The sequence below is a fragment of the Ostrea edulis genome, chromosome 8 (assembly GCF_947568905.1).
Source record: "Ostrea edulis chromosome 8, xbOstEdul1.1, whole genome shotgun sequence".
Taxonomy (NCBI): domain Eukaryota; kingdom Metazoa; phylum Mollusca; class Bivalvia; order Ostreida; family Ostreidae; genus Ostrea; species Ostrea edulis.
The window spans coordinates 60,100,224-60,172,312 of record NC_079171.1 but is presented as its reverse complement, the minus strand read 5'-3'; the positions used below and the strand labels follow the sequence as shown (position 1 = coordinate 60,172,312).

At 34.7% G+C, this 72,089-nt stretch overlaps 2 protein-coding genes across 4 annotated transcripts in view; both read left to right on the top strand.

The window, feature by feature from the left end:
• The first annotated feature begins 28,635 nt into the window (after positions 1-28,635).
• On the top strand, positions 28,636-49,593 carry LOC125660811 (uncharacterized). Of its 3 annotated transcripts, none has more exons than XM_056146754.1 (8): positions 28,636-28,791; positions 29,028-29,225; positions 39,198-39,425; positions 44,381-44,515; positions 45,698-45,832; positions 47,041-47,175; positions 48,914-48,952; positions 49,052-49,593. In XM_056146754.1, exons 1-8 carry the CDS (start codon positions 28,734-28,736, stop codon positions 49,345-49,347), a joined length of 1,224 nt encoding a protein of 407 aa, XP_056002729.1. In that variant the 5' UTR covers positions 28,636-28,733; the 3' UTR covers positions 49,348-49,593. The 3 variants fall into 3 exon arrangements, with proteins under 3 accessions (XP_056002729.1, XP_056002730.1, XP_056002731.1); XM_056146755.1 differs by having other exon boundaries at positions 45,698-45,826; positions 49,052-49,587; XM_056146756.1 differs by lacking the exon at positions 48,914-48,952 and having other exon boundaries at positions 49,052-49,587.
• Positions 49,594-68,045: 18,452 nt separating this feature from the next.
• The window catches only part of LOC125660819 (multiple epidermal growth factor-like domains protein 6), a 6,954-nt gene continuing 2,910 nt past the window's right edge, over positions 68,046-72,089 (top strand). The window contains exons 1-6 of the mRNA XM_048892642.2: positions 68,046-68,259; positions 68,981-69,118; positions 69,253-69,384; positions 69,493-69,627; positions 70,852-70,986; positions 71,844-71,978. Of these exons, the coding sequence (XP_048748599.2) occupies positions 68,178-68,259; positions 68,981-69,118; positions 69,253-69,384; positions 69,493-69,627; positions 70,852-70,986; positions 71,844-71,978 (757 nt within the window). The 5' untranslated portion in view covers positions 68,046-68,177. The remainder of the gene's footprint in view (positions 68,260-68,980; positions 69,119-69,252; positions 69,385-69,492; positions 69,628-70,851; positions 70,987-71,843; positions 71,979-72,089) is intronic.

Sequence of the window (72,089 nt, the reverse complement as noted above, 5' to 3'; positions counted from 1 at the left end):
GCAAGATCTTTGAAACAATATCAAGAAAAAGGCCCACGGGCCTTATGACTCGCCTTAACAGTCTGATAAATGTCGCAATCAATAACTTTTTTCTCAAGAAAATTTCCATAGGACATGTAGAACAAAATGTGTTCAGTTTTGCGAGATATATCTAGAATAATATCAAAAAATAGGCCTCCGGGCGGCATGACTCGCCTGATCAGTCGAATCTGTATCGCAGTAAATAACATTATTAACTTTTTTCTCAAAAAAAAGCTGACCCCTTTAATTGTTTGCCAAGAGGGAGAGAGAGTCTTTAATTTATAACATTTAAATGATCAATATTTGTAAAACATTACCGAAGCTAAATTGTACGTCTAGACAATATATTTGTATCATTATTTATGAACGAAAATGTCAGTCAAATTTTAATCTAAATTTGGACGGAAGACCCACTCGTTGCTCGCAACGAGATCGAATCTAGTTTCTTTTTTTTTTTTAACTCCGAGTGCATCAACAAATCGGACGGAAGACCTACTCGTTGCTCGCAACGAGATCGTGTCTAGTTATTATTCTTTTTTTTTTTCTCCTTACCGATTTTTGTGCAGAAGATTTCTCGAAGATGGCTAGATCGATTTGCTTCAAATTTTCAGGATTGATGCGTTGCCATTTGAAGTTTGTACCACCATTTCAATAGGTAGGGGTCGAAAATGGAGTTTTAAAAAGTGTCCAATTTTTTCCACGTTTTAAATCATAACTTTTTACTCGTAAATATTTTGTTTAGATATATCTAACAAAAGTTGTACAGTTTATTGAGATCTTTCGTGTCATATCAAGAAATAGCCCCATGGGCCTCATGGCTCGCCTGAACCATTGAATTTCTGTTACAATGATTAACTTTTTTCTCACCAAACTTTTGGTAAGACATGTAGAATAAAAGTTGTTCAGTTTTGCAAGATCTATTTAAAGATATCTTTAAAAAGGCTTCCGGGCGTCATGGCTCGCCTGAACAGTCGAATTTGTATCGCAATTAATAACATTGTTAACTTTTTTCTCGAGAAACTTTTGACAAGACATGTAGAACAAAAGTTGTTCAGTTTCACAAGCGTTAACTAACGATGTTAAGAAATAGGCCTGCGGGTCTCATGGCTCACCTGAACAGTTGGGTTATTGTTGCAATCTATAACATTTTGGTCAAGAAACTTTTAATAAGACATCTAGAACAAAAGTTGTTCAGTTTTGCAAGATCTTTCGAACAACATCATGAAAAAGGCGAACGGGCCTCATGGCTTGCCTGAACAGTTTGATTAGTGTCACAATCAATAACTTTTTTCTCGAGAAACTTTTGATAAGACATGTAGAACAAAAGTTGTTCAGGTTTGCAAAATCTTTCAAACGATATCAAGAAAAAGGCCCACGGGCCTTATGACTAGCCTTAACAGTCTGATAAATGTCGCAATCAATAACTTTTTTCTCAAGAAAATTTTAATAGGACATGTAGAACAAAATTTGTTCAGTTTTGCGAGATATATCTAGAATGATATATATAAAAAAGATAGCCCTCCAGGCGAAATAACTCGCCTGATCAGTCGAATTTGTATCGCAGTAAATAATATTAACTTTTTTGTCGAAAAAAAGGTTGACCCCTTTAACTAGTGGCCGAGAGCGGAGGATATTCTTCAATTTATAGCACTTAAGGTGGGTCCTTAGTCCTGGATTTTTGGGGTTTAGGTAGCATTTTTTTTTGGAATCAATAAATTAACATTCATAGTAATGACAAAAGGCAAAACAGTTAAGGGTTTCCATATTAATTTTCATTACATACACCACTGAAGTCATATACCCCGATGTAGATTTTTATGAAATTCATTGGAAACAGTTATTTGTTGTTATTCTAATATAAAAACAACAAAATATTTTTTGAATTGCATTTATTTATCGGGAAACATGTCGATAACTAAAACACATGTCATTTTCAATATGTTCATCAAGTTTTAGAATAATATGTGCCAAATTATTGAATGAGCGTTATTCCCCAAAATGTTAAAAAAGAAACAAATGTTGACGCATTTTCCTTATAGCATGGTTTACATATCATTTTTTCTGTTTATATTAGTAGAGTTACATCTGTTATAGTTATTGATGGGGAAAAATCCATACCTTTCCTTAATAATTTCAAATCTATAGCTTCCGGATTATGTATACCCCCATCAAAAACTGAAGTCTGGCACCATACAACTGAGCTATTTAAAATCACTCGGGATCAAAATTTTATGTAATTTCATGAAAAGATACAGATAATGATTCCTTATCACCTTTGGTAAAATGTTTGTCAAAAATAAAGGAAATCTATCGCATTATGGACTTGATAAATAATTGAATGAAAACAGAGTTATTGTCCTTGGATTCAATATCTTGAAACATATCATTGACTATTCAAATATAACTAAGAATTTTGAAATATTTTATGGCTAACAAGATTTTTTTTTCCAATAACTATTGAAAAAGATTCCAACAAAATTTATGTTCCTATCATTAAATCATTGACTTAGCAAAATCCTATGACGTCACAGGAGTGTGGAACTACGTTAAATGATCAATATTTGTAAAACATTACCGAAGCTAAATTGTACGGCTAAACAATATATTTGTATCATTATTTATGAACGAAAATCTCAGTCAAATTCCTATCTCATCATATCTAAAATTGGACGGAAGACCCACTCGTTGCTCGCAACGAGGTCACATCTAGTTATTATTATTATTATGTCTCCGAACACAAAGTGTCGGATACATATTGTGTTTGCTCCGTTTCATATTATTAGGGTCTTCCGTCTTCAGCGGAAGACCCTTCTATTATTCTATTGTTGATTTTTCACTTTTCTTATTATTATTAGGGTCTTCCGTCTTCAGCGGAAGACCCTTCTATTATTCTATTGTTGATTTTTCACTTTTCTTCTTCGTATTATTATTATTCTTTTTTTTTCTCCTTACCGATTTTTGTGCAGAAGATTTCTCGGAGATGGCTGAATCGATTTGCTTCAAATTTTCAGGATTGATGCGTTGCCATTTGAAGTTTGTACCGCCATTTCAATTTTTGAAAAACCACTTCCGGTTGGAAGTTATCCCCCTTTTATCGATTTTCAGATGACCATTTTGTCCAGACAAAAACTCAAAAACGATAAAAGCTAGAATGCTGAAATTTTCAGTGATGTTAGACGACATGTTGTAGTTGTGCACCTGGGTTTTCAAAATTTCCGGAAGTGCCTAGTATGGAAGCTCGGTAGGGGTTGAAAATGGAGTTTTAAAAAGTGTCCAATTTTTTTCCACGTTTTGAATCATAACTTTTTACTCGTAAATATTTTGTTTAGACATATATAACAAAACTTGTACAGTTTATTGAGATCTTTATTGAGCCCATGGGCCTCATGGCTCGCCTGAACCATTGAATTTCTGTTACAATGATTAACTTTTTTCTGACGAAACTTTTGATAAAACATGTAGAATAAAAGTTGTTCAGTTTGGCAAGTTCTATCTAATGATATCTAAAAATAGGCCTCCGGGCGTCATGGCTCGCCTGAACTGTCGAATTTGTATCGCAATTAATAACATTAATAACTTTTTCCTCGAGAAACTTTTGACAAGAAATGTAGAACAAAAGTTGTTCAGTTTCGCAAACGTTAACTAACGATGTTAAGAAATAGGCCTGCGGGTCTCATGGCTCACCTGAACAGTTGGGTTATTGTTGCAATCTATAACATTTTTGTCAAGAAACTTTTAATAACACATCAAGAACAAAAGTTGTTCAGATTTGCAAGATCTTTCGAACAACATTATGAAAAAGGCCAACGGGCCTCAAGACTCGCCTGAAGAGTTTGATTAGTGTCACAATCAATAACTTTTTTCTGGAGAAACTTTTGATAAGACATGTAGAACAAAAGTTGTTCAGTTTCGCAAGCGTTAACTAACGATGTTAAGAAATAGGCCTGCGGGTCTCATGGATCACCTGAACAGTTGGGTTATTGTTGCAATCTATAACATTTTTGTCAAAAATTTTTTAATAAGACATCTAGAACAAAAGTTGTTCAGTTTTGCAAGATCTTTCCAACAACATCATGAAAAAGGCCAACGGACCTCATGGCTCGCCTGAACAGTTAGTTAGTGTCACAATTACTAACTTTTTTCTCGAGAATCTTTTGATAAGACATGTGGAAAAAAAGTTGTTCAGTTTTGCAAGATCTTTCAAACGATATCAAGAAAAGGTCCCACGGGCCTTATGACTCGCCTTAACAGTCTGATAAATGTCGCATAACTTTATACTCGTAAATATTTTGTTTAGAGATATATAACAAAAGTTGTACAGTTTATTGAGGTCTTTCGTGCCGTATCCAGAAATGGGCCAATGGGCCTCATGGCTCGCCTGAACCATTGAATTTCTGTTACAATGATTAACTTTTTCCTCACGAAACTTTGATAAAACATGTAGAATAAAAGTTGTTCAGTTTTGCAAGTTCTATCTAATGATATAAAAAAAGGCCTCCGTGCGTCATGGCTCGCCTGAACAGTGGAATTTGTATCACAATTAATAACATTAATAACTTTTTTCTCGACAAACTTTTGACAAGACATGTAGAACAAAAGTTCAGTTTCGCAAGTGTTAACTAACGATGTTAAGAAATAGACCTGCGGGTCTCATGACTCACCTGAACAGTTGGGTTATTGTTGCAATCTATAACATTTTAGTAAAGAAACTTTTAATGAGACATCAAGAAAAAGGCCCACTGGCCTTATGACTCGCCTTAACAATCTGATAAATGTCGCAATCAATAACTTTTTTCTCAAGAAAATTTTGATAGGACATGTAGAGCAAAATTTGTTCAGTTTTGCGAGATATATCTAGAATGATATATTAAAAAAATAGGCCTCCGCGCGACATGACTAGCCTGATCAGTCGAATTTGTATCGCAGTAAATAACATTATTAACTTTTTTCTCGAAAAAAGGCTGACCTCTTTAATTAGTGGCCGAGAGGGGCAGAGAGTCTTTAATTTATAACACTTAAATGATTAATATTTATAAAACAATACTGAAGCTAAATTGTACGTTTAGACAATATATTTGTATCATTATTTATGAATGAAAATCTCAGTCAAATTCTTATCTCATCACATCTAAAATTGGACGGAAGACCCACTCGTTGCTCGCAACGAGATCGCATCTAGTTCTTATTATTATTATTATGTCTCCGAACACAAAGTGTCGGAGACATATTGTTTTTGCTCCGTTTCTTATTATTCTTATTATTATTATGTCTCCGAACACACAGTTTCGGAGACATATTGATTTTGCTCCGTTTCTTATTCTTCTTCTTATTATTATGTCTCCGAACACAAAGAGACATATTGTTTTTGCTCCGTTTCTTATTATGTCTCCGAACACAAAGTGTCGGAGACATATTGTTTTTGCTCCGTTTCTTATTATTCTTATTATGTCTCCGAACACAAAGTGTCGGAGACATATTGTTTTTGCTCCGTTTCTTATTATTCTTATTATTATGTCTCCGAACACAAAGTGTCGGAGACATATTGTTTATGTTTCCGAACACAAAGTGTCGGAGACATATTGTTTTTGCTCCGTTTCTTATTATTCTTATTCTTTTCTTCTTATTTTTCCTCTTCTTTAGTGAGAAATTTGTCCGATAGATTCTATGAAGATGCTTCGACTGATCAACTTCAAACTTTGTGAGCTGATAAAGGATCATTAAGAGGGGTGCAATCAACTTTTCAAATTTTCAAAATGGCTGCCGTTTCAAGATGGCGGTCAAAAAACGTCAAAAACTCAAGGTTGTCGGATTTCAACCAAATTCTATTTCTTGGTTAATTTAGTGACCCCGAGTCCATTTCCACCATCAAATTTTTTTTTCAGCTGCCATTTCCAAAATGGCCGCCATATACCGAAATATTTGAAAGTGTTAAAATCTGTACAACATTTGGGTTCTGGGGTAAATTGAGGGTCCACAATTCATTTCTAGCATCAGTATTTCCTTCCAATCATTTTTCAAATGTTTCAAAATGGCCGCCATTGAAGAAAATGGCCGCCAAAAATCAAGTCCGTCGATTTCAACCAAATTTAGTTTCTAGAGTTCTTTGAGGATCCTGAGTGCATATCTGGCATCAAAAAGCATTTCTGACATGGGGAGGTGTTCTGAGACATTTTTGTTGGCATCCCAACACAGTTATTGCTCGTTATTCTTATTCTTTTCTTCTTATTTTTCCTCTTCTTTAGTGAGAAATTTGTCCGATAGATTCTATGAAGATGCTTCGACTGATCAACTTCAAACTTTGTGAGCTGATAAAGGATCATTAAGAGGGGTGCAATCAACTTTTCAAATTTTCAAAATGGCTGCCGTTTCAAGATGGCGGTCAAAAAACGTCAAAAACTCAAGGTTGTCGGATTTCAACCAAATTCTATTTCTTGGTTAATTTAGTGACCCCGAGTCCATTTCCACCATCAAATTTTTTTTTCAGCTGCCATTTCCAAAATGGCCGCCATATACCGAAATATTTGAAAGTGTTAAAATCTGTACAACATTTGGGTTCTGGGGTAAATTGAGGGTCCACAATTCATTTCTAGCATCAGTATTTCCTTCCAATCATTTTTCAAATGTTTCAAAATGGCCGCCATTGAAGAAAATGGCCGCCAAAAATCAAGTCCGTCGATTTCAACCAAATTTAGTTTCTAGAGTTCTTTGAGGATCCTGAGTGCATATCTGGCATCAAAAAGCATTTCTGACATGGGGAGGTGTTCTGAGACATTTTTGTTGGCATCCCAACACAGTTATTGCTCGTTATTATTATTATTTTCTTCTTATTTTTCCTCTTCTTTAGTGAGAAATTTTTCCGCGCGTTTTTATGAACATGCTTCGCCCGATCCACTTCAAACTTTGTGAGCTGATAGGGGGTCATTAGGAGGGGTGCAATCAACTTTTCAAATTTTCAAAATGGCCGTCGTTTCAAGATGGCGGCCAAAAAACGTCAAAAAATCAAGGTTGTCGGATTTCAACCAAATAATATTTTTAGGGTAATTTGGTGACCCCGAATCCATTTCCACCATCGACATTTTTTTTTTGAGTCGCCATTTTCAAAATGGCCGCCATATACCCAAATCATTGAAAGCGTTAAAATCTCTACATCATTTGGGTTTTGGGGTAAATTGAATGTCCACAATTCATATCTAGCTTCAGTATTTCCTTCCAATCAATTTTTAAATGTTTCAAAATGGCTGCCATTGACGAAAATGGCGGCCAAAAATCAAGTCCGTCGGATTTCAACCAAATTTAGTTTCTAGGTTGTTTTTTTTTTATCCTGAGTGCATATCTGACATCAAAAAGCATTTCTGACATGGGGAGGTGTTCGGAGACATTTGTGTTTGCATCCAAACACAGTTATAGCTCGTTATTATTATTTCCTTCTTCTTATTTTTCCTCTTCTTTAGTGAGAAATTTGTCCGCACGATTATATGAACACGCTTCGACTGATCAACTTCAAACTTTGTGAGCTGATAGGGGGTCACTAGGAGGGGTGCGATCAACTTTTGAAATTTTCAAAATGGCCGCCGTTTCAAGATGACGGCCAAAAACGTCAAAAACTCAAGGTTGTCGGATTTCAACCAAATTCTATTTCTAGGGTAATTTAGTGACCCCAAGTCCATTTCCACCATCATTTTTTTTTCAGCCGCCATTTTCAAAATGGCCGCCATATACTGAAATATTTGAAAGTGTTAAAATCTCTACAACATTTGAGTTCTGGGGTAAATGGAGGGTCCACAGTTCATTTCTACAATCAGTATTTCCTTCCAATCAATTTTCAAATGTTTCAAAATGGCCGCCATTGAAGTAAATGGCGGCCAAAATACAAGTCCGTCGGATTTCAACCAAATTTAGTTTCTAGGGTTCTTTGAAGTTCCTGAGTGCATATCTGGCATCAAAAAGCATTTCTGACATAGGGAGGTGTTCGGAGACATTTGTGTTGGCATCCCAACACAGTTATAGCTCGTTCTTATTATTCCTCTTCTTTAGTGAGAAATTTTTCAGACCGATTTTGTGAAAGTGCTTCGATAGATCCACTTCAAACTTTGAGAGCTGATAGGGGGTCACTAGGAGCGGTGCATTCAGCTTTTCAAATTTTCAAAATGGCCGCCGTTTCAATATGGCGGCCAAAAAACGTCAAAAACTCAAGGTTGTCGGAATTCAACCAAATTCTATTTCTAGGGTAATTTAGTGACCCCAAGTCCATTTCCACCATCAATTTTTTTTTGAGCTGGCATTTTCAAAATTGCCGCCATATACCGAAATATTTGAAAGTGTTAAATCTGTACAACATTTGGGTTCTGGGGTAAATGGAGGGTCCAAAATTCATTTCTAGCATCAGTATTTCCTTCCAATCAATTTTCAAATGTTTCAAAATGGCTGCCATTGAAGTAAATGGCGGCCAAAAATCAAGTCCATCGGATTTCAACCAAATTCAGTTTTTAGGGTATTTTGAGAATCCTGGGTGCATATCTGGCATCAAAAAGCATTTCTGACATGGGGAGGTGTTCGGAGACATTTGTGTTGGCATCGCAACACAGTTATAGCTCGTAATTATTATTATTTTCTTCTTATTTTTCCTCTTCTTTAGTGAGAAATTTGTCCGCTCGATTATATGAAAGTGTTTCGACAGATCCACTTCAAACTCTGTGAACTGATAGGGGGTCATTAGGAGGGGTGCAATCAACTTTTGAAATTTTCAAAAAGGCCGCTGTTTCAAAATGGCGGCCAAAAAACTTCAAAAACTCAAGGTTGTTGGATTTCAACCAAATTCTACTTTTAGGGTAATTTGGTGATCCCGAGTCAATTTCCACCATCAAATTTTTTTTTCGGGCCGCCATTTTCAAAATGGCCGCCATATACTGAAAGATTTCAAAGTGTTAACATCTCTACAATGTTTGGGTTCTGGGGTAAATTGAGGGCCACAATTCATTTCTAGCATCAGTATTTCCTTCCAATCAATTTTCAAATGTTTCAAAATGGCCGCCATTGAAGACAATGCCGGCCAAAAATCGAGTCCCTCGAATTTCAACCAAATTCACTTTTATGGGTTTTTTGAGGATCCTGAGTGCATAACTGGCATCAAAAACCATTTCTGACATGGGGAGGTGTTCGGAGACATTTGTGTTGCCATCCGAACACAGTTATAGCTCGTTATTATTATTTTCTTCTTATTATTCTTATTATTCCTCTTCTTTAGTGAGAAATTTGTCCGACCGATTTAGTGAAAGTGTTTTGACAGATCCACTTCAAACTTTGTGAGCTGATAGGGAGGGGTGCATTCAACTTTTCAACTTTTCAAAATGGCCGCCGTTTCAAAATGGCGGCCAAAAAACGTCAAAAACTCAAGGTTGTCGGATTTCAACCAAATTCTAATTCAAGGGTAATTTAGTGACCCCGAGTCCATTTCCACCATCAAATTTTGTTTTGAGCCGCCATTTTCAAAATGACCGCCATATACCGAAATCTTTGAAAGTGTTAAAATCTCTACAACATTTTGTGTTCAGGGGTAAATGGCGGGTCCACAACTCATTTCTAGCATCAGTATTTCCTTCCAATCAATTTTCAAATGTTTCAAAATGGCCGCCATTGAGGAAAATAGCGGTCAAAAATCAAGTCCGTCGGATTTCAACCAAATTCAGTTTTTAGTTTTTTTTTGGAGAATCCTGAGTGCATATCTGACATCAAAAAGCATTTCTGACATGGGGAGGTGTTCGGAGACATTTGTGTTGGCATCCCAACACAGTTATAGCTCGTAATTATTATTATTTTCTTCTTATTTTTCCTCTTCTTTAGTGAGAAATTTGTCTGCTTGATTTTATGAACATGATTCGACTGATCCACTTCAAACATTGAGAGCTGATAGAGGGTCATTAGGAGGGGTGCAATCAACTTTTTCAAATTTTCAAAACGGCCGCCATTTCAAAATGGCGGCCAAAAATCGTCAAAAAATCAAGGTTGTCGGATTTCAACCAAATTCTATTTCTAGGGTATTTTGGTGACCCCGAGTCCATTTCCACCATCAAAAAAGAAATCGAGCCACCATTTTCAAAATGGCCGCCATATACTGAAATATTTGAAAGAGTTAAAATCTGTACAACATTTGGGTTCTGAGGTAAATGGAGGGTCCACAATTCATTTCTAGCATCAGTATTTCCTTCCAATCTATTATCAGATTTTCCAAAATGGCCGCCATTGAAGAAAATGGCGGCCAAAAAATCAAATCCGTCGGATTTCAACCAAATTTAGTTTCTAGGTTTTTTTGAGAATCCTGATCTGGCATCAAAAACCATTTCTGACATGGGGAGGTGTTCGGAGACATTTGAAAGTGTTAAAATCTCTACAGCATTTAGGTTCTGGGGTAAATTGAGGTTCCACAGTTCTTTTTTAGCATCAGTATTTCCTTTCTATCTGTTTTCAAATGTTTCAAAATGGCCGCCATTGAAGAAAAGGGTTGCCAAAAATCAAGTCCGTCGGATTTCAACCAAATTTAGTTTCTAGAGTTCTTTGAGGATCCTGAGTGCATATCTGGCATCAAAAACCATTTCTGACATGGGGAGGTGTTCGGAGCCATTTGTGTTGGCATCCCAACACAGTTATAGCTCGTTATTATTTTATTCTCATTTTCCCTCTTCTTTAGTGAGCAATTTGTCCGCGCGATTATATGAACGTGCTTCGACTGATCAACTTCAAACTTCGTGAGCTGATATGGGGTTATTAGGAGGGGTGCAATCAACTTTTGAAATTTTCAAAAAGGCCGCCGTTTCAAAATGGCGACCACAAAACGTCAAAAATCAAGGTTGTCGGATTTCAACCAAATTCTATTTTTATGGTAATTTGGTGACCCTGAGTCCATTTCCACCATCAATTTTTTTTTGAGCTGCCATTTTCAAAATGACTGCCATATACCGAAATATTTGAAAGAGTTAAAATCTTTACATAATTTGGGTTCTGGGGTAAATTGAGGGTCCACAATTCATTTCTAGCATCAGTATTTCCTTCCAATCAATTTTCATATTTTTGAAAATGACTGCCATTGAAGAAAATAGCGCCCAAAAATCAAGTCCGTCGATTTCAACCACATTTAGTTTCTAGGTTGTTTTTTTTGAAGATCCTGAGTGCAAATCTGGCATCAAAAACCATTTCTGACATGGGGAGGTGTTCGCAGTTATTTGCGTTGGCATCCCAAAACAGTTATAGCTCGTTTATATTATTTTTTTCCCTTTCGTGTCCGAGACCGTTGGATGGATTTTCCTGAAACTCTCAAAGATTATAGAGAACGATAGTACCTTGAGGCTTTATTTTTATTTTTTTTTTCAAAATTCACTTCCGTTCGTGAGATATGTCCGATTTTCCGGTTTTTGAAAGCAACTTTGTCTGGGGGTAAACTTGAAAACCACTAAAGATAATCAAATGAAACTTTCAGGAATGATAGATCTATTTTGTCTATGGTGCATGCATGTATTATTTTTTGTCGCCGTCACTTCCGGTCGTCAACGGAAGTGATTAAATGAATGATAAATTTCAAACTTTTTTCTTTCAATTTGAAACCTATATCGGTTTACTAGGTCTCGTTTTAATTCTCAAAAAAATTTTGAACTCACCGGAAGTTGAATCTCCAACTTCCGGTTATATCAAAGAAAGACCAATCAATCTCTCATTTTTCAGTGCCATAAATCTCGGTCATTAAACAAGTTAATGAGTTGAATTCTACATATATTATAGTCACTATAAATGTCTATAGTAACGTCAAATATTTTTGTAAAATTCACATCCGGTCGTTAGATATGGTGTGGACAAGTTCAGACTTTGTTTCTCTGATATATCCGGAACAAGTAGAGATATACACTTGAAACTTGCATGGATTATAGATTAGCAATAGTCCATCTTAAACATATTTTGTATATGAGTGTACGTCACTTCCGGTTTCAACAGGAAGTGGTTGAAAAATTTGCTCTATTCAAATTGTTTCAACACGATTTCTCAGAGATATCTCAATGGATTTTCTTGCCAATTATGATGATAGAAAAGTGTAGTACCCTTAGACACGATCTTCATTTTTAGAAAATTTACTTCCGTTCGTAAGATATGTTCGATTTCCATTTTTCAAAAAATCATCTTGTCTGGGGGTAATTAAAAAAAAAAAAAAAACGACTGAAAAGGAACAAATGAAACTTTTAAGTATGATAAATCTCTCGATTATTTAGTGTATGTACATTAATTTGTTTTTCGTTATCACTTCCGGTCGTAACCGGAAGTGATTGAAAGAATCACGAATTTCAAACTTTTTCTTTTAAATTGAAACCTACACTAGTTTATTAAGTCTCTTTCAAAGTATTCAAAGAATGTTGACCCCGTCGGTAGTCAAAACGGCTACTTCCGGTTTCTCAAAAAAATACTCTTCTGCCTTTCGTATTTGTGCCTCCGCCCCATAAATCTCGTTTATATTTCAAGTGTTTGATATGATTTTCAAATATCTTAAGAACAGTATCAACATCTAAAATTCAGACAATTTTATTTTTCAAAATTTACTTCCGGTCGGTAGTAAGCCACAACTTTTTCTTTCTTTAGTTTGCTTCTTTTTCTTCAGAACTTTTTCAAATAAAGACGTGAAACTTTCAGGAAATATAGACAATAGAAACTCACTGTGGTTTATGGGAAAACACATCTGAATATTACTTCTGGCCGTCACCGGAAGTTACGAATAATGGGTGAAAACTTCATTAACACACCTTTCATGTCTTGAAAAGGCACATTCTCTAATATATTTGAATGATTCTCGTAAGAACAGAAAGTTGTGTACCGGAAGTGTTCAAACGGAAGACCTACTCATTACTAGTAATGAGTGTCTAGTTATTATTAAGGTCTTCCGTCTCCTGCGGAAGACCTTACTATTATTGTTCGCGTTCTTCTTCTTCATTATTATTATTATTATCATTATTTTCCTTGGTAGTACACGCGTTTTTCTCAGCCATTTCTCGATCGATTTTCACGAAATTTTCAGGAAAGATGTCTTTTGGTGACGATACTTTGCTTGCAAAATTTCGTGCTTGATGTCAATTCCGGTCAGGAGTTATCTCTCTTTTAGTGACTTTTTGAAGGGCCTTGTTGTCCACACATCTCCTCCGTTAGTTTTGAAGCTAGAGTCTTGAAATTTCTACACAAGATAGAGTAAACATTTTAGAAGATCTGTGGGGGATTCGATTTTACCGGAGGCGATTTGCCTAAAAGCTCGCTTGGACCTGAAAAAATGGATGCCAAACTTTTTCGCCGATTTCGGCGATTTTTGACCTTTGATCTCCAATATCTTTTTTCTTGCAAATATTTTGTTAAGACATGTAGAACAAAAGTTGTGAACATTTACCAGATCTTTTCGAAAATATCAAGATTTAGGGGCTAGCCCCTTCAATTAGGGATCTAGAAGGGCTCAAAGTCTAGATCAAATATCTCAAAAATCGTTAATATTTTGGTATAAGTTAAAGAACAAAAAATGTTTATCTCAACAATCCAAATCTATTCATATAAAAATTTAGGTCATATGTTACGTAATAAGGGATTTTAAGGGCCAAAACCATAAATTTTTTACCCCTTGTGTCTCGAAAACGACAAATATTTTGAAAAGCAATAAAGAACAAAAGTTGTTCAGAATGATGATCTGAACAATATGCATATTTCGTTTTTACCCTATGTGGCCCCGTTAGGGAGCTACAGTTTGGCCCCTAAAAATTACTTCTAGAAATAACTCGAGAACGGTAAAGAATTTTTAAATACTTGTTGAACAAAAAATGTTTGAAATGTCATGACCTTTCTTACGATATCAAGCAAAAGGGGCTGACCCTTTAAATTAGGGGCCCAGAAGGGTCCAAAGGTTTATGAGAATATCTCAGAAACTATTAATATTTTGTAATAAGTCATTGAAGCGGAAATGTTCATCTAAACGAGCTTGTTCTTATCAAATCAAAAAGTAGGTCATATGTTACGTAATAAGGGATTTTAAGAGCCAAAATCATAAATAATTGATGCCTCATATCTTGAAAACGACAAATATTTTGAAAAGCATTATTGAACAAAAGTTGTTCAGAATGATAATCTAAACAATATGTACATTTCGTTTTTTCCCTATGGAGCTACAGTTTGGCCCCTAAATATTTCTTGTAGAGATAACTCGAGAACGGTAAAGAATTTCTAAATACTTGTTGAGCAAAAAATGTTTAAAATGGCAAGGCCTTTCTTACGATATCAAGCAAAACGGGCTGGCCCTTTAAATTAGGGGTTCAGAAGGGTCCAAATGTTTTTAAGAATATATCAGAAACTATTAATATTTTATAATAAGTTGTAGAAACGGAAATGTTCATCTCAACAAGTTTGATCTTATCAAATCAAAAAGTAGGTCATATGTTACATAATTAGAGATTTTAAGGGCCAAAATCGTAAATATTTGACGCCTCATATCTTTAAAACGACATATTTTTTGAAAAGCATTATTGAACAAAAGTTGTTCAATGTGTCATAACCTATCGATCAATATCAAAAAATGGGTCTGTGGGCCTCATGGCTCGCCTGTAGAGTCGATTTTTGTCGATATCAGTCGATTTCAAAAACTTGTAACTGGTAAATATTTTGTAAGGACATATTGAACAAAAGTTGTTCAGTTTATCGAGATCTATCGATTGATATCAAGAAATAGGCCTATGGTCCTAATGGCTCGCCTGTAGAGTCGATTTTTTGTCAATATCGGTCGATCTCAATAACTTTTTACAGGTAAATATTTTGTAAAGACATATAGAACTAAAGTTGTTGAGTCTATAGAGGGCTAACAAATGACATCAAGAAATAGGCCCGCGGGCCTTATGGCTCGCCTGGAGAGTCGAATTTCAAACGAATTTCACCGCAACTTTGCTTCAGAAGCTTATGATATGAAAAATTGATTATATCTAAAGTGTCTTAACGTCGGAAACTAAATTGGGACTCATTTCTCTTTCTTTTTTTTCTTTTTTTTAACTCCGAGTGCATCAACAAATCGGACGGAAGACCTACTCGTTGCTCGCAACGAGATCGTGTCTAGTTATTATTATTATTATTATTAGGGTCTTCCGTCTTCAGCGGAAGAGAATTCTATTATTCTATTGTTGATTTTTCACTTTTCTTCTTCGTATTATTATTCTTTTCTTTTTTTTCTCCTTACCGATTATGTGCAAAAGATTTCTCGGAGATTCCTGGATCGATTTGCTTCAAATTGTCAAGGTTGATGCGATGCCATTTGAAATTTGTACTGCCATTTCAATTTTTGAAAAAATCACTTCCGGTTTGAAGTTATCCCCCTTTTATCGATTTTAAAATGACCATTTTGTCCGGACAAAAACTAAAAAACGACATAAGCTAAAGTGCCGAAATTTTAAGTGATGTTAGACGAAATGTTGTAGTTGTGCACCTTGGTTTTCAAAATTTCCGGAAGTGCCTAGTATGGAAGCTCGGTAGGGGTCGAAAATGGAGTTTATTTTTTTTCCCACGTTTTAAATCAGAACTTTTTACTCGTAAATATTTTGTTTAGACATATATCACAAAAGGTGTACAGTTTATTAAGATCTTTCGTGCCATATCACGAAATGGGCCCATGGGCCTCATGGCTCGCCTGAACCATTGAATTTCTGTTACAATGATTAACTTTTTTACCCCGAAACTTTTGATAAGACATGTAGAATAAAAGTTGTTCGGTTTTGCAAGATCTATCTAATGATATCAAAAAATAGGCTTCCAGGCGTCATGGCTTGCCTGAACAGTCGGATTTGTATCGCAATTAATAAAATTAATAACTCTTTTCTCGAGAAACGTTTGACAATACATGTAGAACAAAAGTTGTTCAGTTTCACAAGCGTTAACTAACGATGTTAAGAAATAGGCCTGCAGGTATCATAGCTCACCTGAACAGTTGGGTTAGTGTTGCAATCTATAACATTTTTGTCAAGAAACTTTTAATAAGACATCTAGAACAAAAGTTGTTCAGTTTTGCAAGATCTTTTGAACAACATCATGAAAAAGGCGAACGGGCCTCATGGCTCGCCTGAAGAGTTTGATTAGTGTCACAATCAATAACTTTTTTTTTCTTGAGAAACTTATGATAAGATATGTAGTACAAAAGCTGTTCAGTTTTGCAAGACCTTTCAAACGATATCAAGAAAAAGGCGCACGGGCCTTATGACTCGCCTTAACAGTCTGATAAATGTCGCAATCAATAACTTTTTTCTCGAGAAACTGTTGATAGGACATGTACAACAAAATTTGTTCAGTTTTGCGAGATATATCTAGAATGATACAAAAAAGAATAGGCCTCCCGGTGACATGATTCGCCTGATCAATCGAATTTGTATCGCAGTAAATAACATTATTAACTTTTTTCTCCAAAAAAGGCTGACCCCTTTAATTAGTGGCCGAGAATCTTTAATTTATAACACTTAAATGATCAATATTTGTAAAACACTACCGAAGCTAAATTGTACGTCTAGACAATATATTTGTATCATTATTTATGAACGAAAATCTCAGTCAAATTCTTATCTCATCACATCTAAAATTTGATGGAAGACCCACTCGTTGCTTGCAACGATATCGCATGTAGCTATTATTATGTCTCCGAACACAAAGTGTCGGAGACATATTGTTTTTGCTCCGTTTCTTATTATTCTTATTATTATTTTCTTCTTATTTTTCCTCCTCTTTAGTGAGAAATTTGTCCGCTCGATTTTATGAACATGCGTCGACTGATCCACTTCAAACTTTGTGAGCTGATAGAGGGTCATTAGGAGGGGTGCAATCAACTTTTCAAATGTTCAAAATGGCCGCCGTTTCAAGATGGCGGCCAAAAAACGTCAAAAACTCAAGGTTGTTGGTTTTCAACCAAATTCTATTTCTAGGGTATTTTGGTGACCCCGAGTCCATTTCCACCATCAAATTTTTTTTTTGAGCCGCCATTTTCAAAATGGCCTCCATATACTAATGGCGGCCAAAAAATCAAGTCCGTCGGATTTCAACCAAATTTAGTTTTTAGGTTTTTTTGAGAATCCTGATCTAGCATCAAAAACCATTTCTGACATGGGGAGGTGTTCGGAGACATTTGTGTTGGCATCCCAACACAGTTATAGCTCGTTATTATTATTCTTTTTCTCTGGTACTTTTTTGTCCGGTAGTGTTCTCAGAAACTACAAAAGGGATCGATATGAAACTTTCCAGGATGATAGTATAGAGTTTATAGATATGCATAGTGACAGTCATTTTGTCTACACGCGCAAGTGCACCGCAATTTTGGTACAAAAAATGAAAAATCAGAATATTAAAGGGATCGATATGAAACCTAAATAGGATGGTAGTATATCATTCGTAGATATGAAAAATAATAGTTATTTTGTCAGCACACGCACGCATGCGCTTGCACGTGCATTGCAAAATGTGTGCACTAACTTTGGAATCAGTCAAACTTTTTTGTTGTTCTTTGAAATGGCTTGATATTCATATCATAGGTAGATACTGAGACCCTTAACTGATTTACATGGTCAAAATTACCAATTTGCACGCGCATACTAAAACCTTTTTAACTATCTTATGTATGAAGCGAATGAGATGATATTCACAGCATACGTAGAGAATATATGTATCTATATATTGGTGTAACAAAAAAAAACACCAACGCACACGTGTAGCGTTTTTCAAATGTTCAATTTTTAAAGGGCGATAACGTTTTTGTTTTTCATCAAATTATATTGATATTAGGGGTTTAGATGTGTCTTGTTACTCCTTACAAATTGCTGTGGTTAGAATTACTGCTCAGCACGTACATGCACGTGTGCTGAATTCTGATTGGACGATTTTAAAATCGCTATAATTTCCTTATATTTGGTGGAAATATTATGAAATTCATACTGTGGGTATATGATACAAATGCGTGTTGAACGACATAAACAAAAATTCGGAATCATACACACGTGCGCGTGTATACACGTACAAGGCTTTCTTTCATTTCTTGGTACTGAAATGACCATATTGAACGTACTACATGTAATTAAAGGCTAAAATAAAATGACTTTTTGCTATAGATTCACAAGGACATCACTTTTTAATTTCGGGAGGTTTGGGGAACATATGTAACGGTCTCCGTTACAATTAGAACTAGTTATTATTATTATTATTATTATTGTTGTTGTTGTTTTTCTCCGGTACTTTTTGTCAGGTAGTGTTCTCAGAAACTACAAAAGGGATCGATATGAAACTTTCCAGGATGACAGTATAGCGTTAGTAGATGTGCATAGTGATAGTCATTTTGTATGAACGTGCATGCACGCGCGCGCACGTGCACTGTAATTTTGGTACAAAAATCAGAATATTAAAGGGATCGATATGAAACCTAAATAGGATGGTAGTATATCATTTGTAGATATGAAAAATAATAGTTATTTTGTCAGCACGCTCATGCTTGCGCGTACACATGCATTACAAAATGTGTACACTAACTTTGGAATCAGTCTAACTTTTTTGTTGTTCTTTGAAATGACTTGATATCCATATCATCGGTAGATATTGAAACCCTTAACTGATCTGCATGGTCAAAATTACCTATTTGCACGCGCATGCACGTGCACTTCATTTTGATTGGATAATACTAAAACGTTTGTAACTATCTTATTTATGAAGCAAATGAGATGATATTCACAGCATACATAGACAATATCTGTATCTACATACTGGTGTAACAAGAAAATGCAAACGCACACCCGCGTGCAACGTTTTTCAAATGTCCAATTTTTAAAGGACGATAACGTTTTAGTTTTTCATCAAATTCTATTGATATTAAGGGTTAAGATGTGTCGTGGTACTCCTTACAAATTGCTGTGGTTAGAATTACTGCTTAGCACGTGCATACACGTGTGCTGAAATCTGATTCCTTATTGTGGGCCCACCCTACCCTCTAGGGTCATGGTCTGAACAGATTTGAATTTATTCTATACCAGAAAGTTTTCACTTAAATATCTCCTCTCTTATGACCCATTTGTTCTCTAGGTAATTATTTCAAAGATTATCACTATATAATCGCAAATAAGACTTTGATCCCCCATGATTTAAAAAAAATGGATGCCAATTATGTCAGGGGGTTCTCATGTAAATTTCAGCTTTACTGGCCCATTGGTTTTGGGAAGAAGACTGTTAGATTGATGGAATATTGTTTAACATCCCTCGCGAGAATATTTCACTCATATGAAGACGTCACCACTGCCGGTAAAGGGCTGCAAAATTTAGGCCAATACTCGGAGCTTATGGTCATTGAGCAGGGATGCATCTTTATCGTTCCACATCTGCTGTGACACGGGACTCTGTTTTAGCGGTCTCATACGAAGGACCGCCCCATGTAGTCGCATCTTACGACAAGCAAGAGGGTACTGAGAAGCTATTCTAACCATGATCCCGTTCGATGACTCAACCCTATTTTCGATTTTTGTAATTATCTCCCCTTTGAAGACGGTATTGTCTTTCATTTGAGCAGACTGGGACCATGATCTGAACAAATTTTAATCTACACTGTACCAGGAAGCTTTAACTTAAATCTCCACTTTTATGACCCGTTGGTTATTGAGAAGATTTTAATGGTTCTCCCCTTTTATTTGTATATATAAGTTTGGTCCCCTATTCTGGTCCATCCTACCCCTGGGGGTAATGATTTTAACAAACTTGAATTTCCACTATATCCGGAAGCTTTCATGTAAATTTCAGCTTTTCTGGCCCAGTAGGCTATAAAGATTTTTAAATGATCCAACCCAATATTTGCTACATAAATGTGTGAAGCAAACGATGGAGAGACTGTATCCCATTTGTTATCAAGTTGCTAACTTGCCGTTAATATCTATTTCTAATAAAATATTCAAGTATGATGTAGAAATGGTTAACTCTGTGGCGTCTTGTTTTGAGTTCATAGAGATATATTGAATTAACACATGAATGGACTTTATTATTATTGTTAATGAATAAAACATCGTCGATGTATCTATATTTCGAATTGAAGGCAACAGCAAGAGAGTTTTCCTTCTCATGTAAAAACATTTGAATAAATTCCGATTTATAAAAACACAAGGTTGCTACGCGTAGCCATACCCCCCACAGTCCCCCCAAAAAGTTGAAGCAGAAAAGTCCAACAGAATCCAAAATGCGTTGGAATATGATCAACTACATTCGTTGACTAACAATCCTAAACAAATTGAATAAAATCCGTATCATAGTATTTGGGGAGTTGTGTCCACAGTGTTCCCCTAGTGTAGTATTGACAAATTCAACAAAGTCCCATAACTCTTGTGAAGTATGTTGAATCAAAATGACAAATTCATCAAAATCTCACAACTCTTGTACAATATATTGAATCAAAATGACGGCGCAATATAATCATATGGTGACTAACAATCCTACACAATTTGAACAAAATCCGTTGAGTGCTTTTTGAGTTTCATCCACAAAGTGATGTTGGATGGACGGACGGACGGACAGACGGAAGAACAAAACACCAGTATTTTTTGTCCCCTTCTGCATTGCGGTGGGGGACAATAAAAGAGGTCAACTAACAAATGAGCACAATTCGTGTCATTGGGAATTCCAAAAGCCTCTTGGAGGACCTGGTCACCAAATTTCAGGACAAGTCATATTTTTTTTATATTTGTAAACCAATGCAGTATCTGAATGTTTACAAAAAACCGCATTGCTATAAACATATGGATATAGAACACCATTCTTATGCAAGTATGAAATTCCAAAATGTAGACTGCAATCGTACAAGTCATATTTTAAACCAGCTATGGGTAATGAGTGGAACTCTCTCCCTCTTGTTATAGAAACACCTCAATTCAATCTAGATCTAAAATACATCCCACATAACGTGCAAAGCTAAAATCTTACTTTGAAAACAGTTCATTAGTTGTCTGTTTTATATACTGACGAGAATGCTTAGCACTTATGATCTGGGCAGTCTGGGTTCTTTAACAGGACTCGTTTCCAAGCACTTGGGATATAATGCCATATTCAAGAGATTCGAACTTCGAAATGCCAAGTGTTTGACGAAGGAGCATTCCCTACTTCGGATTACATCTTAAATTTAGCACATAGCACATTTAGCACATGGCACGATCAGGGATCTAACTCTAATCCGTCGCTGAGCTACCTTGATGAGTTAATAGTCATCTTAAATCAGATAGCACTCAATATCTATTCATCTGAATATTATTGATCGGTGGTTTGTTTCAATTATATGTAGGAACACAAAACACTCAACATTCACCTGGGATTAGTTACACAGTGACTCAATATTTCTCTTGGGTATGATGATATGCATCTTCAAGACAACAAAGCATTTTCCACATTGGATCTATAACAGAAAGGAAGAAAATGCCACTCAAACCAAGGTCCCTGTTCTATGGCACCAACTATCTTGGTTGAATTGATATTAATTGATTATTTACCAGTGCTACATCATACTGCATGTCACCTCTGTATAACGACAATGTAATACCAGTGTTATATATACATAATACTGCATGTCACCTCTGTATAAAGATAATGTAATATCAGTGTTACAACATCATACTGCCTGTCACCTCCGTATAACAAAACTGTAATACCAGTGTTACAACATCATACTGCATGTCACAGCTCTATAACGATACCATAATGTCAGTGTTATATATACAACATCATACTGCATAATACCTCTGTATAACGATAATGTAACACCAGTGTTATATATACAACAATATATTGCATGCCACCTCTGTATAACGATATTGCAATACCAGTGTTATCACAGGCACTCGACGTTTTAAATATCTATAATAAAAAATGGTCTTCCTGTAAACATGATATATTGACAAGGTATACCACGCCGCCATCTTGGTTTTCGTTTTTACCAGCTGCATCGCTTGAAAATTTCGGCGAAAAGTTCGATATAATGCAATAATTAGAACCCTACCATCTAGCAACAACTCTGTCAATATCTTATCTCTCGCATCGTTATGGAAAACTCGAAATAATGTCCATTGATCAAATATAATCAAACATCAACTATCGTCTACTGCTCCTCAAAATGCGATAGCTCCTGATCTAGGGACGGAAGTTGACAGCATTATGCAAATGATAATTCCCTTTGCTAATGTACCCACTGGCGTTTGGGGGGGGGGGGGGGGGCACTGAATGCAGGGTAGTTGCAGTCCTGCAAACAATAAAACTCGGGCACAATTGTGTGGTTTCGGGACAGGCTGGCACGGGAAATTTAGTAAATCTATCACATTACCAAATAACATTGGAAATGTTTATGACCCCCCCCCCCCCCGGTTCGACTCCAACCCACGTTTTGTCACCCATTGTGACAACACTGAAAATTTACAGATAAGCAGGACAGGACATTTGGATGTATAAATATCGCTGTGTACGTTTGAGAGTATACCCACGTGTAGGTGCATGTGTGTGTGAATTCAATTTTGAAGTTCTCTTATTACGTTATGAAATTTACTTTCAACAGAAACGAATGCATGAATAAGCGAAGTTATCATGTTTAACGTTTAAAAAAATAAATAAAGTATATATTAATAGAATAACGTTCAAGATATATTACCTCGCTCACTAGAACATATTTACTGCTAATTATAATATTTTTAATTTTATCGACCAATGAAAAAAGGGCTATCCCAAAATTATGTCAACGTACGTCCACCTTTCAGCGATTTCTCGCATTTGAGAAGCAGTAAAAGATGTTTGATGGTTGATTATAGCCGATAAATGGACTTTATTTCCAGTTCACCATGACGATGCGAGAGGTAAGACCTTGACAGAGTTGCTTCTAAACAGTAGGGGTCTAATTATTGTATTATATCGAACTTTTGGCCGAAATCTTTAAGCGATGCAGCTGGTAAAAACGAAAAACAACATGGCGGCGTGGTATACCTTGCCAATATTATGTTTACAGGAAAACATTTTTTTATTATAGATATTTAAAACGTCGAGTGCCTGTGAGTGTTATATATACAACATAATACTGCATGTCATCTCTGTATAACAATACTGTAATACCAGTGTTATATATACAACATCATACTAAATGTCACTTCTGTATAACAATACTGTAATACCAGTGTTATATATACAACGTCATACTGCATGTCACTTCTGTATAACAATACTGTAATACCAGTGTTATATATACAACATCATACTGCATGTCACTTCTGTATAACAATACTGTAATACCAGTGTTATATATACAACATCATACTGCATGTCACTTCTGTATAACAATACTGTAATACCAGTGTTATATATACAACATCATACTGCATGTCACCTCTGTATAACAATACTGTAATACCAGTGTTATATATACAACATCATACTAAATGTCATCTCTGTATAACAATACTGTAATACCAGTGTTATATATACAACATCATACTAAATGTCATCTCTGTATAACAATACTGTAATACCAGTGTTATATATACAACATAATACTGCATGTCATCTCTGTATAACAATACTGTAATACCAGTGTTATATATACAACATCATACTAAATGTCACTTCTGTATAACAATACTGTAATACCAGTGTTATATATACAACATCATACTGCATGTCACTTCTGTATAACAATACTGTAATACCAGTGTTATATATACAACATCATACTGCATGTCACTTCTGTATAACAATACTGTAATACCAGTGTTATATATACAACATCATACTAAATGTCATCTCTGTATAACAATACTGTAATACCAGTGTTATATATACAACATCATACTGCATGTCACCTCTGTATAACAATACTGTAATACCAGTGTTATATATACAACATCATACTAAATGTCACTTCTGTATAACAATACTGTAATACCAGTGTTATATATACAACATCATACTGCATGTCACTTCTGTATAACAATACTGTAATACCAGTGTTATATATACAACATCATACTGCATGTCACTTCTGTATAACAATACTGTAATACCAGTGTTATATATACAACATCATACTGCATGTCACTTCTGTATAACAATACTATAATACCAGTGTTATATATACAACATCATACTGCATGTCATCTCTGTATAACAATACTGTAATACCAGTGTTATATATACAACATCATACTGCATGTCACCTCTGTATAACAATACTGTAATACCAGTGTTATATATACAACATCATACTCCATGTCATCTCTGTATAACAATACTGTAATACCAGTGTTATATATACAACATCATACTAAATGTCATCTCTGTATAACAATACTGTAATACCAGTGTTATATATACAACATCATACTGCATGTCATCTCTGTATAACAATACTGTAATACCAGTGTTATATATACAACAACATATTGTATGTCACTTCTGTATAACAATACTGTAATACCAGTGTTATATATACAACATCATACTGCATGTCACTTCTGTATAACAATACTGTAATACCAGTGTTATATATACAACATCATACTGCATGTCACTTCTGTATAACAATACTGTAACACCAGTGTTATATATACAACAGCATACTACATGTCATCTTTGCATAACGATACTGTATTACCAAAACAGTTTGTAGAACTGTTAGACCTGTTTGTGGAATTTTATTATTGATTTAGAAAAATGAAATAAAGCAATCATAAGCTACATATCCTAGTACGTGCAACAACAGAATGAATCGACCTCACCAACACGATATAATTGTACACAATCGATTTCGTTCTACTGACAGTTGTAAATGTAAACATTTGTCAGTCCAAATGTAACTTTTTACATGTAGACCGACGCACGTAAAACATGTAAATAATGAAAATAATCACTACATGATTGTCTCAGCATCACAATTCTCCCTCTTCCAAGATATCAACATGTTCGACATCACCATCACTAACTTCGTCAAATCTTGCTGCACAAAAAGATGACTTCACACCAATATCCTCACAAATCAACGTCATTCTTTGTCTGGCGATTCTTTTCTGCAATTGACAGTTATTGACTGCTTCCGTTCTAAGTGAAATCTTTGTACCAAATTTGTTATAGTTCAACAGCATCCACAACTGTAAAATGGATGCCAGTCTCGGTTTATCGAACGACACGCCCCTTGGTGATGGCCACCACAGCGGAATCGGATCCCCGCTATTTCTGAGAAATGTGTCGTACTTCGAGTCATACAGCCATACATCAAACCATTCAGGAGTCATGATGATTGTTTAGGGTCTGTAGACGGCTGAAATTCGACCCCATTCAAAATGCTGAAAAACTTCCTATTTCAACGAAATACCCTTCACTCACTGGAATCACCTTGGTTCTGTTATTGTTTTACTACTATGATTTTAACAATCTTTATTTTTATGAAAAACTTTGAACATATATTGTTCCAAACTACACCCTAGGGACATGATATCACAAGGATAATAGGTCACAATGTAAAATAAGAACCCCAATGGGTCACATCGTTCACCTGAGTCACCGTGACCTAAATTTAACGATCTTCCCTATGTATATTCACATGTAAAACTGTGATCCCTATTATAGCCCTAACCTACTCTTCGGGGGGGGGGGGGTCATGCAAACTTGCACCTTATAAACTTATACAGCATTATGCCAGTACGTTTTCATGTTAATATATATTTTCTGACCCAGTGGTTCTTGAGAAGAAAATGTTTAAAGATTGTTTTATATGTAAAACTTTGATCCCCTATTGTGGGCCCACCTTACCCTCAAGAGCCATGTTGTTAACAAACTTGAATCTTTACTATGTCAGAAAGTTTTCATGTGAATGTAAACTTCTGTGGCCCAATGGTTCTTTAGAAGAAAGACTTTTAAAGATTTTCCCAATATGTTCACAAGTAAAACTTTGATCCCATAATGTGGTCCAAACCTACCCCCAGGGTCCTGAGGATGGATATTAGAATGATTAGAACTTTGTAAACAAGTGGCAATTAAGGTAACTCCATACTCGCAGTTTTATCTGATACGATTTTAAAAAGTGTACTTATTTCCATTCATTAGAGCTAAAACTAACAAATTATCAAATAAGATATATAGGTCATCACATTTCTGAAGTTGTGACAATTTATACATATACACAGAATCATACATCACCGTCAGAAAACTGTGATTCTCCTTAAACAGTGTTATCAAAATTTCATCTAAGAAAATGGTTATGGCGATATAATAGCATTCATAACAACTTCATAAAACTGTTTCTTCACAACATACCTGTAAAAAATAAAAAGGAAATCGACTGCGTAATAGACTTTACAAAGAAATCAATAAAACAGAGTTATTGCCCTTGGGTTAAACATTTTGAAACTTACCGTCGATTATTCATATATAACTTAAACTTTTAAAGAAGTTTATTTTTAACAAGATTGTTTACAATAACTATTGGAAAAGACTCCAACAAAATTTATGTTCCTATCATGCATAAATCTAAATAAGTCATTGATTTTGCAAAATCTTATGACATCACAGAAGGGTGGAATTACTCAAATAAACTTGAATCTGCACTATGTCAACAGTCTTCACAACACATTAAAAACGTAATGGCCAGTAGGACCAGTGGACTGTCCGAATTCACTGGCCCACAGTGAAATCTACTACTACACCAAATGTCCATAATGCATGTCTATCAAATACATTATGGAATGCATTGTATAACTGTATAAATAATTTACTGAAACCTATCAAATATGATTATCACTCATATCAACAGGGGATGCTTACTCCTCCTAGACACCTGATCCCACCTATGGTGTGTCCAGGGGTCCGTGTTTGCCCAACTATCTATTTTGTATTGCTTATAGGAGTTATGAGATTGATCACCTTGCATTCATATCCATCCTAACACATCGTTCCTGTCGATACCAGAAAAACTATACCGTACATGGTATTGTTCATCTCCCTTCACCCGCAACAAGACTAGAAATGTACGTATTTTTCACAAACAAGAAAGCATCCTGATTACGCCTTAGGAAGTATAGTCTGGATCATTCCGATGTTTGTATACGCCGACTCCTAACACATACACAAACGTCGGGATGATCCATATTACTTAGCAAGTTGTCTTATCTACCCACATCAAATGCACACGATTGTTATTTCTGCAAACTATACAAATCGCATAAAAGCAGAGATGACTGCATATAACGAAGTTCATTTTAATTGGATCGGTGTCACGGGTGTGCATTGTGATACAAATTGCGACCATTTTTGTTTTCAACAAATTGTTCGTTAAATATCCACGCGATTTACGTACCAAATTATCTTGACAATTGCAAGTATAGCTATCGTTTTTTTAATAAAATAAACAATTTATTTTGATGGAAAAATAATGCAAATAAGACGTTAAGAATATGTACACCCGACATTATATTTAATTTGCTTTACAAATGTTGACAAGTCTATCGGACTTCTCTATTTCTTAATTTTACTGACCCGACCTTAAAATTTACTGGCCTCGGTCTTCAGATCACCGAGTTTTCGTGAAAGCTATGTCAGGAAGCTTTATATAAATATTTACTCTAATGACCAAGTGGTACTTAAAGAGAAGATTTTTAAATAGCCCCACCCTATTTTAGAATTTTGTGAGTGTCTTCCCTTTGAAGAGGACATGACCTTTCATTTGAACAAACTCGAAATCCCTTCACTCAAGGATGTTTTGTGCAAAGTTTGGTTGATTGATTGATTCAGGTGAAGAAGAAGAATATGAAGATGTGAAAAGTTGAGGCCAACGCCGACGACAGATAATGGAGAAATTTTGATCAGAAAAGCTAGCTCACCCGAGTCTTCGACTCGGGTGAGCAAAAAAAAAAAACAAAAAACAACGGAAAAATATTTGACTTATTTGTAACCCCAAAATAAGTCAAGGATAGGCCAATCCAGCTGAAATGAAAATCGACGATATATTCATCCAAGTGGATGCCTGTGACTAAAATCAGACAATTATCTGTACCCATAATAAACAAGAGGCCCACAGGCCTTATTGCTCGCCTGAGTACAAGTGAAAAGTATCACTACTCCCAAACCAAGGGCTATGGAATCTACAAAAATGTCATGTTCTGAAAATATAACCTAAATACTAATGTACACAAGCAAAAAAGGTGTAAATGGGGGATTTGGAAAGTAGCTAAAAGACCAATCAAGTGCTAGACCCCCCCCCCCCCCCTCCTCCTTCATAAATTCCTGGATAAGCCTATGAGATGTGTCTAGGGTGATTCAATTCCAAGAAATACAAATAGATGGACTCAAATCACAGCTCAATGATCAGCAAATAAATTTGATTAGAAAGAAATTTACTGATGATAAATTTTACCTCATTTGAGTAGCGTTGATAAAATGTGTTTCTGTTTAAAAGAAGGGATGTAAATTCATCTATGAAGGCTAATTATATGGTTCAATTTTACTCTTAAAATCACTGAAATTCAGGGGCTTCCGGTTCCCAGACCACTTGCCTCTGGGAAAAAAATACGCCCCCTTCCCCTAACCAGAATCCTTGGATCCTCCCTAACAATCTTTATATAGTTTAAAATCTTGACAACGCTTGGATGTTGATAAGACATGTTAAATTGATTTAATTTCTCGCTAGAAACAGGAAGTTGATAATAATGGCGTCCTTTCGGATCTTAACTGGGTTGTTTCTACTAGTCCCTGTTCAATGTTTTGGTAAAGTATACTTTTCATTTTGACTCATTACTTGTCCCTGAATAATGTTAATGTGAATAAACGGAAATTAGTTACTTTGAAGAAATAGGGGCATATTGTTAAAAGTGTTCATCTTTGTGGAATATACATACATTTGTTTAGTTAGATTGAATGATGTGAAGTTTACTTGATTGATTTCAAATAAACAAATTGCGGAAATGGCAACCTCTATCTGTTTCTTTTATATGTTCAACAAGTGAATCTAGCCAATAACTCAGCGTTCCCAGCAACAACAGTTTCTACAAGTCAAGCATTGGATTCTGTGCAAATACGAACAACAGTTGGTAACAATGAAAATACTTGTTATCAGTTTAATGGTCGTGAGGAATGGATGAGAATCTGGCTTGGTGAAAATGATAATGTTGGAACACTAACTATTACATCTACGACACCTGGTAAGTATGACATTTATCATTTACAAATACATGTATATTATACTTCTAATTTTACAGAAGCATTTTTTCTTGCAATTAGACTACTTGATAAATAACTACACCATCATGTGGTATGCATGTGTGTAAATAACGAATTCATACTTTGAACATTTTATTGATACTTTCATCCTCAGAAACAAACATTCTTAAGACATTTTGATCCTATATTTTTTCAGCAAGTAGGTATAGAAACGATATTATACAAGAATACCCCCTCAATTTCCACGTTAAAGAAATCTTGTTTAGTTAGCTGAAAATTTGTGTCTCGTATTATAATTATATTTCCGAGATAGTTACGACTGAACACACTGGTGTTTTTTTTTTTATTTCGTACAAAAATGGGTTAGAATATTTGGATTGTTCATTTGAGAGTGTGATGAAAACAAGAAATAAAGGAGTCGTCAGTGCTATTAATAAAAGACAATATCAGAGTCCAATGAAGGAATTATGAATTATGTCCATAAACTACTTTTGGATGATGCTGTAATTGATTCCCTTAATCTCAAATAAATAATCTAAACAAGCCCTATATCAGCCTGAGGGCAGGGAGCTTGTATGGCACATAGCATGAATTTTGGCATTTCGTATCATATTTAGTTATGAGAGCGATCAGATATTCACTATTCGTTATTTTCACCTTTCACACTGTAGTTTTTTCAAGCTTAATTGTTGTTTACGAACAGTATAGTCTTTATGATGATTTGATGCGTAGTTTTGAAGCTGATTTTATGAAACGTTATCCTTTTTATCACAGGCGGGTTTTTGTGGGTTAAAAGGCACATCAAGGAATGGTTGGTACATTACGTTACTATGGGGAAAACCATGATACAATGATTCACACTGATAAAAACCTAGATGTCTTGATGTAATGGTAAATCTTTGATACATTGATTAACTATTGTAAAAACTTTGATGCATTAATTATTAAATTTATATTTTATTTTGCATTTAATTATGCTTAAATATGGTACAAACTCTCATACATTGATTTACTACAGTATGAAAGTTGATATATCAATACATCATGGTTAAAACTTTGATATGTTGATTATTACGAGCGAACACATAATTCCGGGATTGATATGCATTGATATGAATTTTTGCAAGCCGGTCTAATACAGTGTATGTGCTATGGGTTTACGGACCAATATCGGCTATTGTGAGGTCACCCGGACTGCGCAGTGCGGAATCAGCATATTCATTACCATGTATATGATAAATCTAATTACATAATTTAAAGTAAAACTTTAACATCAATCATTTTGGGTTTTTCTTATAATGGTGGTGCAGAATTGAACACAATGCAGGCCATCGGAGGTCAAAAGTAGGACAATGCAACACCACTAATGTGATTTAAAATAATGATAATAAAAAAATAAATAAAATATTTTAATAATAAAAAAGCTCCACATTCCCAACATTACCATTTATGCCTACATTTGTTCTCTAATGATGATTTTCATATGATTTTATGTGGATCAGATGCCAATATATGGAACAAAGTTGAATATTTAGTCTATTTAAATGACAGTTTTGAAGCATTATTACTTTCTTTTCATTCTTCTGAAATAAAATGCATCTTGGTAAATGTTAGATGCAGAATTGTAGCTATCTGAGAAATTATTTCGACTGATCTCGCCCAATATTTTATTTAGAGAGCTACAGTTATGCAGCTTCGTAAATGTACAAACAGAATATATATACAGAGTATAAATAAAAGCTTGGTATACACATATAATTACATGGATTAAGATGCGGACATAACGTCATGCAAGTAAACATCAAACAATGCAATTTTTTATCTATAAAAATATTTGTTCTTCTGATAAGGCTGAAAAATATATCACATGCCTGCATTTCACAAATATTTGAAGAACAAAAATTGTATCCACTTTATCGTATGACCAAAGTATGACAGGAAGTTTACTTCAACCTGTATTTCACAATTGACAACTTTTAAAACCGTAATTTAGATATTTCCGTAATCATCAGTTATACCTGTACACTTTAGATAACACATAATTGTACTAAACTGTTTATACCGAATTGAAGTATTAGGCATTCTAAATCACAATGTTCTTTAATATTTTAAACAGAGGAAAGAAAGGAGGATAAACTACTTTCAAGATGTTCGTGGTTTTACCGACTTATCAGTGCTGTCATTTTGGTCGAACCATTTTTAAACATATAAACTACATATGTGTTATATGCTACATTATTATCATTATAATAATAATAATAATTATTATTATTATTATTGTTATCATCAGTATTGTTTTGATAATGACGTCATGCCAAGCATATCATTGGCTATTCCGTTTAACGCAACGAATGGGCCAACCATATGCTATTTCAATCTTTAAATGTAGTTTATATGTTAAAGAAAATATATGAAAATATAAATGAAAAATGAAATGCTTTCTTTTTTGTTTTATAGGATGATCAAGGTAATCATCATTGTAGCTGTTTCCTGCAATGTTAGCTACCTTCATCACCCAATAAAACAAACAATATTACATTGTTCGAATATCATTGACAAAACTACGTTTAGATTCCCTCTATTCCTTCTTTGAAATAATGAATTCAACGACATTCTCCTAATGTCGTATTAGAAATTTCAATTAAAAAATGGATCACGCTAGAGCACAAAAATGTTTTATGTACATGTAATTAACACCATTCAGTAAAAAGAAAGTTAGATATGTTATGTGCATTTACTAAAACCTTCACATTGATTTTCATAAAGTGTTTCGTTTTGTAATATAGTACAATTGTATTGAAGTAATGTTCTCGTGAACGTTGCGGATGCGCCTCCCTGAACTCGTTTCTGCGTCCTAAAATCTTGGAATGCTATGTAACAGTGTGGTATACCTGGCATTGTCAACAAAACGTTGAGAAAGGATGTAGACGTCATCATGTTTGTCCATCCGTCTGTATATCAGTCCGTCTGTCCAAGCTCATATTTCATATACCTTTCATCAGGAATTGATGCAAATGACAATACATGTTCCTTGACACTAGGACTTTTGGGCCAAAGTCTCTGAGGGCATTTTGAAACGATCAAGGTCATTCAGGACATATGAAATTCCTTTTTCAAGTTTCGATATTAATATTGCCATAACCAAAACATTTCATTGATCACAAATATTCCTTGGGACGAGGGACCTATTGATGATGGTCGGTTTTGAAAGGCCAAAGTCCATCAAAATATTTACTTCTACATATATCACAAAAATAAGTAACAGGGAAATACTTCAGAACAAAAATCACTCAAGGTCATTTGTAAATGTCTAGGTCGCGCAGAACATATATCTTATACATGTATATAGAAAACATCCCTTTCATTCCCTGTTCAACAGTTTTTGATCAGCTATCGATCATATATCACACAAATAAGAAACAGACAAATGGCATTACCTGCGTGGCTTAATCTATGTTGGAGAAACCAAGGGTTCCCTTAATAAAAGAATATATAGGCACATATTTCAAATAAATAATGGTCGTAACCAACTGCTTTACAAGTATCTTAATGCACTATACCAATCGATCGTGTCCATGGGGTAAGGATTTTTGGAATAAAAATTACCATCACACAAACAATATAACATTAAGTATCTCTTTTAGTAGACAACGACAAATTTACTGGATCAAGACCTCAGGCATTGCATTTCAATATGTGTCCTATGATGATGTATATGATGTGGGAAATTTAACTAGTCCACAAGAAAATAACGTGAATGTGATAAGACTCTTTCCCAATACTCAAGGACCAAAATGCAGGCATGGACATTTTTAATATAAAAGACCAAGTATAAATGATATCACGTTTGATTCAATGCGCATCTGGTGCATCAAAATTGGCACCGTATAAGTTTTATATTATGACCCCTGGGTCAAGGCCTCTGCTGGTGGACTGTTAGTATCTACAGCCCAGTAGCTAAGTACTTCGTTACTAGCTTGAAAATACGGATGTATATTTAATTGCTGTTATAAAATTTAGAAATTCATTTCAAAATTAATGATTATCTCCATCAAGCATAGCTCTAATCCTTAGATGAATTTGACTCCACTTTTTTGGCACACTGTTTATCCCTATAATAGCTCTAAAACTTCTTTGTTATTTCGGATTTCGAACATTTCGGTTGAGCATCATTGAAGAAACACTATTTGTCGAAATGCGCATCTGGTGCATCAAAATTGATACCGTATAAGTTTAATTTTATGACCCCTGGGTCGAGGAATCTGCCGATGGACTGTTAGTCCCCGGGGGTCTCTACAGCCCAGTTGCTATGCACTTCGTTACTAGCTTGAAAATACGGATGTATATCTAATTGCTGTTATAAAATTTAGAAATCCATTTCAAAATTAAGGATTATCTCCCTCACGCATTGTTCTTATCCTTGGACAAAATTGACTCCACTTTTTGGCACACTGTGTTTCCCTATAATAGCTCTAAAACTTCATTGTTATTTCGGATTTCAAACATTTCGATTGGTCATCACTGAAGAGACATTATTTTTGGAAATGCTCATCTGGTGCATCATAATTGGTACCGTATCAGTTTTATATTCATTCTATTCCATTGAAAGTTTTACATACGTTATTTAAAGAAGCTACATATATAAACCTGATCAGGATATATGGCTCACGGCGGGTGTGACCGGTCAACAGGAGATGCTTACTCCTCCTAGACACCTGATTCCAACTCTGGTGTATCCAAGGGTCCGTGTTTGCCCAACTATCTTTTTGTGTTGCTCATATGAGTTATGAGATTGATCACTTTTCGTTATTTTAACCTTGCATCTAGTATATTCTTGTATTTTTCAACACCTTAATATAGACTGAACTCTATGATTATGGATATTGCCTTCCACAGCCTCTTTAAACCAGCACGGGCCATGAATGATACTCCTTCAAAATCCTGACAGCAGTTCCTTACGCTCAAATTCACAAACAAATGAATAGATGCCGTCAACATAAGCAACATCATTTGCCCTAAGAGGGTTCAATCATGTATCCAAATTATTTCAAGTTCGAATTTCCTACAGCTATACTAATACTATTGCATCAAAACTTTTTAATTATGAATATTGGATTCGTAAACTATATAAAAACCCTTAGAAAGGTACATTGCTGGATTCAGTAAAAACGTATACTCCTATAACTTTTCAACACTATACACGACCATTTGTCACGGTAACTTAAAGACTAATCTTTTTGACATCATAGACAATTGTTTCTTCAACAAATATTGAATAAAAGCAAATACTCATATCCAGTGATCAGTCATCCAAAAATTACTCTGTCAGACACCACTCTGATTCCCGCACAAGTACTCTGAAGTTGAAATAGAAAATATGCTAGAGTTCCTCATTGACAATATCTTCGTAGTCTTTAGAGATCGGGTTTGTTGGAATTTCCATGGGCACGAATTCTGCTCCTTTATTAGCTGACCTGTTTCTAAATTTATCAAAAGCAGAATGTATTCAAAGACTACGTAAGGAGGAAAAAATATCTTGTGTTGGCCTTCAAATCGACATTTAGATATATCGATAAGGTTTTGTCTATTAACAATAATGACTTTCATTCAGATGTCGATTTGATATATCCCTGTGAGCTCGAAATAAAAGACACATCAGAGTCCTCCATTTCTGCTTCATACTTAGATATTTTATTGAATGTGGACATTAACAGCAAACTGAATACTCAACTGTTTGACAAACAAGATGATTTCAGTTTCTCAATCGTCAACTGCCCATAATTATGAAGCAACATGTCATTATCACCTGGATAGGGGTTTTATATATCTCAACTGATTCGATACGGAAGAGCTTATTCTGCGTATTGTCAGCTTTTAATTCGAGGCAAGCTACTGACAAACAAGTTGATGGTACAAGGGTTTCAACAGCCTCGCTTGAAGTAAACATTTAGCAAATTATATGGCCATTATAATGATCTAATCCGTCAATGCAAGGTGAAGGTAACGAACAGTGATCAATCTCATAACTCCTACAAGCAATGGAAAATAGATAGTTGGGCAAACACGGACCCCTGGACACACCAGAGGTGGGATCAGGTGCCTAGGAGGAGTAAGCATCCCTTGTCGACCGGTCACACCCGCCGTGAGTCATAATCCCAATCTCTACCCAGAGTTATCGTTCCTTATATTGTAAGCTCTGTATCTCACATGTACCTCGACAACTGACATTCCAATGTTTGCTTACTATCAAAAATACCTTAGTTAAGCATTCAAAACATTAAAAATGAAAAATAAAAATGAAATTTTAAAATTTTTCGCACAAATCAACCTATCATTGGGTCAAATGCTGTCTGGTATGTTTCATACCGATTGTTAGGCCGTTCTTTGCACATTGATTTTGACTACGGATAATTCCGTTTACCTGATCAGAATATTGGGATTACGGCAGGTGTGACCCGATCGATAGGGGATACTTACTCCTCTTAATACCACCTTCCGTGTGTCAAGGGATCTTTGTTTGCCCAACAATTTGCATACAATTATGGCATCAAATCGCGGTTAATATATTAATCGTGAATTTTTCATAACATGACCTAACCACGAAGGTTCTTTTTTTTTCTAGTCGACCTATGAGGCTACATCAACATACATGTACATACTGAATGCATAATGGTTTGGGTCATCCTGCACCTTCTTCATCTGACGTCAGGTCGTTTTTAAGATGTAAAATACATTACAAGCGTTCACTGTGTTCTTTTCGTTGAAACCGAAACACGTGGGTTGCCCATGCACACTTTCAGAAAACCCAGCGTCCGCGATCCAGATCACGGAAAACAAAGTATATAAAATATGCAGACTATTTTTTTGTTATCTTTGTTTGGCGAAAGAAAATCATTACTATTCCGAACAAACATTACATAACGTTTATATTTGAATTTGAAGTAGTTTACTATATTATTTTTAAAAAAAAAAAGAAAAAATCTCTCGATGTGACCTTCAATTCGACTTTTAGATATATCGATGACGATTTGTCTATTAACAATGATATCTTTCATTCATATGTCGATTTCATATATCCCCGTGAGCTCGAAATAAAGGACACCACAGAGTCGTCCACTTCTGTTTCATACTTAGATATTTTATTGAAAGTAGACATTACCGCCAAACTGACAACTCAACTGTATGACAAACGGGATGATTTCAGCTTCTCCATCGTCAACTTCCCACATTTATGTAGCAATATTCCATTATCACCTGCATATGGTGTTTATATATCTCAACTAATTCGATATACAAGAGCTTGTTCTGGGTATAGTCAGTTTTTAAATCGAGGTAAGCTACTGACAAACAAGTTGATGGTACAGGGATTTCAACAGTTTCGATTGAAGTCAGCATTTCGCAAATTCTGTGGTCGTTATAACGATCTAGTTCGTCAATACGACCTCACATTGGGTCAAATGCTGTCTGACGTGTTTCATACCGATTGTTAAGCCGTTCTTGGCACACTGATTTTGACTGCGGATAACTTCGTTTACCTGTTCAGAATATGGGGCTCACAGCGGGTGTGACCGGTCAATAGGGGATGCTTACTCCTCCTGGGCACCTGGTCCCACCTCTGGTGTGTCCAGGGGTCGTGTTTGTCCAACTATCTATTTTGTATTGCTTGTAGGAGTTATGAGATTGATCACTGTTCGTCATCTTCACCTTGCATTCACTCTACCGATGTAACATTCTCATTAGGTGTGTTACAAGTTAGTGATATAGGCCTAATTGTTATTCACCAATATTTTTTATTATACTTCCATGTAAAATACTCGAACCTGATTGGTCGAGAAACATTTGAAAAAACATATTGTTACCCTCAGAGAACAGAAAACACGCACCCCAGGGTGATAGTATCTAGTAACGGGTAACAGTACTTGACAACGGGTGATATTATAAAAAATTATCACATGCGTCAAATTTATGCGCGTACGGTTCGCCGTAGATTGCTAGACGACGTCGTTTGAGCGTTTGTAATAAACGCTAGTACCCGCATCGAAATACGAAATATCACATGACAGTGATTGATCAAATGTCAACAGACGTAAGTTTTTCTGCTTTCCAGTTTACATAACATTCAGTATAATAAAACAAATATTGCATGTAGTTGAGGGTAACATTGAAATTTTCAATGTTACCCTCAACTACATGCAATATTTATATAATACTTTTGTTAAAAAAGCAGAGAATACCTGTCTGATTATTTCATACATATATAATGTAAAACTTATATGGTACCAATTTTGATGCACCAGATGCGCATTTCGAAATATAATGTCTCTTCAGTGATGCTCAACCGAAATGTTTGAAATCCGAAATAACTATGAAGTTTTAGAGCTAAATATAGCCAAAAACAGCGTGCCAAAAAAGTGGAGCTAAATTCGTCCAATGATAAGAGCTATGCATAATAATCCTTAATTTTGAAATGAATTTCTAAATGTTATAACAGCAATTAAATATACATCCGTATTTTCAAGCTAGTAACGAAGTACTTATCTACAGGGCTGTAGAGACCCCCGGGGACTAACAGTCCACCAGCAGAGGCCTCGACCCAGGGATCATAATATAAAACTTATACGGTACCAATTTTGATGCACCAGATGCGCATTTCGAAATATAATGTCTCTTCAGTGATGCTCAACCGAAATGTTTGAAATCCGAAATAATTATGAAGTTTTAGAGCTAAATATAGCCAAAAACAGCGTGCCAAAAAAGTGGAGCTAAATTCGTCCAATGATAAGAGCTATGCATAATAATCCTTAATTTTGAAATGAATTTCTAAATTTTATAACAGCAATTAAATATACATCCGTATTTTCAAGCTAGTAACGAAGTACTTATCTACAGGGCTGTAGAGACCCCCGGGGACTAACAGTCCACCAGCAGAGGCCTCGACCCAGGGATCATAATATAAAACTTATACGGTACCAATTTTGATGCACCAGATGCGCATTTCGACAAATAATGTCTCTTCAGAGATGCTCAACCGAAATGTTTGAAATCCGGAATAACTATGAAGTTTTAGAGCTAAATATAACGTGGTGAGATCATACCTGTCGACGGGGGATATTTACTCCTCCTAAGCACCTGATCCCACCTCTGGTGTGTCCAGGGGTCCGTGTTTGACCAACTAACTACTTTATATTGCTTATGAGTTTGATCACTGTTCGTTACCGTCACCTTTCATTGACAACAAACGCTACACATGACGAAAGACTCATGACGTATACTTATAAATATCGCCCGGAACTATGTCAAAAAAATATGTATAGCAAAACGACATTGTTAATCAAAAAATGTGTGCAGTCCTTCGTATTATTCGTGATTTGCCTATATGGTTGCACAGAAGTAACTCTTTGGATATAATATACAATTTGTGGATTGAATGGTAAAGTTAATGTCTGATATGGCGGTGAGGCTATATAGGGAAGGGAATTGTAGTGGTGGATTTAGACATTGATTCCTTGGCAATCAAATCGATTCTTTGTTGTTAGACATTGATTTTTTATGCATAAAATATGGCTTGAGTAAACACACACTTAGAATAGAACTTACAGAGTTTCAAATGGCTAGAGTTTCCGAAGGTTCTACCTTCTTGGCCCTATACTGGGGTTTTGTCCTGTACCCACTGAGGGCTTTAAAGCGGTTATCTTGCCCCCAACGTATTGTAATCACCCTTAGCAAATCCTGTATCCGCAAAGGAAGAGTCCTTTCAATTACACCATACAATATAACAGCTTGCAATGCGGTTTACTCTAGATAAAGACATACCAGCCAGGTGTACTGTGTTGTTAAGTTATTGTATACAATCTGTTACAACCCATCAGTTTGCTGTGAATGATTTTCCTATCGATTTCAATGTGTATTGTCTTGATAGATACACACTTTATCCATATATATTTCATTTTCAGTATCATGGAAAACTGCGATCACAATAAAAGCATACAATGTACAAACGTCATCTGTAGACAGTATACAGCAGAATGGAAAGTTACTTTATCCAATGAAAAACTCATCTCCATTGACGTCATCGAATCTAGATATAACCGTCAATGATATATACAGAGGGTTCTTCTTATACAACCAGTCAATAAACGGAAACCTTGGAGGATTAGTGTTGTGTGAGGTCACCATTTTAGGTAAAGATATGTAACATTATTGTTTATAACATTTACCTTTTTTGAGAGTTGATTTCATACCAACTCCTCTATTCAGTCACTCGTCTGAAGGTGGTGTAGACTTTAGCACTACTTTACAAAGAGATGTAATTTTCAGCGCTAGCACCAAATAGTTGTTTGAAAACATTATAATTATTACACGTTTAAATGCATAACCTCTGTAAAATTTACTTTTCTACCGTCGGTCAATTGAATATATAAATTGAAAAACCAAAATATCACTAGAAATACAATCTAACGTCAATAGCGATATTTCACACATTCAAAACTTTATACACACAGTAAGAATATCACCGATCATAATACAGTACAGTTGAGAAAAACACGGTGCCCCGTGGACTGAAATGTCACGCTTTAGCAGGGCCGTTCTTGGCACACTGATTTTGACAATGGATAACTCCGTTTACCTGATCAGGATATAGAGCTCAGGGTGGTGTGACCGGTCGACAGGGATACTTCTCCTAGACCCCTGACCCAAACTTCTGGTATATCCAGGGGTCCGTGTTTGCCCAACTATATACTTTGTATTGCTGATGGGAGTTATGAGATTGATCGCTATTCTTTAACTTCACCTTTCACATGTCGTATTGTCACTAAATGGAAAATATCACTTTGAATAAACATCACAGTGGATAAACTTCATTCAACTTGTAGGGTATTTCCCAAAAGGAATTTTATATACAATGATTTCCCTTTTAAATTGTTCATGAATTTAGGAGTTTAATGATAGGCTGGATTGTTAAATTAAGAAATATGAATATTGATTGGCGCCATGTTTGCCCAGTTTATTGATTGGCAAAACACATATGATATGAAAGGTGAAGATAACGAACAGTGATCAATCTCATAACTCCTACAAACAATACAAAATATATAGTTGGACAAACATGGATATATTGAATCGACATGCATGAAAGTTATTATTGTTAAAAGACAAAACGTCGCCGATGTATCTAAATGTCGAATTGAAGGCCACAACAAGAGATATGGCACTTAGTCTGACATAATTTAATTTTAAAATATTAAAATATTTTTGCTATTATGGGAAATTGAAATTATAAAATTATAAAAAATACTTTGAATATTTAGGGCGAGATGAAACCAGAATGGCAAAAACACAGTTCGATATCCGGTTCTAGTATGTATACAGCTTTAGATGTGCTACTATTTTAAAACTCTAATTAATATATTTTTAAACCCCGGATTCCGATACGTATTTATGACACGAATACTCTTACTCAACATTTACCTTTATTTTTGTATATTTTAAGGGTCATCTTTTTGTGTTTGTGAATCAAGTTCTTTCAGACCATGAAACTGTTCTCAAAGGAATAACATTAAAAACTTTCAACACATTGCTCGACCATTGCTCATGATAGATTAAAGGCTAATGTTTGACATCGTAGACAGCTGCTTAGCCAATGAAAATGGAAATCGCAAATACTGACATATTGCGATCAGTCATTGAAAGTTGTTACCAAAAATTTTTTTCTGATTTTACAGACAAGTACTCCTGAAGTTTATATTAAAAAACGCTAGATTTCCTCAATGAAAATACGTCTTCTTAGTCTTTGATGATCAGGTCTTTCAACAGTTTGTTTGAAATCCCAAGGACACTAATTTTGCTTCTTTAGTTACTGACCTGCTATTATATTCTTATTATTTGATCCAAAGCTTCCGCATGATTGATGACTCAGCAACGTTTTATCCATTCCTCCGTTTTACACTTGCACTTCTTTTGTGACAAGCATCGTTTTTTGCCCAGCTCTTAAATATAGGAATTATGAGATTGATCACTATTGGTTATATTCACTGTTCTTATTAGAAATTCGATTTATTTACTTCTGGACATCAACTCGGAAGTTTTCCCGTCATGGTATGTCCAGGAAACCTTGCTTGTCCATCTCTTTGTTTTGTATCTTTTATAGGATTAGTGAGGTTTATCAGGTATTGTTATCTTTACATCATATCTTAGAAATTAATCTTTTATTGTGGGCATGGTTATATAGAGCAATAAGTTATACACAAAACTTCGACATTGAAGATATCTGGATGCAGGATTCATGTCTCAGTGCAGATGATGTTATATATGACGAATTAAGCTGCGCATTGGGGTAATTTCTTAAACTAATTAAATTATTAAGTATTATGAGTAATGGACCTTGGATTCATTGATTGTTCGTATATTATTTACCTTCCTTCCCGAGAACCTTTTCATATGGATACGTTATCATTGTATGTGAAAGGCTGCAAAGTTTTGTCCTATGCTTGGCGCTTATGATATTTAAGCAGATATGGATCTTAATCGTACCACACCTACTATGTCACAGGGCTTCAGTTATATAGTCTCTTACGACGAACCGCCCCATATAATCGCCTCTTACGACAAACAAGGAGTACTGATGTCTTATTCTAATCCAGATTCCCACAGGAGTGAATCCTTTATAATAGAATGCTAAATTAGTATATATTCAAATATATGTACCTAATTTCAAATCAAATGTACCTATATCTAAATAAAACAAAGATATTTTGAATGGAATTACACTTATCTTTAATTTATTTGGATATATTAATGTGATTTGAAGAAAAGTTTGATGAAGTTGAAGAAGAGCACAACTACCAAGTATTAAATATATAGATCCCTGCTGGTGGAGTATTAGTCCCCGAGGGTTTCTACAGCCCAGTACTTCAGTACTTCGTTACTAGCTTGAAAAAATGGATGTATATTTAGTTGCTGCGATGAAATTTAGAAATACATTTCAAAATTAAGGATTGTCTCCCTCATGCATAGCTCTTATCCTTGGACGAATTCGACTCCACGTTTTTGCACTCTGTTTTCCCTATAATAGCTCAAGCAAGTTTATTGTTATTTCGGATTTCAAACATCTCGGTTGTGCATCACTGAAGAGACATTATTCGTCGAAATGCGAATCTGGTTCATCAAAATTGGTACCGTATAAGCTTCACATATAGCTATGATTAATTCATGTAATTTGAAAAACTCTAACACTAATAGTAGGAAAGACACCTACACACATATTTCCAAAAAGATCTCAAAGATCCGTGTGTTCCTTATCCTCGATGGCAAACAATGAATAGTTTGATACCACAGTCAAACTGGTGACTGTATGACCTGTGTTGATATTTCATTCTCTATACTGTGTAAGTGTTGGTGGAACTTTGAAATCAATTTGCAAATAATCATACCTAGTGCGCAGTATGTTGTATTCACGATGATGAAGTTCCTTTTTTTACTACATCGATAACTTATAACAAATACCACGACAATTATATGATATCTAAAGCTAAAAAGGTTCACACCTGACATTTGGAGGAATGTCATTTTTTGGGAAGTGTATTTTTGATTTCTACATTGAAGGAGAATTAGGAAATTAAAAAGAAAAAACTGGGGTCCCAATGCTTGTTATTGAGCTATAGTGTTCTAAACATAACCTTTTTGCACCTAACATTTTATTCAATTAAACTTGATTTTTCTTTTAGTGTCAACACAACATGAGCAACACAAATCAATCATTATATGAAATAGATACATAGTCATGTCCTGTAACACTGCATATGTAAAAAGAAATTAATACTTGTAAAGGAAATAAATAATGAACTGTTTGCACTTGATATACGGAAAACTTCATGCTATCGAAATTGAGAGTTTAAAAGGACATATTAGGAGTGATGTCAATTCCTAAAATTTTGCATAACTTTCAAGGTCTGGTCTTCCAATCTAAATTGGAACTTTAAAAAAAGTGGGGGTTTGAAATCAAAGTTTTGAATTATTAGCGAAAATACTGAATTTGTACACAACAGTTCGAGTAAATTAATTAAACCTTTTTAAAGAATCAGTGTTCTGTTTGGGAAAAAAATACATCAATCATGTTAATAAATTACAACATTTGAACTAGTTCCAAGTGTCAACTATCTGTATCATAAATTATAAAACTGAAATACACGTATAGGAGTATAAAAATAGACGATACATAGGGTGAAACAGAAACTGTAATTGCATGCAGAATTATGACTTTTAGATTAGTGAATCCTTCCACCACAAAATATAGTCCCTTTCAAACACTTTCAAAATTTAAATTGAAACAAAACTTTTGAACTGGATAGGGTTCAGCAATAGATGTGTAAAATATTTCCACTGATGGGATCGGTATTGAATCAGTAGATACTTAGTTGTAACATCTTGCACTCAAACGTTCAAGAGCTCACTTTCTTAAACAATCATTGTGTCGATTGCAGCTGATTAAAACAACTCCCAGCATGCTATTTGGGTTAAATGCAGTCTGGCATGTATCATACCGATAGATAGATCATTCTGTGTACATTGATTTGGACAACGGATAACTCCATTTACCTGGTTAAGATATAGGGTTCACGACAGGTGTGACTGGTTGATAGTGGATGCTAGCTTATCCCTCCTAGGTACCTGATCCCATGTCTAGTATACCCAGGGGTACATGTTTGCTCAACTTTCTAATTTGTATTGCTTATATGAGTTATGAGATTGTTCACTGTTAGTTATAATCACCTTAACAATCACATGCAATGCAATAGTTAGAAAAAGACTGTTTAATGGTAAATTACACAAGTATCGACACACTGGCTGTTACCTTGTGGTAACTTTACTCATGACATTGTTGGCAATTTTCTCATTTGTACCTTTGAATTTTTTTCTTCAGCACATGCAATCAATTGAAACAATGACCCAGGGTGGAGCAATACATGAATCAGTATGGAGACTTAATCAATAGTTATCATTTACAGTTGTAATCACTTACATTTAGAAGGTAAAAAAGGAAGGCGTGGCTCTCCACCAATTGGTCGTCAGCTGACCAATTCAAAATATTGCATGTTTGGTGTATACTATATTTTTGTTTTAATTTTTTCTCATAAAGGGTGCAACGTGAATGGATATGGCAATTGTTCTGCTCAATGTCCATTAGAATGTAAAGATCAGCACTGTGACGCCTTTGATGGTAAATGTATTCATGGATGTCAGAATGACAGGATGATAGTTCCAGATTGCAACGGTAAGATATAGTTTGTAAGAGAAGTATAGGCATAGTTTCAATTAGTTACGCATTCTGTTTAGGACGTGATACAGGGTCATCAAGAACGAAACGATTGACTAAATTTAAAAAGAACGTGAAACATTGGCAGAAAGGATTAAAACTATAAGAAAAATACTAAAACCCCTCTTTAGACATATGAAAACAAAAAATACATCCCATCTATCCTTCTGTGTTTAGTAAACCAGAATTGATCAAAGAACTAGATAGGTTACATGGGAATATGTTTTGGTTCCAGCTGACGAAGCTTGCAACAGTATTTGGCTTTGTTTTAAAGGTTCATTATTACAACTGTATTTCAAATTATCTTAGGATTAACTCTACTTTTGGTAATCGTAATGATACTACAACTGTCCTTTCAAAAGCTGGAAATCTTCAATAATCAAGCTTCAGTTTAAGATCGAGGCCTCTCCTGGTTGACTCTACAACCCAGTAGCTAAGTACGTCGTTACTGGCTTGAAAATACGGATGTTTATTTAAATACTGAGACTCCACTTTAGCACTCTGTTTTCCTCTATAATATCTCTAGCAAGTTTATTGTTATTTCGGATTTCAAACATTTCGGTTGAGCATCACTGAGGAGACATTATTTGTCGGAATGCACATCTTGTGCATCAAAATTGGTACCGTATAAGTTTCGCATTAGGTGTTGCTATTATGCTAAGCATGCAACCAACCTATTTACATTTCACAGAACGCTCCCCTAATTCACTCGCAATTTTATCATTTCATTTATGTTAAATGAAGTCCACAATGAAAATGTGAAAACAACAAGCACTGATCGATGTCATAGTTCTTATAAAGTCGATAAAAGGACACACGTGAACTATTGGAAATACAAGATGTTGAATCGAGCAACTAGGATAAGTCAGCATTATATGTTGATCGGTCAAACTCGCCGTAAGCTCCATATCTTCATTAAGCAAGCATATGTCCACAGTCCAAATTAGTTCGTAAAGAACGATACAGTTTTAGTTACGTAAAACAATACTTGACCAAATGAGAGGTTGTACTTGTTTATTAGATGATTGTAATGCCAATAAAATTTCCAAATTGTTGGTTTTAAACGACACTGTTGACATTCCTGCACAATGAGTACATGTAACATTATATAATTTCTTATTTATAATTTATTTTATATAGAATGTAAAAGGAATTACTTTGGCCAGAACTGTACATCTACATGCGGGCATTGCAAACCAGGAGCGTCATGTGATAAAACAACAGGTGCCTGTCCACACGGATGCCAGTACAACTGGAGTGGGAGCAGATGTAATGGTATATATGGTGCCGATTTTCATTTTTGTAGCGCAATTCGGTCTGGGGGATTCGTGAAATTTGAAAAATGTCAAATGCAAGCATGATTTTCGTGTGTTAAAACTATGATACAGCAAAAACCGCACATGCACATGCTTGTACGAGTTATGAGAATGATCAATGTTTGTTATCGTCGCCTTTCATATGTATGGAAGTAAATGGGTCTGAACCAGATTCTCGTGGACCAAAGATCTATCTAAAAGGTTTTCAACAACCTCGTTGGAAGTCAGCAGTTAACAACTTCTATGGTCGTAATAATCATCTAGTTTGTCAATAGGACTTGGCATTACGTCAAATGCTATCTGATGTGTTTCATATCGATTGTTAGGCTGTTCTTCGTACACGAATTTTGACTACATATAACTCCATTTTCCTGATCAGGATAAAAAGCTCACGGCGGTGTGACCGGTCGACAGGGGATGCTTACTTTTTCTAGGCACCTGATCCCACCTCTGATATATTTAGGGGTCCGTGTTTGCTCACCTCTGAGATCGATCAATATGCCTTATATTCACCGTTCACGCATTACTGCGGAGTATCTAATTTGTTGAACACAATCTGTGTCCTTCTGTAATGTGGACAATATTTATTGTGATCTGTTTGGGTTTCACCTCATTTTAAGGATAGCATATAAACCCAATACTAAGCGATAAAAAATAAAGATATGGAAACAAAATCAATGTCGAACACTCGCCTACATTTTGTAAGTCTGTCGAACAAATATAATATACGGATCTGACTATTATAAGTTGAGCTACATTCTTGGTCAAGTATACTTAAAATATGTTAAGATGCACTTCAAAGGATCATTTCATTTAGGACTTGTGGATTTCCATAATGACAATCCTAAATTGAATAATAGCAAAGTCATTCAACGGTTTTTTGTCTATAATTGAAAATGACAAATCTGCCCTATCCATGAGTGTATATATTATATCATGTTTCTGGGGCATTAAGGTGTTTTATTGTTTCCACTGTCTATTTCATGTGATTTTAGAACGTAAAACAGATCAATGCAAATCTACGTCGTGCATAAATGAATATTCTACTTTCATTAAATGTCATTTTCAAATGAATGATTTTCAAAATAGAATGTTCTTGGTCTAACCTTGGCGAGTAAATTTCATAAACGAGGGAATATTTCATTTTTATTCATATATCAATTGAAGTATGTGTTGATGGATTCTACGGACTTGGTTGCTCCGAAGAATGCGGGAGGTGCAGATATAGGGTACCATGTGACCCTAGGACAGGGAATTGCACTGCTGGATGTGAGGGAACACAAACACCGCCTCTGTGTAAAGGTAGGATATTGTGCGTCTAGAAAATTAAAGACTATCCACCTCATGCATAGCTCTATCCTTGAACGTATTTGGCTCCAGTTTTGGCACTGTAGATTTCCTTTTCGCTCTCACAATTTTATTGTTATTTCGAACTTCCAAAATTGCGACTGGAACATCACTGAGGAGTTATTTTCTGTCGAAATGTGCATCTGGTGCATCAAAATTGGTACTGTTTCAGTTTTACATTAAGACCTCTGGGTCGAGGCCTCTGCTGAGGGATTGTTAGTACCTGATGGTCTCTAAAGCCCAGTAGCTAAGTACTTCATTACTAGCTAGGAAATATTGTTAGGATACAATTTAAAAAATTCATTTCAAAATTAAGGATTATCTTCCTTATGCATAGCTCTATCCTTGGACGAATTTGGCTCCATTTTTTTTTTTTTTTGGCACTCTACTTTTCATTTTAGCTCCCACAAGTTTATTGTTATTTTGAACTTCCAAAATTTCGGCTTCAGCACTACTGAAGAGATATTATTTGTCGAAATGCGCAGCAGGTGCATCAAAATTGGTACCGTACAAGTTTTACATCATAACCCAAGGAAAACACGTAAAAGCTGAAATTACATTATTTCAAACTGGGTCCTGATAAATATTATGAAAAGAGAAAACGCAATAAACAATACAAGAGGAGTATTGGGATTTAGGCAGGTGTTAGTTAACAATTGCATAATACATTGAAAAAACATATGTTGAACATATTTCATGATAAAAGGCTTATTACAACACCTGCTTTACTGGTTAATGGCGACTTTACAGCTTTTTAAAAAGTGTTTTTTTTAATTTATATTTATTTCTAAATACAAAACATTCCAATCCTGAATAATATTGTAATGCTCTGTCTTTATGTAAAACCAATTCTGATGCACCTGCTGTACTTATTTATCAATTCTTATAGATAACATTTCTAATATTATCATTGTTTCGTAGCAATTGATCACAGAGATAGTTTGGCGCTTTATCATGAAATACATTAAAACATGGTGCAATCTTAATTGAGTAGCCTTGTCATTAACTCTTAACATGCCGAGATAGTCTAAAATGTTAAAGAAAACACACGGGGATCATTAGCAACACGAATTACATTTTCATACCACATATTAACAAAGTACTTGCTGCGATGAAATTTAGAAATTCATTTCAAAATTATGGTTATCTCGTTCATGCATAACTCTAATTCTTAGAAGAATTTGACTTCTTCTTTCGCACTTTGTTTTTCTCTATAGGTTTTAACAGTTTATTGTTATTTTGGATTTCCAATATTCCGGCTTGAGAATCACCGAAGAGACATTATTTATCAAAATTCGCATCAGGTGCATAAACATTGGTACAGTTTAAGTTTTGCATAGATGGAAAAGAAACATAATGCAAATAAGTTGATACTATGAAATATGAAAATTATAATATTTCTTTTTTGTATTCACAGTTCACGATGCGTTGTGCAATAGGTATATAAACTGTCCTTCGCAGTACATGTACATGTATCGTAAGACAAATCATTATATACCGTGTATTGTTCATGACATACCATGAAAACCCTTGAGCTGTACTGTAGATGTGACTTTATAAAATCTAGTAGAAAACATGTTTCAAACACGATAATCATGATTTGATAGAAATAAAGATTGTTTATTTTACGTTTACATATGTACAAACTAGTGATTATTTGTTGAATGATTTAATTTACACCTTCTTCTTCTAGTGTTTCCAGACTCAAACAACCTAGTATTATCTAACAATGGTAACGCATTTCTTTCCTCTTCATCTTCTGATTATTATTATCATTATTAGGAGATATTTGAAAAAAAAAGAATTGCTTGAAGGTCACTACTCTTTTCAGACAGAGGTCCGTCCAGTGGATTATACGTGGTTATTGGTGTTATCACAACACTCCTTGTTGTAGCTGTGTCTGTGATCGCTGTTCTAGTGTATGTAAACCAAAAACTGAGAAAGCAAGTCTCACAACGGTATGTAAGCCAACCAGAACCACCTGTAGGCCATGATCAAATGACGGAACCACGAGATTATGACAAACTAGGGGTCCGCCAAACTGACGAGTACATGGAGATTACTGCTTCCAATGATCATACTCCCAGAGACAGTGGTTCAAACTATGTAAACGAAGCATTCAGATGACATTACTCCAACAATTCAAACTATGCAAATTGTATGTAATTGAAATGAAAACTGTTTAACATAGGTATACAAGTACTCAGAAGAAAGTTTTCTTTCTACTAATGAAGATATATGTGCAGCACGCTTATGGAAAAATACCACAATTCAAAGTATAAGTGAAATGAAAAATAGACACGTTTAGGCATATATACTCTATAATCACCAAATGTCTCGTCAATTGCATAATAAAACACGTAATGCTGGAAACGTAAACTTGTAAATGTCAATTGAAAAATACCGACTCTTAGAGTTGTGTAGATTGCATGCTCATGATACTTACTGTAAAAATGATGCACATTGAATTGCATTGTTTGGTGCATGCAAAATATTTAGTCAAACTTCGGAACTACACCATTTCATAAAGACTATGATATGAAGAGTAAACACGGACCCTTGGATATACCAGAGGTGCGATAATGTTTCTTTGGAGGAGTAAGCATCCCCTGTTGACCAGTCACAATCTCCGTCAACTAAAGATCTTAATTAGATAAATGGAGAAATCTGCAATCCAAATTGACATAGAAAGAACGACCTGATAATTTGTGTGAAACACGCAATGACAGCGTTTGACCCAATGAGAGGTTGTATCTGTAAAGTAGATCGCCATAACGTTGTAATTGCAAACTAGAACGTTATACCGACAATATAATTTACAGAATGCTGACTTTAAACGAAATTGTAGAAACCTCTCCAATATCGCATTATTTGTCAATAGATTGTCTAAATTTAACCAGAGGCCCACAGGCCTTATCGGTCACCAGGGTACTAGTGAAAAAGCGTTACTACTCTTAAGGGCTATATAACGTAGAAAAAATCCAGTTCTGACTATCTAGACTGAATTCTAATGTTCAACAACAGCATAGAACAATATTATTCTTAAAACTTGGACACCAATGCAGTCAAAAGTACATACACTGATGAGAATCTTTACATGTGTATTAAATTTAAACACCAAAAGGTGTGACTATTTTGGACACCTCCTAGAGTTAAAACCCTGGATTGTGAAATTCACCTTTTTTGGTACATCTTTTTCTGCTATTTCTAAGTATACAGTCAGATTTTATACTGAATGAGCAAACTTAAACATAAGCATTATATATTAAGTTTGACCCCATCCTGGGGTCAGAATCCCTACCCCTGGAGAGAATGAAATTTACAATTTTGCTAGATACCTTCCTCCTGAATTTCGTTATGTATTTAGTTTTATCTTAATCATCTGCTGTTCTAGGGAATATTTTTGAAAAGATGTCAATTCTGGACAATTTTTATGCAACCCCTAAGGCCCCACGGTTGCAGGAATCCTCAAATTTACAATTTATACCCTTCCCTGTTCAAAAGATGATTCGTTCTAAATTTGTAAAGGATTGGAATGATAGTTATCAAGAAGTTAAAAAATTCTATTGTACACACATTTAACGATTGATCATTTTGGCTCCACCTCAATACAAAACACCCTAATGCAAGGTGAAGATAACGAACAGTGATCAATCTCATAACTCCTATAAGCAATACAAAATAGATAGTTGGATTATCCTGTGATCATCAAATTACAATTTTCGTAAAGGAATACCTGCTCTTTCTAAATATCCAATTAGTTTCATTTGAATTTCAAGAGCACTAGAGAGGATGTTATTTGAATATATATTTAGCCCCCCCCCCACCCTGGGGTCAGAACCCCTACCCAGAAATCATATTTACCATTTTGGTAGAGGCTTTTGTGCTCCACATCGTTATGCATTTAGCTTCTTTTATACATGTGCGGTTTTAGAGAAGATTTTTGAACATTGGTTAGTTCTTGCCGCACCCCTAGAGCCGTAGGTGTGCAGGAGTCCTGAAATGTAAAATGTATGTCACCCTTTGTCCAGAAGATGCTTATTACCAAATTTGAAAAGAAGTGGAATAGTAGTTTTCAAAAAGAAGTTAGAAATGCTCAATTGTTCAGATAACAGGCAATTGCAATTGGTCATTGGGATTTACACCACTGAATTGATGAAAAGAATATATGTAATTCAAATTGAACATTATATATACAGAATATTTACACAGAGTAAACTATCGCAAAAACATACTTACTGTCATTCCACACAGGATTTCACACAGAAAAGCGACACCTTCAACACCCAGAATAGCACCACCACACAGGACAGTTCTATGAACACAGGTTTTCACTCAGAAAAAACGGCACCACCAACACACAGAACGGTACTACCACACGGGACAGTTCTATGATCACACGGGTTATTTAAATGACCACACAGGTTCACACAGACATGAATTGAGCGCTCTGTTTAAAGCACACACTTCAACGACTCATGCAGAACTGTCACACCCTATAGAACTGGTTTTACAAAACATGCGACCTCACTCTCGCCTAAATATAGTTACACCCTCATACAGGTCATGGCGCATAATTTGGGACAAAATAAGTTACTATGTACAAACTGTGACAGACATAAATACCATACACAGGTGATGATTGAATATTGCCTCACAAATATGATAAGTTGACAACAGGGAAGCTGAAGTCAATTCGATTTTCATAAAGTTGTGTTGTTAGTTTCAATTAGTTTGCCATTGACATCTGTGTTAAAGGCCGGCAATTGGGTATAAAAGCAGCCAATCGGTGAAAATGGTGGAATATATGAATTGTCTGGTCACATTCAGATTCCAGCACTTATTTTGCAAAAATAAAGATTAAGCTGTTGTACTGAAATTTTAAAATAGGTATTCTTGTTCCCCTCATAACTGTGCATTTATTGGCCATATCTATTTTAGATATAAATTCTCATGAAGTTTTAATTTTGGCTTCAAAAATCTGAAGCAGGGCTAAATTTGTATTTCAAACTAGAGATTGGCAGTTTGTGGGTGTGATTATCTTTTGTTATTGTTTACACCGGATGTTGACTCACATATTGCAGGAGCATGCTTGTCTAGTTCTAGATAAGAGGGATTGCACCAAAGGCAACATGTAATCAAATCACTGTATAACGTGGAAAAAAGTACTTACTCATATATCATTGGTAAATCCAAATTTTATTTTTTAATTATATATAATCACATTCCATTAAAAAAAATGGTTAACTTTATGAAAATAACTCATTAGGACTGTTCAGTCTGATCACTGTTTCAGAGTTTTGCAGGATTTCTGGTACCTTTTCTCGAATAATGTCAAGCATGATGTTTGTCTGATTAAGCAACAATCTCCTAGGCCAGTTGTGTAACTCCCAATAATTGTTTCTCACCAATGATGACAAATGTCCAATTGATCAACCATCACTCTAAAATTACTCTCAATCTGGACTCTTACACGTGAACATTACAATGTCAAAAGAGACAATCACAGATAGTGGGTCTCCAAATATCACAATGGACAAAATGTTTCTTAATAACCCTTCAATGCACATGTCCTTCATTGCACAGCTACAATTTCCCCCCAAATTCTTCTCATAATTGAAAGGTACCAAGAGGAAAATCATAAGTATTAGTATATCATATATACCAATATTTGTGTATATTATAAAAAAAACTACATGTTTTAAAAGACATGGATAAAACAATGATGAATTCATTTTGTAGTTCCTAAGGTGAAGTTTTGTTAAAGTAAAAACATAGCCTTTCAGTGCCTCACAAATCGAGCAGAGTGGTAGAAAAATGCGGGAAAACTTTAGTTTATTTTGATAAATCGTGCCAGTCTCCCTGTTCAAAATATCGTCTGCTACAGAGCACGTGTAGAGTCAAGCATCAGATTGCTGCTTATTCTGATAACACTGCTAAGCCCTGCCATCTTGCCATATATGCTTAATTGCTGTAGGGGTGTAAAATTTTCTAGGTTACTCCCGGCCTTTAAGTAAAACATCCAGATATGAAAAACTGAGGTTTATTTCATTTCGAGTTGACATAACCAGAATGATTGTTCATAGTTACATGGTTGTATTACAATGCCAGGTCACATTTAAAAACAATGTTGGTTTGCCATAGCCCGAGAGTCATAAAAAATATCAAAAACCTCTTTTTAAAAAATGCAGTTTTAACTTCATGGTCTAGTTTGTGTATGGCTCATATATCATTTTGTTATTCTGATATGTTCCTTGTTGTGTGGGTGTTTGTTTTTCAGGTCTTGAATATGTCCATTTTTTTTTCAAAGAGCTAAAGTCACGAGAGGTCAAAATCGGTCCATTCTTTGAATTTAATGAAATTGTCAAAATTTAATCTTACGACAATGTACTTCATGAAAAAATAAAATATAGCATGATATTGCTTCCTGTAATGGAAAGGGTTACTTGGGAAGTTGCCTTTGTATAACGTTGCGTCGGCAGACAAGATATAACGTCATTAAAAACATGTACAAGGCTTGTCTCAAAATTCCGTGGACAAGCGGCGTTTTTCAATAATCTAACGTCACCGAGAAATTAATTTTTTACAACATGAAGAGCAAACAGTTTTCAATAAAAATATGTAAAAACTTTTAATATTAATTGACATTGAATAGGGAAAGTTAAGGTTTTTCATTATAGTGAACTATAAAGCGGCGCAGTGTAATAAAAATTCGATTTAATATAATCGAAACGATGTTACAATCGCTGGAAAAAAAAACTTTGTTCATTTTATTTCTGACAGTATATTTTTATAGTGGAATTTTGTTTAGATATTCATTTATATACCTGGGGAATTTTTATCATTATGACGGAATATTTAAATGAATTATGATATATTGTGCGATCTAGGACGTTTCGGTGTTGGGCAGTAGTTGTCGTCAGCTCCTTCCGATTTAGAGTTTGTAGATTTTCTCTCCAAAGCATAGTATTTGTATCTACATGCATTGAACGATGTATCATGTTAATGTTTGACAGAAACAAAAAGGTGTTTTTGTAGAAAGCAACTGTTTTTTCAACTTCATTTATCAATGGTTTAAGGTTTACGCGGTTTATAATATCGTTCAGCAGCTGTCATTACATTGTACGCATTTCTACATATCTTTGTAATAAAATGTTATAATGATGACTTATAATTAAGCTCAACGTTTAAGATTGTATCGGATATACATACTGAAATATACAGCTTAATTTACTATATTGTGTACTAATCAAGGGCGGGTATAAAGGAGATGTCACGTGTAAAGGGGGATGGGTGGATTTTTCTTTAAAATGTTTATCCAAATGGAGGTGGGGTGGGGGTTGCAGCCCCCAAACCCCCTCTAAATATACCACTGCTTTTGAATTCATTTATCTTAACCAATTTCATACAGAAAAAAAATCATATTTTTCGTAATATACATTAGATACTGCAAGATTAGTTTGCATGGTAACCAAGAATGGTATTTTTTCATACACCTGATTAATATAAAAAAAACAAATAAAATCAAACAAGGTTTGAAGAATAAAATCTAATTAGGGTGTCTGCAGTTTTGTTTTAATTCTTTTCTCATATTCAAAGTCAGTACCGGTAACTGAAAGATACATTTCGAGCGTTATAGCATTTGATCACATGACCAACTTCATGTTATATCCCAATAACATTCAAAAATGATATCTTATTTCTTAAATAACTACAATTCAATTGATATACATTTATGGTTACTCTTATATGTTGAAAAAAAAAAATACGCCCATCAGGCGATTTGAACATAGGACCATCTGATTACAAAAAAGATGTCTTTATCCACTGCGCCACCGTTACTTATTCAAAATCGTATATAAATTATATGTAATTGTTCGTTAAGCTACAAGGTATATATAATATGTGTGTAGCATTCAACAAGACATGTTTGTATCATAAACATTATATTGTAAGCAAGTATTTTGACATTATCTACGAACATAAAACATTAATTTCATATCTATATTTATCGGCACGGCTAAGTTATAGGCTAAATAGGCTCGTCTTGTAACTTCAATCGTCTGCAAGAAGACCTATATGCAGCCTTACTCTATGTACACTAAGTCGTTATGTTCTATATATGGAGATGGGTATTAAACATGGGAAAAATACGATACTGTACTTTACTCGTGACATTAAAATATAATTATTCGATGATCATAAAACTAGCCCATGCACTGAACACGGCATGTTGACGCCCAGTCCCGGCCATTTGTGTATAGGTAATTTATTCATCGTATGATTAACATTCTACGCAAGCAGTAGCTCATCATTACAAGGGTTGAAGGTTGCTATCTGTGCGGGGAGGAGGGGGGCTATATATTTTGCCGGTGAGAAGAGACTTCCGGTGTGCATGTGTCACCTTGTATTCTTTCAAAAATCTGAAAGTCACTGGCCGTTCCGTTTGATCTAACGAATGGGTCAGCCATTAAATATACGTAGCTTACATATTGTTTAATGTATAAGAATATAAATATAAACAACAAACTGTCTTTCTTTCTTTTCTTGTTGTTCCATGGGGGTAATGATTGCAGAAAAATCACACAACCCGCTCACGCTTACAATGCTTGTTACCTTCATGATCGTCACCCGATGAAACAACAAAGAAAGCATTTTATTGTTGAAGTATAAACGAACAAACCCACACTAATCAAATTCAAAATCTAATTGGTGAACATTTAACGATTGTAGATTCAGCGTGTGAGTAAAACATGAACCATTCAATCGGGATGAAAACTAGCAAAAATATTAATTAAATAGAATAGGGACGTCACACCGGAATGGCCTTTATCGAGATAAGTCAATAATTCATTCTTTAATATATTAATTTTGATATACCACTATCACTGCCGGATTTAGAGGGGTGGGGGTGTACGCAAACACACACACCTTAAATTGTTCAATGTTTAGGTTACAAATCAGTACGTACTATAAGAAGAGGGAAAATCAAATCATATCTATAATAATTTATTTTTAAAAGTGAATGCTAATATGCATAAAGTCCCTAACTCCGTATTTTACATAAGTAGGAGAAATAAACATTCTATCTTGCTCTAATATTGTACACACAAAAATGAATAACTCTACAGAGATTCCGAGTTGAATATATTTTTTTTCCAATACATATACTATTATGCGTTTCTTAAGAATTGTTTGTATATACCTTGGTTTAATTTTTTGCAGAACCTTCCTCCCTCCCCAAAATAATGCATTAATTTTTTTATTAACTATTATAATTTTTATTTTGAAAAATCTACTTCTTATTTCAAAAACCAGGAACATCTGTTGAGATAAGAGGCGTGACATGTGATGAAAAGGTACAAGGGCGGATCCAGAGGGGGTTGCAGGGGGGTCCGGACACCCACCCCCTTTTTGCGCACCAAAAAAAAAATAAGTTATTGAATTTTAACGAGACTTTGTGTCGAAATGATATGAAAGGTGGATAATTGCATGTAATAACATCATTCAAATTTATCAGCACCAGTATATGATTTACTTCCCCGATGAATAAGACAAAACACTGATATATATTTACAATATTTTCGTTTGGTTTAAGAAGCAGATAATTGAAAAGTGAAAAAGAAGTACCAGGAAATGCTCAGAATGCGGGATTTTGCACCATTTACCGCAGACCACTGGCCTATTGGGAGTAACCTTTAAATCAGCTTTTTTAAAATTTAAAATCAGATCTGGGTATAGGGATGAAAATGACTAAAACGTGAGAAAAAAGTAGTAAAAACAAAATAATTTGCATGTATAAACTGTCTCAAGATCTCCCTAAAATGTTATGTACACAAACAACAAAGGTGTAAATGGGTGGGGTTGGAGATTGTGAAAAGTAGCTAAAAGATCGATCAAGTTGGGATGTGTGTAGGGAGGGGGGGGGGAGGTTAAATTCGAAGAAATGCAAATAGATGGACTCAAATCACAGCTCAATAACTAGCAAAGAAGTTTGACTAGGAAGAAATTTACTGATGATAAATTTTGTCTCATTTGAGTAGTGTTGATAAAGGTGTGTTTCTGTTTGTAAAAGGGGATGCTACTTCACCTATGAAGGCTAATTATATGGTTAAATTTACTCTGAAAATCACTGAAATTCTGGACCTTCCGGTCCCCTGACCCCCTGCCTCTGGAAAAAAATTCCACCACCCCTGGATCCGTCCCTGACTATCGTTATTTAAATCCATTAAAAGTTACAGTTAATCATGGATATACAGCCACTTGGTGAGAGTATTAGAGAGCACCTAGCCTGCTTTATAAAATTTGAAATCTTGACAACGCTGGGATGCTGGTAAGAAACGTTTACATTATTTAATTCCTCGCTAGAAGCAGGAAGTTGATATTAATAATAATGGCGTCCTTTTTTCGGATCTTCACCGGGCTGTTTCTACTAGTCCCCGTTCAATCTTTAGGTAAAGTATACTTTGCATTTACACTCATTACTTGTCCCTGAATAATGGTAATGTGCATAGCATAAACAGTCTGTTAAAATTAGCGGAAATTGGTTATTTTGAAGAAATAATTAGTATCAGAACCCTTGTTTGCCCTAATTGTTAAAAGTGATTATCTTTATGGAATATGCATAAGTTTGTTTAGTTAGATGGAATTGATGTGGAGTTTACTGGATTGATTTCAAATAAGCAAATTGTGGAGATTTTAAGTAAATGACAACCTTTATCCGTTTCTTTTATATATTTTACAAGTGAATCTAGCCAATAGCCCAGCGTTTCAACTACCAACAGTTTCTACAAATCAAGACTTGAATACTTTGAGATTACGAACAGCAGTTGATAACAACGAGACTACTTGTAAACAGTTTATCGGTCGTGACGAATGGATAAAAATCTGGCTTGGTGACAACGCTAGTGTTGGGACACTGACTATTACATCTAAGGAAGCTGGTAAGTTGACATGTATCATTTCCATATACATTATATTTAATTTTCAATGTTACAATTTAAAACATTTTTTATTACAATTAGACCGCTTGATAAGTAATTACCCCATTATGTGGTATACATGTATGTAAATAATGGATGAATACTTTGAACATTTTGTTAATACTTTCATCCTCAGAGGCAAACATTTTTAAAACATTTTGATGATATAATTTTTCAACAGGTAGGTATAGAAATATGATATAAGAACGTCACCTCAATTTACACGTTAAAGGAAATCCTGTTTAGTTAGTTGAAAAGCGATATGGGGATAATAAATTCCATTTTGTATCGCGTTCCCTAAGATTAATTATAATTCCAGAACAGTTACGTTTGAAAAATCAATTAAAGTGTAGGTGTATTAGGTTTAACCTAGATGCCTTGATATAATGGTAAATCTTTGATGCATTGATTAACTATTGTAGAAACTTTGATACGTTAATTATAATTACTTATGACAAAAACTCTCATACATTGATTAACTACATTATGTACAGTGAACACTTTGATATATTAATTGGTTATGGTTAAAACTTTGATATGTTGATTGTTACCAGCTAACACATAATGTCGTGATTGATATGTATTTCTGCACGCCTGTCTGATATGTGGTATGGGTATAATGAATCTAATTACATAATTTAAAACAAACATTAACATAAATGAAGGATTTTTTTTTCATGATGGTGGTGCAAAATTGAACACAATGCAGGTCATCGGTAGTCAAAAGTAGAGCAATGCAACACCACTAATACGATTTTCAAAAATAGATAAATAAAAAAATTTAATAATAAAAAAAGAATTGTGATTTTTCATTGAAACTCACAGCTTATAATCATATAGAAATACTTGTTAAAATTCTCTTTCAAATAGCTGCAGATTCCCAGCATTACCATTTTTCTCTACATTTGTTCTCTAATGATGGGTTTCATATGGTTTTTATGTGGATTATATGCCAATATATGGAACAAGGCTGAAAACATTGTCTATCCAAATGTTAGTTTTGAACTACTATTATATTCTTTTTATTCTTCTGACTTTAAATGCATTCTGGTAAATGTTAAATACAGAGTTGTAGCTATCTGACAAATTATTTCGACTGATCTGTCCCAATATTTTATTCAGAGAGCTACAGGGTTGCAGCTAGGTGAATTTACAAACAGTTATATGTACACAATGTAAAACTTATACAGTACCAATTTTGATGCACCAGATGCGTATTTCGACAAATAAAGTCTGTTCAGTGATGCTCAACCGAAATCTTTGAAATCCGAAATAACTATGAAGTTTTAGAGCTAAATATAGCCAAAAACAGCGTGCCAAAAAGGTGGAGCCAAATTCGTCCAAAGAATATGAGGAATATGAGGAATCGCTCATGTATTAATTTCAATTTTTCAATTTATTTATTGATTCACCAAGCATGTTGGCATACAATCATGTTACACAATGTGGGATATATATATGACAATAAACTAATTACTAACAGTTCATTTACATATATGTAAATACAAGTATATATTTGATATGTACCTGTGATATTAGACTATGTATGCAATTTAGTATTGCATATTACATAAATTAAATGTAGTTATAGCACTCTACTTTTGGTGCGTAATTCAAAACGTTCATGTAAAAATTCAAAAAACCTTCTAGCATGAACTACATTGACAGGGTTGCATAGTACTTTACAATGGTTTCCCTTTGATATATCATGGTCTGAATTGTAGATGTTCAAAGGGTAATATTTCTTTCTTATATCTTTATACATGAAGCAGTCATATAAAAATGTAACTCATCTTCAACAGTGGTTTTACAAAACTGACCAAAACGACACTCTTTTGGAATATATGGTTTTGAATATTTACCAGTTTAATTTCTAAAGAGTTGGCAGATATTCTTAGTTTTGTTAATCTAGAGCGTACTACTTTTGCAATTGGAAATTTCAAATAGTCTTGTAATTCATAGTTCTTTCTAATTTTACTATAAAATAGCAATTTCCTACGTTTAGAGAATTCGGTATTTTGCAGTTGCATGTTAATATTATCAATATAATAATTCTTCAAATAATTGTAAAATGTGCTTCTATCAATATCCAATGATGGAAAATTTAGCTTATTTCTTAACTTTATTATTTGTCCTTGCCAATTTCCCTGTATGTCAGTATTATAAAGGTCATCATCTTCCAGTTTAGTATTGGGTTTTTAATACCATTTTCATCATCATAGCTTTTTAGTCTTTTGTAAATTTGAAAATAGAGAGGAGAGCTTTAAAGCAAATGGGGTATGTTCCTAGTTCATATTTGATGGCTAAATTTGAAGCTTTTTTCTGTACACCCAACATGTCTTTAAATATTAAGTGCTGTATTTTTTTCAAAGGGTAGTTGGTCACAATTGTTAATGTTAATATTAAAGTCTGAAATCCAAATTTCAGAACTATATAAAATGATAGGTTCAATAAGAGCAGAATAAAGTTTTAAAGGAGATTTTACAGATAATTTACCATAAAAGGGCAAGGAATGTTTAATTGCATAAAAAGCTTTCCGTGCACTGTCAGCTGCGTATTTAAAATTACCATTACAACTGAAAATAATTCCCAAATATTTATATTCATGTGTAAGATGAATTATTGAGTGATTATAATAAAAATAGTGTTGGGCTCGCCACTGGGTCAATTTTCTTATTTGAGAAAATCATTGAATGAGTTTTATTAAGGTTAACAGTTAATCTTTCCTTCATGCAATGTCCTGAAAGACAGTCTATCGAAGTTTGAATGCCTTCTTTTGTAGTTGAGAGGAGAATTAAGTCATCTGCAAAGAATGTATTAAGATCTGGACATAACGTCACGCAAGTAGTCCCCTATTTCAAGAAAAACGTAAACAACAAAAACATTTGCAAATGCAATTTTTGGTATATTTAAATATGTGTTCTTCTGATAAGGCTGAACAATATATCACATGCTGATCAAAGGATGCCTGCATTTTACAAACCTTTGAAGAAAAAAATACACCCACTTTAACTCGTGTTCAAAACTTGACAGGAAGTTTACTTTGACCAGTATTTCACAATTGACAACTTTTAATACCTTCAGTTAGAAATGTCCATTAATATCAGTTATAGCTGTATACTCTACATAACACAGTATTGTACAATGTGTTTGATGTGCCTCTTTGTCAATAAACTATTTACACAGAATTGAAATTTGATATAGTTTCAGTCATTCTAAATCACAATTTCCTTTAATGCTTGAAACAGAATTAAGAAAGGAGAAAACAATTAAAGTACTGAAAGTATTGAAAGTACTGGGAAGCACTAAGGTTGGCTTGTAATGATGATGTATGCATATATAAGTTATGATAGTACTATTAGCATATCAAAACAAAATGTTCAATAATTTGCTGTGATTGCTAAGTAAAGGTAAACATAAATTATTGGAAGTTTGGAACAGTTTTCTAAACAAATATAAATGCATGTTATACTAATATTTAAGATGAGAATTTCCTTATGAAATGGAAAAATAAAAATCTTTTATAGCAATTCATATTGTTGTTCCATCTAGTTCAACCATTATTGTAAGACTGATTCATAACGCAATGGGACTGTACAATTATTGAAATGACCGCATTTTGCAGTGATAGACATATTATGCATAAAACTTTTTACTTGAATAAATTACAAACTCGTTTTGATATGTGAAAAGTGCATCGTTTTAATAAATGAGATCTAGGAAGAATAATATTTGGTTTTTCCACAATACAATGTTACCAAACAATGCCACTCATTGAAACATTAAACATCATGAAGTGAAATGATAGCCATGAGGACAAAGTTACAACGTATTACCACAAGTATGTGTGTCTCAATAATCTCATGAATGTTATCAAATTATCCCAAAAGAATTTTCATTTCTCTGATAAAATGTTAGAAATATGTCTCATCATTTCATCTCAAGCAAATGTAGTTGCATTTCTCGACAATCTCAAGAATGTTTTCAAGTAATTCGAAAACAATTCTAAATAATTTGGTAAATTATCATATATATTCCTCATAAGATTCCAATGTTTTCAAATGATTCCGAAGGTATTTTCACTTGCCAGATGAAATCTCAAAAGTATACCTTATCATCTTAATCAAATACCAATGTATAATCTGAATATATCTAACATTCTAAAAAATGTTAAATGGAAATAATCCCACTTATATTTTTACAAGATGCATCGTGTGTCTTTTAAAACTGTTGATAATTTTTAGTTTGCTCGTATCACACTTCTTAAAACACGTGAAAGTGAATTTCCTTTTCTCAAACAATTTCTTAATCATGCCTAGAACTTGTATCACATAAATGTATCCAATCCATGGTGCCCTAGGTGAGGATTAAGTCCCGTTTTCGCATCCACTGTACATTGTGAATATCTATATATGTTATATAATATTATTAAGCAATAACTCATTTATGTGGTCTTCAAGCTCATTATATATCATTAGGAGATGCTTGCTCCTCCTAGGCACCTGATCCCACCCTCTGGTGCGTCCAGGGGTCCATGTTTGCCTAACTATATATTTTTATTGCTTGTGAGAGCTGTGAGATTGATCACTGTTCGTTATATTCCCCCTTTCATTTGAGGTGTAGCTCAAGATAAATGATGAACTATTTAGTGTAGAATTAAAATACCGTGAACTATACTTTTTTCTTGCTTATATAAGACGTTGAAAATCCTCTTTCTAACAAGATCATCGCAGCCAATACTTTTCCCTGTTTCTAAATTATACACAATAATGTACTATATAGCATTATTTTCTTTAATAATAATTGTACATGTATATGATTCTGTAAATACTACGCTATAGATGTGTCCAATGCAGGGGACCCTGACACTCCGGGAGAGGAATAGAATGGGGTACTTGATAATAAAAGAAATAAAATTAGACTTCAATAAATATAATTTTGAATGCTTTTCAAATGATTCCAAAACAATATTGTGATTTTCTTTAAGGCTTAATTCTTCTCAATATATGAGAACAAGAAAAAGATCTAAATTTTATATTGGTTCTGTAGGATAATTGTATTAAATTTGAAAATCACATAACGCTATCTCTAAATTAAAGTTTTGGGTCTAAATGTGTTTACTTAGTATAATAGTATAATTCCAGTACAACTGCTATATTTTGAACGAAAATTTGATACACAACAACGTCCGCAGGTATAATAACTGTTTTCATTTTCATACAATGAATGCATGTATGGTGTATGATAATGTGACACATCAACAGAGATAGATTCATTTTATGTACAGCCAACACTTGATATTGTTAATCTGTCTTCAGTAATCATAGGTAGGTTGATCAATCTGATAAAACAAAGCAAAAACATAACTCGGAATGGAAAAAAAAAAGAAAAAAAAATAAAGTAAAAAAAAACAACAACAAAAAAAATCCAAAATCTGAAACGGATCGGGAAATTCAAAGTATATAAATCATAGTTTTCTTAACGAAATATAACATATCAGGTAGATTTTGTCTTTATACATACATTAATGAAGATCAATGCACATTAAGGTATTCAATGTATAATGACCATATTTCATATCTAATAAATGGATGGTGGAATATTTGTAATCATGGTGTCATTTTGAAGGGTTCATCAAATAAAAATAATCCACCATAGGAATTTTCAAAATTTTGTTTACTGCTTGATTTATTTCACCTAGAATTTAACATTGAAGTATATGGGAAAAGCATGTTTTATTACAATATTTTAAAAAGAAATTATATTTTCATAAAAATATCTTGGTAGAAAGTTACATACACTTTCTCTTAATGAAAATATGAAATAAAATTAATCATTGACCACACACATTTTTAAAAAATCAGATTTTTCTTATTTTTACAAAGGGCAGGCAACTCTTCCAAAAAGTTTTAAGTGCAAAAAGGTCAGCTTCTAATCATTTATCAGTCATGTGAATTTCATCTGCTTCACTTTCATCATTATTTAACAATAAACATTTATGTTGATCTAAATCCTTCAAAATTGTTCATTATCCTTTCATTATACATGTACATGGAATACCTTAATTCATATCAATGAAAATATAATATATATGTTCTTCAATCATTTTACACAATATATTAAAATTTTCTGTGCCACTACACTAATAATATAAAGTACATACATTCAGCAATTAGCACATTCTATATAATTCGAAACCTTTCAAGCAAAAAGCTTTGTGACCATTAAATACCACTGTACACAGTTGTGTTAAGTAGGGCCATAGAAATATGTCAGGGGAAAACAGCATTAATAAACAGATCAATTTTGGACAAAATCATGTACACACAACCCTTTTATACAAAAAACAATATGCATATATAATTACATGCATTTTGACCTCCCATACATTTTTCACAGGACCAAAAGTCTCTACATCAGCTGTATGAAAGGCAAAGAGAACCAATACTGATCAATTTCATAACTCCTACAAGCAATATAAAATAGATAGTTGGGCAGACACGGACCCCTGGACACACAAGAGGTGGGATCAGGTACCTTGCATGAGTAAGCATCCCCTGTCGACCGTTCACACCCACCGTGAGCCCTATATCCTGATCAGGTAAACGGCGTTATCCGCAGTCAAAATCAGTGTGCCAAGAACGGCTTAACAATCGGTATGAAACACGTCAGACAGCATATGACCCAAAGATAGGTTGTATTGACGAACTAGATCGCTATAACGACCATAGAATTTGCGAAATGCTGACTTCAATCGAGACTGTTGAAACCCCTGCACCATCAACTTGTTTGTCAGTCGCTTAACTCTATTTAAAAACTGATCATACGCAGAACAAGCTCTTGCATATCGAATCAGTTGAGATATATAAACACCATACGCAGATGATAATGGAACAATATTACATAAATATGGGAAGTTGACAATGGAGAAGCTGAAATCATTCCGTTTGTCATGCAGTGAAGTTGTCAGTTTGCTCAACGGTCTGCACGGAACGGTGAACGGTTTGCACGGAACAGGGAACGGTTTGCACGGAACGGTGAATGGTTTGCACGAAACGCTGAACAGCCTGCACGGAACGGTGAACGGTTTGCACGAAACGAAACGCTTTGGAGGTGTAGTAGAACGCTTCAGGGTCTGTATGCAAGGCAAATATAACGAACAGTGATCAATCTCATAACTCCTATAAGCAATACAAAATAGATATTTGGGCAATCACGGACCCCTGGATACACCAGAGGTGGGGTCAGGTGCCTAGGAGGAGTAAGCATTCCCTGTATATGTTCTGATCGACCTCGTATATTTGGAATATACAAATTGCAAATGTATTTTAACGACACTCAGAATGAATGTACAAAAATAGCGAAACAGAAGCAACCAAGGGATGCTTACTCATCCTAGGCACCTGATCTCACTTTTAGTGTGTCCAGGGGTCCCTGTTTGCCGTGTGAAGGATATCCGTCTGAAGATTGGTGAGGTAATATTGACACTTAAGTCTACTGTTAAAAACTTCAGTGCTGTCCTGGACGCCATCTTATTAATGGAACTACAAGTCAGCTCCGTGGTAACGAAGATGTACTTCAACATCAGGAGAATCTCCAAGGTGAAACACCCAGGAAGATTGTGCAAAGGTTATCAATGCAACAGTCATATCCCACCTTGACTATCACATTGTTCTACTGCCTGGCATGACCGATCACCCCATGTACCGACTACAGGTGGCTCAGAACAACGCTGCACGTTGTCTCACAAGAACATGTCACAGACAACATATTTCGCTGGTACTTCAACAACTACACTGGCTGTCTGTAAAGCAACGTGTTGTGTTTAAAGTGCTGACAACCATACACAAGTCACTACACTATTTCTCAGCTTGAAAATACGGATGTATATTTAATTGCTGTTATAAAATTTAGAAATTCATTTCAAAATTAAGGATTATCTCCCTCATGCATAGCTCTTATCCTTGGACGAATTTGGCTCCACTTGTTTGGCACGCTGTTTTTGGCTATATTTAGATCTAAAACTTCATAGTTATTTCGGATTTCAAACATTTCGGTTGAGCATCACTGAAGATACATTATTTGTCGAAATGCGCATCTGGTGCATCAAAATTGGTACCGTATAAGTTTTACATCTATAGCTACATGATCACGAAAAAACAGTATATAATTTATATCCGGATTCATATGACGATTTAGATATTAATAAAAACAAAGCTGCATAGTTTGGGGAAGGGGTTTCGAATGAGTCTGATGGAATTAAAAGAAGGAACCCCACATTTGCATTCAAACTAGATGTACTTCAAAATGAATTAATTTCTGCTCTGACTGAAAGCATGATTCTAAATTTGGGAACGAATCTTGCATACAAAAATAATAGGGGAACACATAAATTCGAGCTCCTTTGGAATTTAATGAAATGCAGATATTCAGGCACGTATACAGGGGGTTGGGGTGGGCAAAGAGGCTGGGCTGGTCTGTTCTCCCCACTTTTTTGACAATTTACTTTTTTCCGTTATTCTAACATACAAAGTCAGTATTTTCTACATGCACAGTTTAAACTAATACTTTTTAAAATTTGTAATGAATTCAATTATAAGCATCAACTCCTGTAAGTTTTCAAAATATTGTCAATCACAATTTTTTATATAGCTGAAAATGTTTAATGCTTGTAAGCTTACCATTATATCAGTGATCAAATTTCTTTCCTTCTGTGAAATGATATATTGTACATCGAAGTAGAACAGTCTCTCTCTCTCTCTCTCTCTCTCTCTCTCTCTCTCTCTCTCCTGTTCAATCAATGAATATGGGCACACAGAGACCTAAATAATTATGTGTGTGGTTCCCAAAGAAACAATTAAACTATATTTTCCTTTATACATTTCCTTTTATATTTGTCTTTGTATAATCAACTGTTTATTTTGGATTGCAAATGTAATACCCGCATTTTCAAACAGATGTATAGTTTCGATCATTATTCCCTTCTTTGTATATCCAAGTTTGTATATGATCATCGATACATTTTGAACTGAGCACGCAATATATCCAACCAGATGCTCAGTGTATATGATTAGATTCCCTATAAACTGCAAAACCTCGACCAGACAAGCATTCAATACAGGAAAAATGTTCGACTCTGACATCTCCCCTGATTGAAGACACTCTGTTTGGCACGGGTGAAGTGTGTCGCAATCTGTATAATGGAATGACAACGTGTTGTAAAGTTCTAACGAGATACAAATGGAGTTTCTCATTTTGTTTAGTGGATTTATCAGAATAAAGAGAATGTAATATTTTCGGTAAGTGCACATCGACGATACCCGTTGAATAGTCGTCTGTATTTGATAAGGTTTTTTTCCCAATATGCCATGTGCATCACATATTATGCATATGGCATGGATCTGTATTTTGTAAGAATTGATATAAATAATAAATGTTATGCTCTTTGCTTATTCCATTCTATCAGTATGTAATTGGCAAATGATTCTCCACATTTATTTCATAAGAAACTGCAAATACTTGCATGCACTTGCAAGTATGCAAGAAAAGGTTTTTTTTTCTTTGGATTTTTTTTCTCTAAATTATCTAAACTTTCGGAATGTTGCATTTGTATACAATAAATATTTTGTAATTTTGAGGAAAACATAGTGTTTTAAAATGTGATTTTATTTGTTTCGCATTCCCTACATATTACTATCGGAGATGTGCCCTGGTCGAGTCCACCTAGAAAAATACCTCAGGTGTGACAATCACATTTGGGGTATATACTGGTAGAGTAAATTAGGCTATCTGAGAGAAATATGACGGATAAGATGAGGAAGGTGTACATATTTATTAATTTGTGTCAGCTTTAAATAGCAGTCGGCGTTTTGGATGTAAACGTGACATCTGCTTAAATTTTGAATCCTAATCTAAACTGTAGAGTGTGAAGATGGCTATTATGGACAGGATTGTGAAAACGTCTGCGGACACTGCATGCAAGGTCAGCCATGTGATAAAACAAATGGCGGTTGCACAACGGGTTGTGGTGGGTTTTGGACAGACGCACAGTGCAAAGGTAATTTAAAACATACTGAAAATATAGCATAAATGTCTAACAGAATGATATTAAGGTTGGATAAATGACTGTTAGTTCTCCTGTTATGATATCTTAGAATGATTAGAAAGTATGCGATTGTGTATGTCATTTAATGTCTACAAAATACAACGTTCATTGCCACGCCAGGCTTATACATGAATTACAACACCATTGAATAAATGGGTCAGTGCAAGCAAGGTGTATAAAAAATAATTCGGTTGTTCAATAAACAGAAATCTTGCTACAAAGCATTACTGTTTCCAATACAATAACATACTCTGCAATTTTAAAATCAATTAAATTTGCACAAAATACGAACATATTTGATATTTTGTAATGTGTTCATGAAACAGGATATGTAACACTCTCTTGAAAGGCACACTTCCTAGACGAACACAGTGCCTAAAATGTCTGTGAATCAATCATTTTTGCTTTTCACTTAAAAGAATATGTTTTGTTGAAATACTCTGTTATGTTTGATTGAATATATAACGTTAGTGCTTCCTTTATTTAGAATATAGACCTGGTTATTACTTGTCCAAGAATACCTGTCAGAAATGTGGACACTGTAGTGGATTTCAACAAATGTTTATCAATTAATAATGTTTCAATCTAAGGATATATGTTGTTTGGAAATAATGCATGTTATATACGGGTATGTTAGAGTATGTAAAGTGTGTACTGCGTATTCTTCTATTAGAATGTAGATCTGATTATTACCTTTCTAACAATACCTGCCGGAAATGTGGACACTGTGTTGGAAATAAGCCATGCAACAATAGAACAGGGGAGTGTATCAATGGCTGTGAGGAGAACTGGATGACAACGAAATGCGATGGTAACGATTCGTTCTACCAATAATGAAGCTATGACTTACATGTATTGATAATGCCGTTTGTGTGTTCGTTTTTTGACATTTCCTGTAAAAATGAATATTTGGCCATCAACATGGAATTGTTTTTGTATTTAAAGTTTGTGTCGATGGTAAATACGGGCAGTGGTGTCATGAAACATGTGGACGCTGTCGCAGTGGAACTTGTAATAAAAAGAACGGAACTTGTGAGAAGGGATGCCTTCTGCAATGGCAAGCGCCACTTTGTAAAGGTAAGTAATCGCGCTTAATATTATAATCACTTGCGCCACGTACTTGGAATTAGCTTTGCTTTGAATTCTCGATCTGTTTATGGTATGTATACCCTTTTACGAATCCAGAGTGCCAAGATCATTACTATGGGGAGAGATGTTCAGTGTCATGTGGTAACTGCTTTGATAAGAAACCCTGTGACAAAGCTAGCGGAGAGTGTTCAAAAGGATGTGCCGGACACTGGGATCCTCCATATTGTACAGGTGAGACCTTTTTAAAAGTTTTAACCAATCTGATACGCAATCCGTAGCACCACGAACGATTTCAGTCAGTGGTTTATTTGAAATTAACTGAATAATATTGATATCAATGATAAGATCAATGATAATTATGTTGTTGATGATGGAAAATCCATTACGTGTACAATATGGAATTCCCAGCTGAACGTACGATGTGCAAAACTGATATGTACAAAGGTATAATGATTTTAATATTTCTTTTAAAAGCAGATTAAGACTGCTATGAAGCATTAAGATAGCATCTATCACCACCTATTGTGTTCGCAGAATTCCAAGTTTGCCTTATGCTTTAGTCAATTATGGTCTTCTTCATCGAATTGATAGCCTCGTTTAAAGTCAGCATTTTGTATAACGTTTGGTCGTTATAATATTTCTATTTTGAAATACAATGTATCGTTGTATCGTTCTGTACATGTTGATTTTTACCGAATAACTACTTCATTCACCGTATCAAGACAGAGGATCCATGACAGGTTTGGCCGCTCAACGGGGAATGTCTTCTCCTCCTTGGCATCTGACCCGAGCCTGGTATTTCCATGGGTCCGTGTTTGCAGAACTCTTAATTTTACATTCTTTATACTATCTGTGAAATTGATCACCGTTCGTTATTTTTACAGTTTCTAATTAGTCACAATGAATTTAGATGAAAAAGTATATGTTCTCTACATACGTATAATTGATTGATGTATTGTTAAAGACAAAAAAGTAGCTTAATTGCTTGCATTTTATTGAATTTTGACGTGATTCACGCGCTATTCTTTTATACATTTATGTATACCTAAGTCCACGATGAAAAGGAAAATGACGAACAATGATCAATGCCAGAATTCCTTTAAGGAATGCAACATTATGGAAAGGCTAGGCATGGACTCTTGGACACATCAGAAGTTAAAGCAGGTACCCCGGGGAGAAAGCATCCCCTGTTAACCGACCAAACCCTCAGTAAGCTCCATATCCTGGTTAGGCAAATGGGATTATCCATAGTGCAAACCAGTAAAGAACGTTCTAACAATTGGTTCAAGACACAAGACAGTATTTGACCTTACAAAAGGTTGTACTTATGCATTAGATGATTTAATGACCATATGATTTGCAAAGTGTTGGTTTTAAACGAATCTATTGAGCCCTTGTAACAATGAGTACATATAACAATATGTCTTTCGTTTTCTCATGTTTCATTTCATGTAGAGTGTGGAAGGAATTACTTTGACGAGAACTGTACATCCACATGTGGGCATTGTAAATCAGGAGCGGCATGTGATAAAACAACAGGTACCTGTCCAGACGAATGCCAGTACAACTGGAGTGGAACCAGATGTAACGGTATACAGCTTGTCAGTTTTCATTTTTTGAAAGCATCTGATCCAACCTCTGGTACGTTCATGGACCTGTGTTAGCTTAACCCTGGGAGATTGACCTTTATCCGTTATCTTCATATTTCATCCATTGCCGTGATATCTAATTTGTTGAATAATATATGTATCCTCTTAAGATGGAGATAATGTGCATTTTCATCTGCTTGGATTTCTTCCATTTTTGAAGGTCGCATATACTACAATATTAACCCTTATATTTCCTTTTGATGGAACCAATACAAACTTTAAAATATGGAAAGAAAAATGAAATCAGTTGCCTGACATAAATGTCAAACACTCGTTTGAGTCTGTTGAGCAAATGGGAAATGACAAATCCGTCCGACTCATGAGTGTATATAGTTTATCATTGGGGGGGGGGGGGGTATCATATGGTTTCCATTGTGAAGTATATTTCATGTGATTTTAGAATACAACAGTGGTCTGGAGGTTATAAAAAATGTGCACATTTTTATACTCAAACTCGAACAACATGTTCTAAATCGTACTCATACTCAAAAGTGAAGGTTATAAAACTTTTACAAAATTATTCTCATGCTCAAATGGAGAACATGCTCGAAGATTTTTCGAATATTCCTAGAGATTGCTCAGAGTCGTATTCAAAAGAAATATAGCTGAGTTTCAGTATGAGTACAGTAAAGTTTTATAACCTCAAGATCAGATCAATACAAATGTACGTCATACGTAGATGAATATTCTACTTTCATTATATGCCAGTTTAAAATGAAATACTTTCAAAATAAATACTTTTGGTCTAACCTTAGTAAATTCCATAATCGAAGACACATATTATTATACCAATTTAAGTGTGTGCTGATGGATTCTACGGACTTGACTGCTCGGGAGAATGTGGGAAGTGCAGATATAGGGCACCATGTGACCATAGGACAGGGAATTGTACTGCTGGGTGTGAGGGAACACAACATCCACCTCTGTGTAAAGGTAATAGATACTGCGTGTAGAGATTAACGATGTGAGGGAAAACAACACCCCCCCCCCCCCGGTGTAAAGGTAACAGACACTGCGTGTAGACATTGATTGTTAAAACAGTGT

Excerpts from the sequence above, each read along its gene's own strand:
- LOC125660811 (XM_056146754.1), top strand. The coding sequence starts at position 28,734 with ATGGCGTCCTTTCGGATCTTAACTGGGTTGTTTCTACTAGTCCCTGTT. Across the intron at positions 28,792-29,027 it reads AGTCCCTGTTCAATGTTTTG|TGAATCTAGCCAATAACTCA; the intron begins GTAAAGTATACT and ends ATGTTCAACAAG. Across the intron at positions 48,953-49,051 it reads CCTAGTATTATCTAACAATG|ACAGAGGTCCGTCCAGTGGA; the intron begins GTAACGCATTTC and ends TACTCTTTTCAG.